This window comes from Mus caroli, unplaced genomic scaffold (assembly GCF_900094665.2).
Source record: "Mus caroli unplaced genomic scaffold, CAROLI_EIJ_v1.1 scaffold_8181_1, whole genome shotgun sequence".
In the NCBI taxonomy this organism is placed as follows: domain Eukaryota; kingdom Metazoa; phylum Chordata; class Mammalia; order Rodentia; family Muridae; genus Mus; species Mus caroli.
The window spans coordinates 15,381-76,813 of NW_018391533.1; the positions used below are offsets into that span (position 1 = coordinate 15,381).

General features: G+C 38.0%; 2 protein-coding genes and 1 pseudogene across 2 annotated transcripts; 1 reads left to right on the forward strand and 2 right to left on the reverse strand.

The window, feature by feature from the left end:
* Window positions 1-2,828: 2,828 nt before the first annotated feature.
* On the reverse strand, window positions 2,829-3,822 carry LOC110289232 (annotated as a pseudogene).
* A 2,738-nt stretch (window positions 3,823-6,560) lies between these two features.
* Yme1l1 (YME1 like 1 ATPase) lies at window positions 6,561-50,478 on the reverse strand. Its single transcript, XM_021155376.2, has 19 exons — window positions 49,829-50,478; window positions 45,474-45,605; window positions 43,250-43,412; window positions 41,092-41,190; window positions 37,511-37,620; window positions 32,760-32,910; window positions 30,647-30,730; window positions 24,855-24,937; window positions 22,814-22,904; window positions 18,780-18,932; window positions 18,120-18,252; window positions 17,278-17,340; window positions 14,078-14,190; window positions 12,857-13,012; window positions 12,254-12,405; window positions 10,908-11,034; window positions 10,745-10,818; window positions 10,143-10,229; window positions 6,561-8,885 (listed from the first exon to the last, which is right to left on the reverse strand). The coding sequence occupies exons 1-19, from the start codon at window positions 49,859-49,861 to the stop codon at window positions 8,742-8,744; spliced, it is 2,148 nt and encodes a 715-aa protein (XP_021011035.1). The 5' UTR covers window positions 49,862-50,478; the 3' UTR covers window positions 6,561-8,741.
* A 20-nt stretch (window positions 50,479-50,498) lies between these two features.
* On the forward strand, window positions 50,499-60,588 carry LOC110289233 (serine/threonine-protein kinase greatwall-like; the record flags this gene model as incomplete). The annotated part of the gene is made up of 4 exons (XM_021155375.2): window positions 50,499-50,875; window positions 54,974-55,111; window positions 59,774-59,913; window positions 60,484-60,588. Coding segments are annotated over exons 1-4 (566 nt in total), but the record flags the coding sequence as incomplete, so codon positions are not given.
* Between the last annotated feature and the right edge of the window lie 845 nt (window positions 60,589-61,433).

Genomic DNA, 61,433 nt, shown 5'->3' on the forward strand with positions numbered 1-61,433 from the left:
TTCTAATGAGATAAAAATAAAGCCAAAAAGATAAAAATTTTACACCAAATATTTAAGGTATGACAGGATTGGTTTTCATTAGTTTAAAATGTCAATGACCTTTACTATGCTAATTATGTACTAGTGTACATAATTTATATAGATAACAGAATAGTATTCCTGATAGTTCCCTTATCATAAAAACCTAATGCTCAGAAGACTTGCTTCTAAGAACAAATATATCCATGCTTAGAATTCGACTCTCTTAGTAGCACATATTATTTTTATGAAATGGACTTGATTGCAATATTTTTGTATGTTCATATGAAGCACTTGACCACATTAATCCCATATCACCATCTCATAAACCCTTCTCCCCACTCCATCCCTGATCCCATTCTTCTTCCTAATACTTCACCTTCAACATGCATTTTATTTCTTAATTTCTGAACTCTACTTGTAAGATAAAATGTGGGTTTTTTTCTGAACCTGGTTTAGTTCATCTACCATGAAGACACACTGTTCCATCCTTTTTCTTAATAAGTTACACATGTACAGAGAATCTACATTCTTTCACACTAATGAAAACTCACACCTTTTGCACATTGGCACAACTTTAAATACACAATCACACAGCTACACAAAATCATTCTCACACACAACATATGGTTGCTCACATTTTCATTCACAATTACTCATGCCTACCTGCATCCTCAAACATTCTCACACTCACAAATTAACATTTTCATACTCTGCATACTCACAATTACATTCTTGCACACTTATCCACCAAACCATGGCCTCCTCCTTCTACCAAGGGCTGTTAGATCATCCAAAACAATGCCATGCATTTCATCTACTCTTAGCATGAATCCCAGAGGGACCCATGCAACTCATTCATTATTATCCCTATTAAGCTCCCAAGCAGCCATGATTGTCATCACCCCAAGTCCTAAACACTTGGGTCCCAAATCCTTAAGGGGAAAATGATGCGATAAAAATGCATAAGTAAATGTTAAGATGTTAAGAATTGAAGGTATATATATATAAATGGTCTTATGAGACAGGCAAATTAACTAGATGTCAGGACTCTAAAAGTAAAGCAGATTTTATAGTCCTGAAAATTTTGTTATATTTGGCCTGTTTGCTACAAAAAAAACCTTGAAGTAGAAATATCCTACAGCAACATATAAGCAATTGAAGAGTAAATGTAATGTACATTATATTGGTAAACTGTGTGTGCTGTCAGAATTCACTGACGCAATTACCTCCCACTGCAATTTCGTCTCAAATGTTTGTCTCAAAGTGTCTCCAAGGCCCCTTTTGGCAGATTTAGGTAGTTCCTCACCACTGTGACAGGGAGGATAAAGCAATCAAAGAGGAGAAATTGGTTCTTGAAATCAGTTTGAAGGTAAACAATTTCAAATGGTCATTACTATTGTTTAGTCTATAATATCAAAGTGCATACAGTGAGAATTCAGAAGTTCAGTCACAGAAAGTTCACCCACAGGATGTTGATCCAGAGTGGAAGGGACATTCTCAACCAGAAATTCCAGCAACTGCTCCAACTTTCCCAGTCCACTTCTGCAGGATATTCTTAGCATCTGGTTTGGTATCTCTCTGCTATTTGTTCTCTTACTTGGCAGCCTGAGGGACTGTTCTGCTGCTCTGCCAAGAGACCCCACTGGGAACTCCCCTGCCTTAAAAGGGCCTTCCACAGTTTCTGTTGGACGTTTTGTGCACTTGGCTGGATGTTTTGCTTTCTATCACCTGTCATTTACTTTTTAGTCTTTAAAAACAAATACTGAGTTTATTTCACATGTATATTTGTGTCTCTCTACCATTTCCACATCTGACCTCCACTATTACTATGTCCTATCATAATGTTCTATACACACTTAAAACGGAGTAAAGGGTGAAGTTCCATCCTTGAAAACTAAACAGGCATTTTAGACAACACCTTCTTGGCAATTGAACCTGGACATTTATCAAACACAGTAGGTAAAGTTCTCACTTTACCTATAAAAAGCATTATAAAAAGGCATTATAAAAAGGTCAGCCAGATATCAACTATTACAGAAATGAAGACTGAATATTTCAAACTGTTTAAACCATTTTCTTAGAGACTTCCTCCGTGGGGCATTGGGCTATACACAGACAGTCTGGTTTCCAGTCAAGCTGAGGTCTGAACCCCGGACCCGGTGGTGATAATTCACCTACATGGGACGGAAGTTCTCTCATGTCTCCTGGAACTCAAGGCTCCTTTCGAAGTTATCACCTCCTCAGCCCCTCAAAAGAAGCATGGTTAGTAGTCTGACCTTCATGGTAAACTCCTCCCCAGTTACCTAGCAACAGTAAGATAAAGCAGCCCACTATAAGAGGGGCTGTTTGGCCCCTCCTCACTCTCACTCCTCTGTCTTCTCCTCTCCTCTCTCTTCCTCTCTCCCTCTTATTCTCTAGCCTTTATTCTCTCTCTCCTTTCCCCCTTCTTTCCTCCTGGCCATGGCTAACCTCTCTCTCTCTTTTAACTTCTCTCCTTCCCCCTTCCTTTCTATAATAACAGCTCTAAAACCATAGTCTCTGTTCATCAAGGCCCACTGCACAGACTCACCTGTGTGGGAACCTCTCTTCGTCAGCCCTCTCCCATAACCCCGGGGCGACGGGATGTTTCCCTGCCCTCCCTGTCCCCCCTGCCCCTCCCCTCGGGAGCTGCCCCTTGTCCACCACCCCCAACCCGACGAGTGGGGTCAGCGGCTTAGATGCCCACCCGTGGCCTTAGTGGAAAGCATCTGGCAGCCCTCCCGCATCCACCTGCCCAGAGCATAGGAGGAACTCTAGCCAGACATGGACTATCCTCCCTTCCCCCCTCTTCTCCTGCCCCCTTTAGTTCCCACATTCCTCCACTGCCAGAAATCTTCAACAGCTCCTGGTCAGTCATCCAGAAACAATTCTTCAGATAATTAATGAACTTGGCTTCCACTTTGGGAAAAGAACCACCTTTTTCTATACTTGCTTGCACTTTTGCCTTGATGTCTTCCACAGAACCAGTCCTTTTGGCGTTTTAGTTTTTTCCTGTTTTTTTTTTTTTTTTAAGGACTCTTGATCCTTTGATCTTGGTATTGACGGTTTTAAGTCTTTTCCATTTTAGCTTGATTTTTTTGTGCATTTTTGGCCGGGGTATCTTGTACACATTTCTTCACTTGAACCTTTTCTTCAGTTTCCTCTCATCAAAATCACCATTGTCATCGTCATCATTGTCATCTTTTTCCTCATTGTCCTCCTCCTTCTTCCTTCCTTCCCGTTCTTCTCCTCCTCCTCCTTTTCTTCAAGTTTTACCTTTTCCTGTGGAGCCTCGTTCCCACCTCCAGGAGCAGACCACTTTCCTGACATGACTAAGAGTTTTACATTCTCATCTTCATCTTCTCGGTCTCTTCCTCTACAGCTACTAGGTGCTGTCTACTAATAATGTGCGCCCTGAACCACACTCCAACCGTCAGACCACAGGCGGTGTTATTTGGAAGCCCCCAAGGGAAGCTGTTGGCTGTACAGTCATTTTCAAAGTTGCCAGTGTTACTTTAATTGAACCGCCTTCATCGTTCATTGCTTGTCTTTACAATAATTCATCTTCTGTCCCTGCCCCTAAACTGAGTTTCTTAATGATAACTCGTGATCATTTTCATCACTATCCACTTTATGTGACAGTCTTTGTCAGCCTTTAGTTCACAACCAAAAAATTAGTTCTGAGGCATAAGAGGGCTCATGTCCATGTCCATCGAGTCTTCCATGAGGTGGAGGTGGGCACTTCAGTGTGGGAGAAACTGGATGGAAAACAACTGCCTACTGTTCCACAGAACAGAGGCGCAGTACGGAATCATGCCTGCTTTTTAAGTCTTTTAATTTGACTTGCTGTATACTTAGCAGTTTGCTTTCTACTGCTATGATAAAATTCATGAAAAATAGCAACCTGGCAAGGAAAGGGTTATAACCCTAACACTAAGAAAAGCCAAGACAGGAACTAAGATGACAACTTTGATAAGGAAAAATCATCCTCTATTTCTTACACCCAATCTGTAGTTTGTTGTCACAATTCCCTAAGAATTATTGTAATTATTTTCCTATTAACATCTACAACAGTAGAGCTCAACCTGTGAGTCACAATACCTTTGGGGATCAATGACACTTTCACAGGGCCACCTAAGACCATCAGAAAATATATTTACAATTCATAACAGTAGCAAAATTAGTTATAAAGTAGCAACAAGGGGTTGGAGAGTTGGCTCAACAGTTAAAGAGCATTGACTGCTCTTCCAGAGGTCCTGAGTTCAAATCCCAGCAACCACATGGTGGCTCACAACCATCTGTAATGAGATCTGATGCCCTCTTCTGGAGTGTCTGAAGACAGCTATAGTGTACTTAAGATATAATAAAAATAAATCTAAAAAATATAAAGTAGCAAAAATAATTTTATCATTGGGGTCATGAGGGTCACAGTATTACAAAGGTTGAGATCTATCCTAAAAGTATGGATTTAAATACAACCACCAGAGTGCTCTAAACTTACTTTTATCAGACTTTGTAGTATACTCTTAGCAAGTTCCTTTGTTTAAACAACTCCCTTTTGCATTTTTTTCAACACGTCTGAAGGTGATGCCTTCTCACGGCTTTTGTCTGAGGCTGCTTTATTTCTGAAGGTCAGCTTTATCGAGTGCAATATTCTTGGCAGGCAGTGTTTTACTCAGCACTTTGAATATATTATACTATTTTCTTCGTCTGCCAAGATTCTGCTACCTACTGTTAGGCATAAAAAATATTCTTCATGTGAACGGCTTTTCTCTTGATTTTTGTCCTTCACTGTCATTTCACTGTATAACCAGGTAACTGTAAAGTACCTTAAAATAACTTTTATCTCTTTCTACAGGTTGAAAAGTGGTTTTGTTTTGTTTTGTTTGCTATTTCCTCTTCAAATAAAATTTCTAACCCATTTTTTCTATGCCCAACTCAACAGCTCCAATGTACATTCCCTTTCTGTTGTGTCCCAAATCCTGTTTTCATTCCTCTTCCATTTTCCAGTTACACTTAATTATTTGTTTATGTGTGGGCACCAGTAGAGGTGAGAGGAAAACTTCAAGTTGTCTTGGCTTTTCTGTTGGTGTCATAAAACACTAAGCAAAACTAACTAGGAGAGGAAAAGATTTGGCTCATCCATCACAATCACAGCAGATGAGGGAAGTTGGGACAGGAACTCAGATAAGGGCAGAAGCAGAAACCTAAAAGAGAGCTGCACCACAAGCCTGCTTTCCAGGTTTATATCCAGAAACCTTCCCTGTGCCTCCCAGGTCCACCTGCAGAGATGTCACCACCTGCAATGGGCTGGGTCCTCCAAACGGATCACAAATCACTAAGACTTAAGACTTGCCTTAGGTCAATCCGATGGAGACATTTTATAACTTGAGACTCCTTTTTCCAGTTGATTCCAGTTTGTGTCAACTTAATAAAACAAACCCCTACAAGAACAATTGGTTCTCTGCTTGTACCATGTGTATGGCTTAATGTCATCAGTCCCAGCAACAAATGCTTTACACTTGAGTCCTTTCACTGGCTCCTGATTTTTTTCATTTTCAAATGTTAGGGGACTTTTTGGTTGCTGTGTTATTAGTAAGATTTTTCACAATTTTATTGCTACTGCTCTCTACCACCATTTTATGCTTCACTCACAGTATTCCACAAAGATTAAAAAAAAATTACTTCAATCTATTAAATTGCTCTAATTTCAAAATTACTACCTTGAGGTTTATATTTTCAGAAGGGGTACTGTGTATTCTTTGCCACTGACAGCTAAAATTTCTCCTTTCTTCAGGATTATCTAGTAGTACCTTGACTTGCATCTTGATTTGCTATTTTTCTAATTGTTTCTGGTCCTTATGGTTAAAATCTACTGCCTGCTCACTGAAGCTGTGCTGAATCCAACCTCTGTAGCCTAACTTTGCAAAATGGCATTCCATAGTAAGCCTCCCCAGGTCTTCTGTTAAGATTCTTAAGGTCATGATCACTGGAGCTGCAGAAGTACTCTAAACCTAGAACTACCGTGGCTGGATGTGGCATTCAGAGGGAACAGAATCAAGACTGCTGAGGGCTGAGGCATACCTGTTGCTATAGGTTACTCTGAGCTAATGACCATTACAGTCAGTCACCACCTCACTGTCACCACAGGAAAGTGTCCATGGGGATCTGTGCAAGCCCAGTATTAGAGTCTGAAACCATATTCTGTACTTTCTTCCTTTGTCCCCACAGAGAGCATGTATCTTCATGCTCTGCTGGTTGAGATGTGGGCAAGTGTAACCTAAGGAATGCACAACTGTCTTTTCCATCATTCCCAACTTATGATGCTGCGAACAGGTATTTTCACATGCAATGAATTATTTAAGTGGGTGTTCATGCTGGGAGATAGAAACAGGAGAGACCACTTCTCATAATTCAATTCAGGCATTTGGATGGCATTGAATATGAGCTCAAAAAAGCTTAAAATTCTTTTCTAAAATTATTCTCCTTAAAATGCTTCAGTTGGAATTTGATAAAATATATCAGGATAAATTCATTTTTATTTGAAAAGAGCCAACTACAAACCTCAACGGAAACCAACACAACCAACCATTCTATGACTCCAGGAATTAACAAGAGACCTACAAAAAAGTATGACTTGTTTCTTCATGAAAACCACTAAATTTAACTCAGAACATGATTCTTCGGTGGTCCTGCCAGCTCAGGGCAGCTCCTAGTCACATGTTCAAACCAGGGTGAAGAAAGACCCTGTAAATAAGATATGTGTGCCAAGAATGATGCACCCAGAGGCTCAGGTGGAAGGATGTCAGTTGGAGGCTAGCCTAGGCTACAAAACAGAACTTTCTGGAAAGGACTCCAAACTAAACAAACAACAAAAAACAAGCAAACAACAAAAAAGCTCACCCCAAGAAAAATATAAAAAAGGCTTATCCTCATTTCACCAGAACTCAGCTGACTTGGTATACTACTGACTAAATCTGATCTCAATGATAAGCGGCTCACTAGCCTAAAACTGTTGGCTACTCTGCAAGATGCATTAAGTGTGATCTTTCATGTGATATCAAGTGAGGACGTTGATAATCACTTCATGAAATATCCTAGGTTTACCAGACATATAGAACAGAAAATTCTCCAGCTAATTATATCTACACTTGGTTATTAAAGTCTTTGCATACACACAAAGTAGAAGCAATAAAACCAACTAAAACTCAAAAGCCACAGTAAACTTGCTATATAATTTACTGAGACTGGAATTCAATTTGGATGTCGATAGTGAAACAGCACTTTATGTTGAATAGTGAAGAAACTGAAACTTCACATAATACAAGATACAAAACTGTGTAGTCACTTTGAATTTTGAAGGCTTGAAAAAAAATTGTCCTAAAACCTAATTGTGGTAATTATACAATTTTTTTAAAAAACGGGTCTTTGGTATATATATTTACAATGGATATGTTTTATAACATGAAAATTACAACTCTATGCGACTGTAAAAATGTCTGAGTCAGGTTAGATAAAACACTGATGTTTTCCATATGTGTATGTATGAATATGTAGAGAATGAGGGGACAAGAGAGAGAGAACAAACACATGAACATGAGTGGCAATGGAGACAGCAAAAAGCAGTGAAAATTAAAACCTGTCAGTCTTAATCAATATAATGGAGCTCTATCAACATTTTCACTTTGAAATTGTATCAAAAATTTAACATTATTTAAAAAGGTCAAAAATATCATGTAACAAGGTCCCTTTAATTATATCTATCTTCTTTAATAAGGACCATAAACATCCTCAATAAGAAAACAATGTAATTTTAATAGTTCCTTCAAGAATGTAACTTGGTTGTAACACCAATAAAATGCACTCACACTATGGTCTACTGATCTGAATATGAAATTACCTGTAAACCCTGTAATGTGCAGATGGAACAAGCCGTCCAATTCTGACAAGGTGACAGTGAAAGATCATTTTTGAAAGGAATTGAGTTTTTGGTTTCATTTTGATTTTGAGATTCAATGTAATTATACAGATATTCAGAATATAATGTTACTTGTTTACTTCATAAAATATTGTTGTTCTGAAACAAATCTTGTGAGATAGTAATATCTGAAAAAATGGGCATACATGCTGCATTTTTAATCCATTACAATCATTTAAATTCTGAGTATATCTTCATATTTACAATTCAAATAGTTTCTTTTAAAGGCCATTTTACAAGGTCAATCAAGAACATAATTAAGTACATCTCAATGGCATTTCTGCTGATGTAAGTAGAAATGATTTATCCACAGCATTTGTTTTCCCCACAGAGAAATGTTACTATCAGGAGATGATAGCTTTTCAAATTTACCTTCCAAAAAAAAAAACTTACCAATAGATAAAGGCACAATTTTTACTCACTTGGAGTAATCACCCACAAAATGATTGCTTACTTTCAACATGATTGATTGACATTTTTCAATGTCTTTCTTTAATCCTGACAGCTCTTTATTTATCCTTTCACGTATTTGCTATAAGTTACTAATCTCCAATGGTATCATCACAGGAATAACCAAAATCAAATAATGGGACAGAAGATTTACAAAGTGTTTCACATCCTTGAATTATATACGAAGTCAGGAGTGGGGGTTGGAAAATGTTGCAAAGGAGACTGCAGGACTAAGTATATTCTTGTAATAAAACCAGCAAGATCAACAGAGTTATCATCTCACTTCCAATTTCTTCCCCTCAAGAACAATTTGAATCTCTTTGGCATCCAAAGTCTCATAGGTCAGCAATGCTTCTGCCAGGTTCTTATGTTCTTTCGCATGTGTTTTCAAGATATGTTTTGCTCGTTCATATGACTCCTGAAGAGAAAAACAAGTCGTATAAGAAAGTATAGAGATGCAAAAAACATAGGTAAGAAAAATATAAAACTAATGTGGTTTAAAAAGCATGTTGATTTATACTTTACAAAAGCATTTAAAAGTTTTGTTTAAAATGCAAATTATTTGTACATAATATAAACAGTATACGCAATGTATTACAATAGAAGAATTCAAAAAATGTTTCAAAAGAGCCTTTGCCTTTCCAAAATGTTCATTTTGTCAGTTTTAACTACTAAGTAAGGCATTTCTTTTTTTACCCCCCAAAGCAGTTAAAGCCTGGCTGTGTCCTTGGAAACCTGCTTACTCTCATGCTAGATGCTTCCCTGTTCCCACCACCATTTCCCTATCATCAGTAGCCTACCTCTTGCAGAAAACACTACTCCCAAGGAGTAAACCATCTGAATACTGCTACCAAAGCCCCTTCACACCATCTAATTAATACTGATTACATTCCTCATTCAATAGGCACTGTGCCTCAGTGAGGTCTTTTTACCTTAAGGGATGAGCAATTTCAGTATCTAAGAATATGTAAGCAACCTTTCTAGTAAGCTCCAGACCAACATACCCATTTCTAACTTAAACCTTCATTATGGTGTCCAAATTGATTAACTTCTCATTAGAAAAAAACAATCTACCTACACCAACAGTTTACATCCCAGTTTCATCTCCATGTTCTTCAGTTAATGGCATAAACAATATAGTTACCAGAGGCAGAAATCTGAAAAATGGTTCCAGCTGCTCTCTTACCTTTATAACTGATATCTCATGTTTTAAGTCTACATTTTTTTGAAGATAATTTCAAATGTACTATGAAGCCAAAGGTGACCCCGAACTTTCAATCCTCCTGCTTCTACCTTCTAGGTGCTAAGATTAAGGCATGTGCTCACAGGACTAGTTTCTGTGGTGCCTGGAATTGAACCCAGTGCTTTGTACATGCTAGGCAATCCCTAGCAACTGATCTACATTCCCTAATCTTCATCATTATCTCTTGAACACACTCAGTATGTCTTCGCCTGCTGCATTTTGCAGGGTGAGATTTAAAAGCCTTAGTTATCATCACTCATTTTTGTTTGCAGTGCTGGGGATTAAACCCCAAGGCATTTCATAAGCTAGACAAGCACACTCTACCAATGAACAATACCTCCCTTATTATCATTTCTAAAAATTCTTGGGCACATTTTGTATTAAAAAAATAACAATTTAAAGAAAAAAAAATCAAGCTCAGAAAAATATTACCCGTAGAAGGATTCTTATTTCTTGTTCAATGGCTGATTGAGTTTCAGGACTTAGCTTTCCTGTATCACTGTAGGTCATAACTCCAAGCTAATATCAAAGGGGATAAATTAAACAAATTACTATCAAGAAATGGAGCACAGTAAGTAACAGCCTATATATAAACAAATATATGTGGCAGTGTGAGACAAAAAAATGCAACATAAAATGTTGAGTGCAATTAAGTGTCATTCTCTAGAAACCATAAAGACAAAACAAAGTAGCAAACATGAATAGGATATAAAAGTTTAAATTCTTTTAAGTGTCTTCTCAGAAAACCCTAGCAGTTCTCCCAAATATAGCAATTCACTTCTTGTGCCTCATGGACAGCAATGATAAAGTAGGAATGTGAAATACTGAAAATGTAAAATAGAAAGTTTAGAAAGATGAGCTAAATAATTTATTTTATAGTTTCTTATTAGTTCATGATGTTTAAGCAGAAAAAAAAACTATTACTAGTCAGAGCAGTGCTTAGAATAAGTCATAAACAAATTAGGAATCAGACAAGGAAAAGAATGTTATCAACTCATAAATCTATCAAAGGACCACATGGTAAATCCAACTACCTTTTCACTCATTCCAAATTTGGTAACCATCCTCTTAGCAATTTTTGTTGCATTATCAAAATCACTAGAAGCACCTAGATTAAAAAAAATAAACATAATTTGAAATATCTTTAAAAGAATGAATATTAAAAACTTGAAGAAAATACTCTTATCAAAAACCAACCAGTTGTAATATGATCAGTTCCAAATATGAGTTCCTCTGCCACTCTCCCTCCCATACTAACATCCATCTGTGCAAGCAGCTGGGCTCGGGTCTCATTCCATCTGTCATTCTCAGGCAACAGTGACACCTATACAATTTAATAACAATGGAAAAGCATTCAGACACACTTCTGAAATAAGTTTACATTCATAACTAAAGTTATTTCATTTCCTCCCTCATACAGTGTGATAATGCTGAAAGCCAAGAGCATGGTCAGCAAATAACTCAATGACAAAACCAACATGAAAAACAATAGGTGCATAATGCTGCAAGAGGGCTTTTTCCTAGCTGCACAAAAACATATAAGATTCAAGAATGAAACATGTACTAACAAATATCTTGGAACTATGAAACCAGCCACTATAACATATAATGTGTCTTTATGTGTAGTAGCTTACTTAGATATTTAAAAATTATAGTCAATAGTGACTCTTCCATTGCATTTTAATATAAATATGTTTACACCTGAAATACATTATGAAACCAATTTGAAAGAAAATTACAGCACATGGATCGTATTTCAGTGTTGTTCACAAAATCAAAAGGGATAAAAATCATTAGGAATTTGCAATCTCTTATATATGCTTCTAGAAAGCTGTATTTGAAAGTGAATTTTAAAAGAAGAAAATGAGGTATATTAAGCAAGGTGGTTCAAATGTGTTCTCAGGATTTGTGAAGGCAAGGCAGGAGGATTACAAGTTCTAGAGAGACCACAAGTTCATGGAGAGTTCTAGACCAATCTGAGCTACATGAGAAGAGAAAACCTGTCTCAAAGGGAGGAGGGGTGAGGAAGGGCTATAAGAAACTTACATGTCAGAGACTGCCCCACCGGGGGATCCATCCCATAATCAGCCACCAAACCCAGACACTACTGCATATGCCAGCAAGATTTTGCTGAAAGGACCCTGATATAGCTATCTCGAGTGAGGCTATGCCAGTGCCTGGCAAATACAGAATGGATGCTCACAGTCATCTATAGGATGGAACACAGGGCCCCCAGTGGAGGAGCTAGAGAAAGTACCCAAGGAGCTGAAGGGGTCTGTAGCCCTATAGGTGGAACAACAATATGAACTAACCAGAACCCCCAGAGCTCGTTGTTCTAGCTGCATATGTAGCAGAAGATGGCCTATTCGGCCATCATTGGGAAAAGAGGCCCTTTGGTCTTGCAAACTTTATATGCCCCAGTTCAGGAGAACGCCAGGGCTAAGAAGTGGGAGTGGGTGGGTAGGGGAGCAGGGCATAGGGAACTTTCAGGATAGCATTTGAAATGTAAATAAAGAAAATATATAATAAAGAAAAAAACTTACATGTCCAAGTGTTGGCCCTCGAGGCATGATTGTAGCTTTATTGATTGGCATTGCATCCTTTGTGTAATATGCAATAATAGCATGACCAGATTCATGATAGGCTGTTATAGTTTTGTTTTTGTTATCAATTTCCACACTTCTTCTTTCTGGTCCTAAGATAAGCAACATATAGGACAGTATACTATACTATATACTATACTATACACAGTATAGGCTGCATATGGTAGCCTATAATCCTACCACTCCAGTGGCAAGAGAATAGTAAGTTTCAGGTTAGACCATGAGTCTCTGTAGTAAGAAGAAAGTCAACAGATAAACCACACACACAATACACGGGGGTGGGAGGGAAGAGAGAGAGAGACAGAGACAGAGATAGACAGAGAGAGAACACGCATGTACTCCATATGGAGGATGGAGGCAATGGTGGTTAGAAGGCTGAGGCAGGATGACTAGCTAAAGTTCCCAGCCAGCCTGATAGGTGAGAGCCAGTTGATCAGCTTGGAATATAGAATGAAAGTCAGTCTCAAAAATAAAAAGATAAGACAGAGTAAAAACAAAGAAAAAGATGAACTGCAAAAGAAGATGTGAAGAAGGAAGACATACCCATTAGAATTTTATCCTTGGAAAACTCTAGTTCCTTCATGGTAACCATTTCTTTTCCATCAACTGCTGCCTTTAGTGCAGCTTGGTTCACAAGATTCTCCAACTCTGCTCCAGAGAACCCAACAGTCCCTCGAGCTATGATTTCTGGATCAACAGCTATAGAGAAAGAGAACATAATACATCTCTATCAGTGAATACAGGCTCTTTCCAGTCAACTTACACTGTGAAGGTACAAAGAACACAATTACTCCAAATTACAACCTAAAACACGTATCTGAAAACTAAAACAACAAAATATACCATTTTAAGTTAATGTTATTAATTACTATTAATTAGTAATAATTAATATTATTAATAACAATAAATTATCATTTCAAAAATAAAAGCTTCCAGAAGAGGTCCAAGTTTTACTAGCTTTCTGAAAACAAAACAAAAAGCAGTTACTGAAGTGGAATTAGAAACTCGAAATATAACCAATGCTGGGCCTAGAGAGTTGTCCCAGAGTACCAACTGCTCTAGCAGAGGACCCAGGTTCAGTTCTCAGCACCCACAGGGCAGCTCCTCTTCTGGCCTCTATTGGTACTGCACACATATAGTAAAAAATAAATACATGCAGACAGAACAGTTATACACATAAAAGGTAAAAATAAACATATCTTAGATACACTCTACATTATATCAAGCCTGGCCACAAATGAAAATGCAAGCCCACAGTTCAAATTGTTTTCTCTAAAATTTCACCTTGAAATACCTTGGCCTCTCCCTGTGATGGGAAATATCCTTGAAAACCCTGCAGCTTTCAAGCGTTCCATATTTCTATATGCCTTTGTTTCATAGTTTGTTTTCTTCCTAAATGGAGCCTATTTTTGTATTTTACATTTTGATTTGAAATCATACATACATGGTCATATATACATGCATTTAACACACACATACATATATGCATGTCCATAAACCCCAAACCAAATTTCCTTTGGAATCGGGATACAAGAATAAGATAATATCCTGTACACACACACACACACACACACACACACACACACACACACACACACATACTGAAGCACACACATTTAAATGGGTATAAAGAGGAGCAAAAAATTAACTGGTCTGAGATATAAAAGACCATAAAGGTCCAAATGAGGACCAAACAGAATGGTTAGATATTTCCATTTTCCTGAATCAGGAATAACAGTATTTGAATTAAGAAATTGGACTCACATTTATCAAACTTTATCTTGTTGAGATACCATTTCAAAATTTCAGTTCGACCCTTCACATCTGGCCTTGGAACTGTAACTTGCATATCAAAACGACCAGGACGTATTAAGGCACTGGGGGAAAAATGAAAAGTATATAAATTAATAAGCCAAAGATGCTAGTACACATTCAACACATAATGGGAAAACAATGACAACCAAAGAATTCTGAATGTAAATGTTCAGACAGTTCCCTCAGGAGCTCAGAAGTCATAAGTCAAGGCTCACAGGAACTACACACCCACACCCATAGTCTCAAAACTCAAGAAGCTAAGGAAGGAGGCCCAGGACTTCGTAGTCTAACCTGGTGTGAAATAACAATGAATAGAAGGAAGGAGAAAGGTTCCCATGGATATTATATGTGCCACTAAGGTAGCATTCTCTCTCTTCTCCCTATTTAGAGACCCTTCGGATCACTCGTTCCCTACTATGTTCCTCTCTATTGCAGCTGTAGCTCCTCTCCATGGTCCTTTTATAATTTCCTAGTTTGTGCAGTTATTTCAGGTTAGGTACTCACATCTGAAGACTTTCAACTGGATGCATGGTTTCTATATCAGTCTATCATAGAATTTTTTTTTTTTTTGACTAATGATATACGCCTTTTTTAGCCAGGGTTTCTATATAGTCACAATAGTTTTTGAACTCAATATGTAGCCCAGGCTGGCCTCAAACTCACAGAGATCTGCCTGTCTCTTCCTTCCAAATGCTGAGATTAAAGGGGTGTGGCAAGATACCCAGCATATTTTAACTGTCTGCCTAAACATATCTATAATATGTGTAAGTCTGTGTCTCCCTTCTAGTTTGCTGATACTTCCCCAAAGAACCAGAGAGCATAAAAAAGAAAAGAAAAGAAGAGAGAGAGAGAGAGAGAGAGAAAGAAAGAAAGAAAGAAAGAAAGAAAGAAAGAAAGAAAGAAAGAAAGAGAGAGAGAAAAAAGCCTCAACACCGGGCATGAGTTTGTTGGTCTGTGTTGTCCAAGAGACTCCCAAAACATTATAAAACAGCGATTGTCCTAGCCTGCCCCAGCAGAGGTGGAAAATAAGACTGTATGGAAGAAGGTACATGCACTTCAGAAACAGGATCTAGAGACCTCTGAGCTGGAACTGACTGGAGTGCCTCTTCCCTGAAGTCTAGCTTTCATATTAGAAGGCACCATGAAAGCTTCCAAAGAGAGAAGCAACCAGCAGTCCTACCCAAGTATGATACCTATGAAACACGATATTAACCAGCCTGGCACACTAACCCCAAGAGCTCAGTAAAGGCAGGCACACTTCAATAGTAACCAACAGCTCTTTTATTGGACTTAAAATCCACTCGACAGGAGAGAAATCATTCCTGGTGCTGAAAAGCTAGCCAGCTACCCAGGGATAGTAAGGATCTTAGAGGAGAACCTATAACTGCTATTTTGCCAAACCAGCACAATCCCTAAATACATTCTAAATATTTGTCCTTATAGCCACTGATAAGAGTTGTCTTCACCCCTCATCGAGGAAACTTCTCTCTGTAACTGACAGAGACCACTATAGAAAACTATACCTAATCAAAAATTGTAGAGCCCAGTCCCAACAGATAAATTGAGAACACAACTCCTACACCTATGGCTTAGGGATCATTTTGGAAGAGGGGATGATAAGACTGTAAAAGACAAAGAGTCATGGAGCTTGTTGTAAAACTATCTCCTAGAAATGTCAGAAGCGACACTCAAGTCTCACTAACGTGGCTGCCTAAACATGACCTCAAAAAACGGTGATGCTATGTTATGCAAATGGGGATGGGGGAAAGCTCATCGAGTCTCATCCCTAGACAAAGAACTACATGTAAGTCAAATCGCTGAGAACAGGAGCAAGTCTTAACCAGGGAAGAGCATTCCAATCCATCAGCCATAAAAGACATACACATACAAGTAACACTACACACACTGAACAAGTTGTACTTATGTATTTAGGTATACACACACAAGCTGAAAAAACAAAAACAAAGACAATGGACTTAGAAAGGAGCCTAGTTGGGGGTGGGAGTTACAGGGGATGACTTGAAGGAAGGGAAGAGAAGGGGGGGGAAATGATGTAATTATAATCTCAAAAAAAAAAAAAAAGCAATTATCTTTAAAAAGACACCCTCCCTTTTTAATTGCGATCTAGAGTGCTCTAGGAAGAAGAGACTTGATAGGGAAGTACCCTCGGAACTCATCATTTAATGAACTAATAATTGTTATATTGTTTATGATTCGGGCATTTGCTTTATAGTCATTTTTTGAAGTCACAACTTGATGGTACATGCTTATAGTCCCAGCACTTGGGAAGCTAAGGCAGAAGAATAGAAGCAAATGTAAAACTAGCCTATACTACATAGCAAGAACCTATCTCAAAAATAAAAGCTTAATAAAAGTCAAAATAAATAAGTAAATAAATAAAGCAATTATTTTAAAAAAGACATACTCCCTTCTTAATTGTTATCTAAAGTGCTGGACTGTTATATCAAAAAAGACAAGCTACTAATCAAATAAAAAATAACTCATATAAGTTTTTTACTTAGTTTAACCTCATTTTTGTTTCTAAATATGGAAGAGGCATGCCTACAGTGGCCAAAGGAAAATGCTCAATCCCTGAGGGCTGGAGTTATATAGTGCTGTACGCTGGAGAGCCTGAGTAAAGGGAACAAAACTCAGATCCACAGCAAGCTCAGTACGCTCTCTTAACCACTGGGCCATCTCTAGCCTCACCCCCAAGACAAACCTTTAATGCTATAAATTTGTATTTTTAAATTGCTTTCTGTTTAAATGTGATATATGTTTTCAGTATTATTGAGCAGTAATTCTAACAGTTCTAAAGTCAAAGTAAGTAAGCCACCCAGGTTTAATATATTACTATTATTTACTTATTTAATTATTAATTATTTGCAAATCATTATTATATTTGTAAAACCTAATATATTAAACGTCACTTTGAAATAATTTTAGAATTATTTTCTTCCTTAAGAATTTTATGTCCACTGGTAATTAGGTCATGTTCTCCAAGCCTTTAGCAGTCACTATCTATCTCTGGATTTGCATATTTTGAATATTCTCTATAAACGGAACTGTATGAGTTATTTTGTGGTAGGCTTTTCTTAATACAATGTTGTAGCACATATTCTTCACAGAATGTTTCTTTTCATACTTACTTATCTAATGCCTCTGGGAAATTTGTGGCACCTATAATGATTACTCCTTCATTGGGTTTGAAACTAGAGAGAGAAAAAAAGTACCATTTCACTGAAAACTGAATATGGCTTACATGTAACAATACCTGTATACAACACTGCTCTTTGCTAGCCTTAGCTGATAATAAACCAGTGGTTACATACATCACAAACCAACTGTTCCTTAGGAAAGAAAACTGACAAAAAAAGGCCGGGTTCCTCTTTAAATTTTGAAACATTATTTTTAACTTTATCAATTCAAATTATATGATACACGACCTTTATTTAGTCAAAATGTCTTATACTGACATTAAGATAATTTATTCAGGGCAATCTTTCTTCCTTTTCAGTCATCAACTATACAGAAACTAGTGTATTATCCCTTATGTATGTTGGGAGGGGAGTATATGAGTCAGCACTGGGGACCTAATTCAGGTATTCATATATACTAGCAGTAAAAGATTCACCATTAAGCTATACCTATACTCCATATCTTTCTTTAAATCAACCAGTTTGACCTTGAATCAGTTTCCCACTTATAACTAGAATGAAAGAATAAACAAATGAGAGGAGTTGATACATCAATTAGTAAGGGAAATAATATTCAAAGAAAAATTTGACTACTTACATTTGACTGTTACCTAAACATATATAACATTTAATATCTATATAATTTTACCAAATCTTCCATGAGAAGAATTTGCATAAAGCCAACTTTGCAAATATCAAATAATGGAAGGTACCTGTTACTCTAAATTGCCACTAAAATAGGATAAATGCTAATTTTCAAAATATTTTATTATATTTAACCAAGACTCAATTACCCATCCATTTCAGCAAGAAGCTGATTGATAGTCTGCCTTGAATACGGATGCATTGGAGATTCAATTCTCTTTCCACCAACAGAATCTAATTCATCAATGAATATAACACAAGGAGCATTTGCTTTTGCTTCTCCTAAGAAAACAAAAAATATTCAAATAACGAAAGAAATCAACACTTTTTGAACATAAAAATATTAAAAACTGTAAGACTATCATGTTTAAGAACTGGTTTTCCACTCTTCCTATTTATACAAATTAATATATTTAGAATTAAAGCTAATAAATATTAATTACATGCTACAGAATTGATAAATAAAATAAAAAAAACAAAAAAACTCAAGAATTTTTCAACATCAACAGTCCCTAACTTCATCTAGCACATCTACCAGGCCTTATGATTGTTTAGTCTATATTAGAAAAGAATGCAGGGCCAGTAAGATAGCTCAGTAGCAAATGGGCTTGAGTTCAATTCCTGAACCCCCCAAAAAGGTAGAGGAGAACATTTACCTTGTATATATTTCACACATATGTACAAAGTAAAATTGTTTAAATAAAGCACATAGCTTCATTAAGTTACCTGAAACTAAAGCCAATTATCAAGGAACGGATAAATAAAACATTACTGTTTCTCAAACAGTTTAAAATATACACCAAACATACTAAAAAGATTTCTGATCCTGCTGGCTCCTACGCCCACAAACATCTCATCAAATTCTGATCCAGAAGCATAATAAAAAGGAACATCAGCTTCTCCTGCCACAGCTCGGGCAAGAAGTGTTTTCCCTGTTCCTGGTGGCCCAACTAAAAGAATTCCTAGAAGAAAAAGAGACAAGAACAAGTCATTAATTTTTAAATCCCTCAATAAGAACCTCTATCACAAATATTCATTGTTTTAACAGTAATGTTCAATATTGCCAAACATGGCAAAAACAAACAAACAACAACAAAAAGAAAAAACAACCAACAAGTTTCTGTTTATGTTCCATTTTAAAATTTTCTCTACCACTAATTTTCTTATACCATTTACATATTATTTGTAGCAAGGAGAGGTTGTACACACCTTTAATCTTAGCACTTGGGAGACAGAAGCAAAAGGATCTCTGTGAATTCAGAACGAACCTTGTTTTACAGTAGTTTCAGGCCAGCCAGGGGGAACAGAATGAGTCTATCTCAAACAAACTGTGTGTGTGTGTGTGTGTGTATGTGTAAAATTCACATATCAAGAAGCAAGACAAGAAAAGAGTACTAAGACAAAGGAATACGGATTAATTTATAACAACATAAAATTCATACTAAAAAATAAACAGCCAAATATAAATGAAATGATAAATAACTTCCATAAAAGACTAAAAATATTTTCTAGGAAAAAAAATATTTTCTAGAGACATAAGGTATAAACTAAAAACAAAACAAGAGAAGCCAATGTTAAACAAATAATGCTATTTTGGGCTGAGTTAGATAAGACTAGAGCAGCATCTCTACATGCAGGTGACACAGTTGATAGTTATAGCTCTCTTATGTTCAAGGGAGAAATGAATGCATATAGGCAAATACAGAAAAATTATTTGACAAAATGTCAAATACTGTTGGGTCTATATTGATAATACATAAATGTTAACTGCTATTATTCCAAGGTTTCCCAAATATTTAAGTTCTCATAACAGTAAGGCTTTCCCATAGTAAGTTGGAAAAAGGTAATCCCTTATTTGTATATAACTTTTATAAATTACATTAAAAAGCAATAAAGCTGCAGTGATGTTGCAATTTTAACATTTTTTAAAAAGTATAGACAAGCTAAAAAGCAGCATGAAGGTCACACAGTATTACCGTGCTTTAGTGATACCTAACTGGCTTAAGTTGCTTATCAGTATTAACTTAATACATTTTAGTATATATCTCAAAATTTTTCCATAAATTTATAATAACGCTTTATTAGAAATAAAGTGTAATTACAGTTTTAAATATTCTCTCTATGATATTATATCACTGTGTCTCTAACTGGGAAAAGTTTTGGGAACATTCTCCTACTTTCCCAGAAGAGATGCTCCCAGTAGTCTAAAATCTTGCCCTAAACTGCAGTCTGGATCATTTGAAACACCTATCAATTAATTGCCTGCTAAAGGTCTGCCTAAGCTACTGCTGAAAGACTGTCAAAACTTAAAAGAGACAGAAGCTAGTGAAAAGAGATGGGCCACTGAAGGGTGGATTTTATCTCCAGTCCTGTTCCACATTAATAGTTATGTCTTCAAAGGATAGACTGTGTCTTTTATTCTGAGCCACACATGCAAAGGCTTGCCTTCGAAGGATAGGCTGTGTCTACTACACCAAACCACCTTCTCCACTCAGCCCTCTACTGTGAGATGAGGAGCTTTGTGCTACCATGCACTGTAATGCTTAGCCTCACCTCAAACCTCAATGATGGATCAGGATTGTGGAATGAAACCTCTAAAACTACAAGCCTGAAACAAACCTTTAAAGACAACAAACAAAAACAAATTATAACTTTTAACATAGAACTTCTATTCCTAGAAATCTGTTCCCTTTTTTTAAATATAAAGTTAAGTCTCTGATTATTGAGGATAACCTCAAATTACTGCAATACCTGCTTTACCTCCCACACACAGGCTGGGTTTACAGGCTCAGTTTCTACCATGGGGGAATCAAATCTTGAGCTTTTAGACATAATGGATAAGCACCATACAAACTGAGATATAGACCCACCTATCCCTTACAAATTTATTCTAAGTAACAATCAGACTGAAGGGCAAAACCTGGGTTAAAGTGGTCATCAAACTGCCATTTTTAGTAGAAAAAGAAAATCATATAAATGTTTACATAAAAGTACACATGCTAAAAATAATTACCATTTTGACTTTATAGTTACAAAGATCTTGAGTACAATTTCCATAGTTTCACTTAACAAAAAACTTCAAAATTTTTCTCATATATATATTGAAAAACAAAACAAAACACCCAAAGAGTTGGGTATAGTTCAGTTTTAATGGTCCTTAGCAACTATGCACAAGGTAAGTGAGTTTGATCTCCCATACAAAACATCAAAAACAAGACCAAAAACATCAGTGCTTAGTGTGACCCTGGATTCATGCCTGACCCTGATGGGGGTGACATTAAATAGATTGAGACTAAAACAAATGATGAATTTTGTGTATAAACAGAGAAGCTAACAATTCTAAATCCATGTAAAAGTGCTAGTCTTAACTATACCAATGCTATAGAAAAAAAAATATCTTTATGTCAAGTTAGAGAGATGGCTCACTATTTAAGAGCACTGGATTCTCTTCTAGACAACCCAGTTTCAATTCCCAGCACCCACATAGCAATTCACAACCTGTATAACTCATCTTGGGAGAATCTGATGCTCTCTTCTTCCCTCTACTAGCATCTGGGTATACACGGGGTAGGCAGACATACACACAGGCAAAATAATACCACATACATAAACTTTAAATTTTTTTTAATTAAAAAAATCCTTTTTGGTAAATATACAGCCAAGTATTAAGAGAAGCATTATATCTCATTAAAAAGAAGTCATAGGATCCAGCAATACCTCTCCTGGGCATATATCCAGAAGATGTCCCAACCGGTAAGAAGGACACATGCTCCACTATGTTCATAGCAGCCTTATTTATAATAGCCAGAAGCTGGAAAGAACCCAGATGCCCCTCAACAGAGGAATGGATACAAAAAATGTGGTACATTTACACAATGGAGTACTACTCAGCTATTAAAAAGAATGAATTTATGAAATTCCTAGGCAAATGGATGGACCTGGAGGGCATCATCCTGAGTGAGGTAACACAATCACAAAGGAACTCACACAATATGTACTCACTGATAAGTGGATATTAGCCCAAAAACTTAAGATACCCAAGATATAAGATACAATTTGCTAAACGCATGAAACTCAAGAAGAATGAAGACCAAAGTGGGGACACTGTGCCCCTTCTTAGAATTGGGAACAAAACACCCATGGAAGGAGTTACAGAGACAAAGTTTGGAGCTGTGACAAAAGGATGAACCATCTAGAGACTGCCATAGCCAGGGATCCATCCCATATTCAGCTTCCAAACGCTGACACCATTGCATACACTAGCAAGATTTTGCTGAAAGGACCCAGATATAGCTGTCTCTTGTGAGACTATTCCGGGGTCTAGCAAACACAGGAGTGGATGTTCACAGTCAGCTATTGGATGTATCACAGGGCCCCCAATGGAGAAGCTAGAGAAAGTACCCAAGGAGCTAAAGGGATCTGCAACCCTATAGGTGGAACAACATTCTGAACTAACCAGTATCCCGGAGCTCTTGACTCTAGCTGCATATGTATCAAAAGATGGCCTAGTTGGCCATCACTGGAAAGAGAGGCCCATTGGACTTGCAAACTTTATATGCCCCAGTACAGGGGAACGCCAGGGCCAAAAAAATGGAATGGGTGGGTAGGGAAGTGGGGGGGTGGGTGTGGGGGACTTTTGGGATAGCATTGGAAATGTAATTGAGGAAAATACATAATAAAAAAAATATTAAAAAAAAGAAGTCATAGAACTTTATGTGTAGAATAGGCACATATTTTAAAAAACAATTATTAGGAATTATCAGTTATAATATTATCAAATAAGATCTGTAATATATTACTTTATGTTTTACACCAAATCATGATAAGAGGGAGAATCTCTTACCTTTGGGAAGTTTACCTCCAAGCACGGTAAACTTCTGTGGATTTTTCAAGAATTCAACCACTTCCTGTAATTCTTGTTTGGCTTCCTCCACCTTAAACAGTCAATTTACCAAATAAATAATGGTTAGACTATCAAAGATTATCTTTAGGTAATCATATATTTAATGTAGGTTTGAGTGAACTTGGCCTTTTTCAGTGAAAAGTGTTTTTAACACACTAAAGGTTTTCTGTCAATCCTTATTTCTAATTACACTGCATCCTTATTTTGCCAACAAAGGTCCTTTGACATTCTCATCTTTACTCAGGAGAAACAAGTCAGGCTTAAACTCAAACTATTAGGAAGATCACAGCTTAGAGACAAAGGGCAATCTGAAAAATCTAAACTGTTTAGGTCACGATTCTATTTCTAGAAAATTTCCCAAAAGTATATGAACTACAACTCCATGGGTACAGCATGGCTAGATCTCAACCAAGAACATCATACTGAGCAAAGGAAGGTACAAAACAGGACATTCTGTGTGTACTCTAGCTATTAGAATAGAAAAGTAGAAGCAAAGTGAAGTGTCTGACAGAAAGTGACTCTCCTCTCACTGATGGAGACAGTAACAGAAGAGGCTTCTGGGAGGCTGTGGGGTTCTAATGTTCTTTGTTGGGCTGGAAAATGATGAAAAACATGTGCTCATTCTTGACATTTATTATGTATGTACTTTTAAGCAAATATGTTAAATTTCAAAAAGACCTGAATGAGTTCCTTTTCTAAGAAAACCCAAGGACACTGCATAGTGAAAGACTAAAATATCTTACTTAAAATAATGAGTAAATGGTCATTTTAAAGTCTAAGAATAAAGTAAGAGATACCATTTACTTCTCAAAATAAACATTATCTGCCCCCACTCTCTGTAGCAAAAATATCTCTAGTTGAGCAATAGGAGAGCTACTGGGTTGAGTTAACAGCATCAAGATAATAATATTCTAAACAGTTCTTATATTTTGGAAGCAGTGCTATATATACATGCATACTCAAAAATTCTGGGCAAGAAATGATTATTATGTAAGTTTAGAAAATGTGGAAAAACTGTGCAATGGCAAACCTATTATGGTAAATTCTACCAAGTTAGTTTGCTCACATGAACTTAAATTTTGTCAGAATTTACTCAGTTCTGTGGTTTAGTTGCCAGCCTATCTCTGGTTCTATACTCAGACATTGCCTCATCCCCACTGAAGCAAAAAACTTATATATACTCCAACCAAAAACAGCTTCAACAAGAATTCATTTTTTTTTAAAGATTTACTTTATCACCAGGCATGATGCCGCATGTCTATAATCTCAGTACTCAGGAGGTAGAGGCAGGTGGATCTGTGAGTTTGAGGCCAAGCTAGTCTACAGAGTGAGTTCCAGGACAGCCAGGGCTGTTACATAGAAAGACCATCTTGAAAAACCTACATAGATAGATAGGTAGGTAGGTAAATAGGTGGGTGGATAGATGGACGAAGGATGGATGGATGGATGGATGGATGGATGATGGATGGATGGATGGGTAGATAGATAGATGTGCTTTAATTTTTAATATTACGTATGCCTGTGTAGAGTATGTGCATGCTGAGTACAGGTGCTCATGGAGGCCAGAAGATGAGTGGGATTCCCTGGAACTAAAGTTATAAGCAGTTGTGAGCTACCTGTGGGTAACTGGAACTGAACATACGTCTTGTCAAGACCAGTAAGTACGCTTAATCACTACAGCATCTCTCAGTCAGAATAGAAAGGTCACAGCTCCATATTAATGATTCAATTTTTTTTGTCAGCTAGAGGCCATTATGTTTATTATTTTTTCTAACATGCCTGTAATTATTCAAATTTTAAATATCAACCTTTTCCTAAATTATTCACTTTCTGTAATTCAAACAGAGCTCATAGCTTTAAATTGCAAGAAAAGTTGGGGGCAGCTTAACTAGATGGAAGCCTAATGCAGAGTATCACTCAGACAAAATATAAGAAAAAAACAAAAAAGAAAGAAAGACAAAAGCAAAAATTGTTAACTTACCCCTTTAACATGTTCAAAAGTGACATTTTTCATCTGGACAGGGTCTACTGCAGAATCAAGTCCTGTAGTTGTCCGGAAGCGCACTAATAAGAAGAAAATATTTGAGCATATTTGATTTCAAAGTCTAGAAAAATTGCCTGTCTTGGAAGCTTTATCAAAGAAATAGTGTTCTAGATTCTAGACCATGTTTAACAACAGTTAAGATTTTCGGTAACAATTTTCCTCTTTTGGGGGGGGGGTGTTATAAGGCAGGGTTTCTCTGTGTAGCCCTGGCTGTCCTGGAACTCACTCTGTAGACCAGGCTGGCAATGAACTCAGAAATTCACCTGCCTCTGCCTCCCAAGTGCTGGGATTAAAGGCGTGCATCACTATGCCTGGCTATTTTCCTCTTCCTATAATCTTGGGTTTTTTGTTTTTTTGTTTGGTTTTTTGTTTTGTTCTTTTTTTTTTTTTGGTTTATTTCGAGTCTGGGTTTCTCTGTGTAGCCCTGGCTATTCTAGAACTCACTCTGCAGACCAGGCTGGCCTCGAACTCAGAAATTCACCTACCTCTGCCTCTCAAGTGCTGGGAATAAAGGCATGCGCCACCACGCCTGGCCTCTTTCTATAATCTTAAAATTATATGATTAAAAATCTTAAATTGGGCCAGGCGTGGTGGCGCACTCCTTTAATCCCAGCACTCAGCAGGCAGAGGCAGGCGGATTTCTGAGTTTGAGGCCAGCCTGGTCTACAAAGTGAGTTCCAGGACAGCCAGAGCTACAAAGAGAAACCCTGTCTTGAAAAACCAAAAAAAAAAAAAAAAAAATCTTAAATTGTTTAGGAAACTGAGTTAAAGTCAGCATTTATTATAAAATGTTTATTTTTATCAATCCCTATCTAAATGTACAAAATATATATTTGAAACAGCTATTCATTCTTCAAAATTGGTATTAACTGGCCACACTGAAGAACCAAAGCAAACGAGGATATAGGGCTAAGAGGACAGCCAATATTTGGCCTGTCATTCAACATCAGCAAGGTCCCAGAAAAGGATAGAATACCCCTAAAGGTGTACTACAGTGTTATAACCCCAGTAATTCACTGCTCCTCTCCATCAGAGATGGTTGGAGACTCTAGGATGCTATCCAGCATACAATCTGCAAATAGAATGATCATTATAGACAAAATGACTCTGATGTTACCATGCAAATCCATGTGGTCAGAAACCCTGATCCATCTCAGGATATGCCACAGAATATGGGTGGAAGAAAAACTAGACACGCCTAGGGGCTCACCCTAAGTTCCTAAAAGGAACCCTAAGGAGTCTTCACAGTAAAAAGGAAATAGGCAAATTTTTGGCCACCTATATGGTTTTAAACACCCAGCAGGAAAGCACTGACAAAAAGTAGATTAATGACAATATAAAACAAACAACTAGTATATATTTTTAAAAGGACAAAGAATGATTCAGTCCTTATAAGCTTTCCCATTGCACTCTAAGTGTGGGCTACTGACATGCCATGTAAGACATTCAAAGAAACTAAAACTATAATTAGAGCTAAGTGTAAACATTTTCTCCTGCCTAAACTCTGATGTTCTACTAAGAGCTATCAACCTGACACAACCTAAAATCCCCTGGTAAGAGTGACAGGGAACCTCAATTAAGAATTGCCTTGAATAAGTGGCTATTAGCCATAAAGTACAGAATACTCATGATATACCCCAAAGAATGTAAACAAGAAGGAAGGCCCAATCAAGGATGCCTGAATCTCACTTAGAAGGGAAAACAAATAGTCTTAGGAGGTAGAGGGAGGGAGGAAAATGGGTAGGAGAGGAATGGGTAGGCAAATGGGTAGGGAGGATCAGGTGCAGGGAGAGACAGGAGGCCCAATGAGCCAGGAGAATGAATGGAAATCTGCAGCTGCCTGGGTGGAGGGAGGGGATAATCTTTAGGAAGTCCCAAAGACCTGGGATAGGGGAGGTTCCCAGGAGTCACTGTGGATGACATTAGCCAAGATGCCCAACTATAGGGACATGGAACTTGCAGAGGCCACCTCCTGTAGCCAGGCAGGACCCCCAGTGGACAGATAAGAACACCAACCTAACTACTAAATTTTTGACCCAAAATTTGTTCTATCTAAAAGAAACGCAGGAAATGGAGCAGACTGAAGGAATGGCCAACCAACAACCAACTCAACTTTGAAACCCATCCCATGGGCAAGCACCAATCCCTGACATTACTAATGATACTCTTAGAAGCCTAGAATAACCTCTGATAACCTCTGTGAGACTCTACCCAACAGTGGACTGAAACAGAAGTGGATACCCACAGACAAATATTAGACGGAGGTGGAGGACATCTATGGAAGAGTTGGGGGAATGACTAAAGGCCCTGAAGTAGATGGGAACCCCCACAGGAAGACCAACAGTGTCAACAAAACTGGACCCGAGAGCTCTCAAAATCTGAGCCACCAACAGAAGAACATTCACAGGTTGTAATAAGTCCCACTCTCTGCTCCCAGCACATTTGTACTACACAGGCAGTTCAGTCTTCATGGAAGAGGATATGCCTAAACTGCCAGGGTAGGAGGATGGGGGGGTGGGGGGAGTCACACCCTCTCAGAGGAAAAGGGGAGAACTCAGTAAAGAAGGGACTGGGAGTAGGAACAGCATTTGGGATGTAAACAAATTATTTTTTTTAAAAAAGAATTGCCTTGATCAGACTGCTTTGCGGACAAAGAGTATGGGGCACTCTTTGATTGCCATCTGATGGAGAAGGACTCAGTTCACTGTAGGTAGTACCATCACTAGGCAGGTAGGTAGTCCTTATCTGTGTAAAAAAGGCTGCACACTGTGTTAACTTCCCCCAATGATGAATTGTAAAGTGGAAGTGAAAGGCAGATAAACCCTTTCCTCCCCGAGTTGCTTAAGTGTTTTATCCCAGCAATAGAAAATTAGAATGATTGAAATTAGAATATCTAACAAGGACTTCAACACTGTGATGTTTATCACTGTCAATTTGATAGGTTCTAGGTGAGAAACTTCTGGGCATGCCTACAAGGGAGTGTCTAAATTGGATTGAGATAGGAAGAGCAACCTAAATGAAGGTGAGGGTCCTGTCCTGAATAAAAAGAAGAAAATGAACTAAACACCAACATTTCACTTCTCTCTGATTCCTGACTGAAGCTACAATGTGACCAGCTACCTCAAGCTGCTGCTATCCTGGAACTGTGAGGAGCCAAAATAAATAATCTCTTCTTAAAGCTGCTTTTGTCAGACATTTTGTTTCAGCAATGAGAATAGTAACTGATATACTTGTTGACAAAGGCTGAGTCTCTAAGCCCAAGGCCCAACTATTATCCCAAAATACACATCTTAACTCTAGAGCACAGAGCTCTTTCAGTCAATCCTTATCCAAGCCATCCAGGGCTAATTATTTTGGGGACTAAGAGCTGGGATGGTTTGAATTAGAACATTGAAGTAGACACAGGTATGTGAACACTTGATCCTTGGTTGGTGGTGCTATTTAGGGAAGTTATGGAATCTTTAGGACAAGAAGTCTTCCTGGTGGAAGTGTAGGCTTTGAGAGCTTATAGCCTTATCCCAATTCCAGTTCACTCTGCTTTCTGCATGAATGAAAATGTGATCAGCCACCTTCCTGCTCGTCTCCAGCTATCATGCCATCCCTGCTATTATGAACTCATTACATAAACCAAACAGAAACTGGTACATAAACCAAAATAAATTTTTTTACTGTTTTTTTTTTTGTTTTGTGAGCTTTGCTTTTGTTTTTTGAGACAGGATCTCACTATATAGATAGCTCTGGCTGGCATGGAAATTACTATATAAATCAGACTACCCTTCAACTTAGATATATACCTTCCTCTTGCTGAGAGTAAATGTGTGCACCATGAATCCAGTTACCAGATATTTATAAAACCAGGATTGGAATTAGATATCATTGATTTTGATCTTCATGGTGGAAATATATGATCTCACTGGTCAAAAGTCTTTGCTTTTAGGGTTTTTTTTTTTTCTTTTGTTTTTGTGAGACAGGGCTTCTCTGTGTAGCCCTGACTGTCCTGTAACTGTTGGACTTGAACTCACAGAGATCCACATGCCTCTGTTTCCCAAGTACTGGGATTAAAGGTGTGCACTACTCCCAAACTTTGCACCCTTACCTGCTGTTTAATGTTATTTTTCTAGTTCACTGTTGTTTCTCCCTCAGATAACCCTGTAGTAGTAAATGCCTAAGTTCTTTTGATTTCTAAGGCCTTTGAAAGCAAAAATCTCTACACCCCATTTTATACATTATTATTATTAGCCAGACTGAATAACCCATCTCCAAAGTGATTTTAGGGTCCCAGTTCTTCAGGGTATATTGTTAAGTAGCTGGTTGGATGGATATCAGCAGGCTTGAGGGTATCCGGGGATAGACTCCTCATTCATAATCAGCTTTTAAAACCAAGAACTGAGCTGAAGGACTACTACTGGTCAGACTATGGGAGCTAAGGCTTGTTCTGAACTATGCAGAAGGTCACCACTAAATAGCTAAACTTGACAAGATTACTATGACTCAGCTGGAAGCTGATGAAGCATACAGACACAGGGGGCTTGAGGGATAGCTTAGTAGTTAAGAGCACTAGCTACTCTTGTAGAGTACCTGGGTTAAGTTCCTAGCACCCACACACATCTCACAATCACTTTAAACTCCAGCTCCAGGGGACTCAATGCCCTTCTCTGGCCTCCACGAGAACCAGATACACATGTGCACACATACATTCATACAGGTAAAACACTCACAGATCTTAAAAAAGAACTCCTCAAAGAGCTCCTCAGTAAAGGTAAACCCAAATGAGCTGCTCAGTCACCTAGACAGGAAAATGTGCCAACAGTGTCTTTTTAGAGGCTTTAGAAATGGAGACTGCCTGAAATGTGGATTAATGTGGTTATAATCTTGTCTACACTCTCTACTCTGCAAACAACTCCCTAGCTTTTACTCTGCTGTGCAAAAACAAGCAAAGCCTCTGTGGCTGCAAACCCTGTAACCCTAGCACACAGGAGGTAGTCAGGAGCACCAGGAGCTCAAGGTCATGCTTGGTTACTCAGTGAGCTTACAGTCACCTGGAGCTCTAAGTCACAGAAATCTTGAGTCCAAAATTTCTCAGAGCTGAAATAAAGCTCTATTGGTGTGGTGATCATCCATCAGTGCCCCATAAATTAGACATGTAATTACATGTCTCTAATCTCAGCACTCACTCTTGTTTCAAAAAAAAGGATGGAGAAAAAAATTCTTTAATGGTTTTCAGAGTTTTGTGAATAATAATCTTATGAGGGACATATTAGTTTTAATTTTAAAATTATTCATTTAAGGCCTGGAGAGATGGCTCGGTGGTTAAGAGCACTGAGTACTCTTCTGAAAGTCCTGAGTTCAAATCCTAGCAACCACATGGTGGCTCACAACCATCTGTACAGCTACAGTATATTCATATACATAAAAATAAATAAATCTTAAAAAAAGGAAAAAATTATTCATTTAATAACTTATTATTCTGATATAAGTAGCCACAGAAGTAGAATTTTGAAAATATTACTTTAAACCCAGCATAAACAAATGGTATACTAATTTTTTTTAAAGTCAAACTAAATGGACCTTACTTTTCAAATATTCTTCCCCATTAACAATAACTCTAAGTTCAACAAAAGAAAATTTTGGTAGGATAGTAAGTGAAATATTTGTTACAATTGTAAAGAATATAAAAGCCAGATGCTTAAGGAGGAAATAAATTCACTCAGATATATGAAAGTCTTTACCAGATAAAAACGGATTTTTTAAGAGTCCATAAATGCCAAACAGGAGCAAAACAAAGAGGATCAGACGAGTTCGCCTTAAGGAATCTGAAAGAGGAAAAGGACTTGAATTAAATGACAACAATGAAATATAACACCTTTATGGCCAAGCATTAGTTAAGACTTTAAGATGAGAATATTGTCACTGGTGGAATGTTTATCATGCCTGAAGCCCAATGTTGAATCCTCAGAACAACAAAAAATTGTTTTTAAAGTTTACGTTTATTGAAAAGTTGAAAGTGTATTTTTACCACCCACCTTGCCCTGACCACCAACTAACATGCATTTATGAAGTAAACTTGTTAGCAAGAAAACCAGTATTTGTACAGTTTTATCTGGTATAATTTACATGAGGGCTTAATCTGGGTATGAGACAATCTTCAGTTAGCACACAGACTAAGGTTTTTAATGTATTTCTTGGTGTGTGTGTCTGTGTTTATGCATGTGTATGTGTGTGTGTTTGTGTTTTCTATTTGCTGGTCACCTTCCTTCCCCTACAACAGTTGTCCTACTTTCATATTATTCATATACATGTATCTCATACAGTTTACCTTCGATTCTGCATGCAAAACTACTGCAATTTTTGTCCCTCCTGTTCCCTTTAAAGCCCGACCCCTCCAACTTAGAAAACAAACAAATGTATACATGTACACAAATCCTCACACAGCATAAAAATAAACATACAACATTTATCAGAGTCTGGCTTTCCTATTTAATATAATAATATCCAAACCCATCCATTTTCTCGCAAGTGACATTTCATACTTCCAGATAGCTGAATAATAAAATCTCACTATATATAAATATCACATTTTCATACATTTTTCTGTTGATGGATATTTGGGCTGGCTCTAATTTCTTGGCTACCATCCCTACAGCTAAGTAAACACAAATGTACAAACACCTCTACGCCATGCTTAAGATTCCTTTGTTTACAATTTCAAAACTGGTAAATATAACTGGACTATATTCAGTTCACTTTTCCGTTTCCTGGGGCATCTTCATGTTGTTCTTAAGGGCTCCACCAGGTAGGTATCCTGCTTACAAAGGTCCCCTGATACTGATTAGTGGTTGTTTACTTAGTGACAGCCATTCTGACTGGAGATAATCTCAGAAGAGTTTGAATTTGAATTTCCGTAATGGCTGAGGAATTTGGAACTTTTTTCATAGACTTAGTAGCCATTTGTAGTTCTCTTTTGAGAACTGTCCAATTCATTTAACCATTTACGGATCAGATGACTGAGTTTTATGGTGAATAAAAATTGAACAATTATTCATAAATTCTAGACATTAATCTCATCACGTTGGCAGAGTTTTTTCTTCTATTATAGAAAACGTTACTTTATGTTCCTGATTTCTTTTGCTGTGTGCAAGCTTTTTAATTTCATATACTCCCATGTGTCACAAACTGCTGGAGTCCATCTTGGAAAATACTTTCCTATGCTTGTATATTAAAGTGTTATACTTGTGTTTTATTCCAGAAGTTTGAGTTTTGAATCTTGCATTAAGGTCTTCGCTCCATTTTAATGTTTATATAAGTGAAAGGTAAGGATCTAATTTCATTAATCTACATGTGGCTATCCATTTCTCCCAGCACTACTAGTTGAGAGGTTATCTTTTTTTCTAACGCACATCATTACTTTTGTCAAAAACTAGACGGCTACCAGGACATTCTCTAAGAACCCTGTATTTATCAAGGCACAATTCCCACCCTATATTTTTTTTTCCATTCCCATACAGCTTAGGAAATCTTAAGTTTTATGGTGGATCATGACCAATATTGAAACTGATTTTCTTAAGTTTCTAGAGCACAGTAAGATTTTCCGGCAGGAAAAAGCTTGCCTTGCAAGCCTTGCAACCTGAGTTAGAGTGCTAGAATCCAGAGGAAGGAAGGAAAGCAGAAGGAAAGAACTGACATCCAAAGTCATGGGACCTCCACACGTGTGCTGTGGCACAAGCAGCCCACCTTCACTCACATCACACACACTGTGATAACTTTTAAAACTAAGAAAAGTTTTTCTAACACTTTAAGGAGAGGACTAAGCATCTTTCCAACTATCCTTCCTACTCATCATACCATTGGTCTTCTGTGTAAGAGCTTGAGCTTTGAGAAAACCCTCTGCAAAACCAGTTTTAAATGCATCTTGGTGAGCTTCAGGTATGTTTTTAGTTTTCATAAGTTTGTCCAAACTCTCAAGATCTGTTCCTCTGTCCCGCAAAAGAAACCCCTAAAAATGTAAGAAAATAAAACAGTGTCAGAAAGATACAAAGAAATAAGGCAGTGTCTAGAGATTTTCAATCTACTGGACAAAACTAAACGAATAGGCATACTTTACAAAAAATTTTGATGTTCTGCTAGAAGCAATATGTATGGCAATATAATGACTGCTAGCTATGGAAAACAGAATTTCTTACTAGGGCTCAGCTGTTAAAGGCAAGGCTTGTAACCAAAACATCAAGAGAATGGGATCAAAACCACACGGTTGGAGATGTAGATTAGTTGACAGTTTTTGTAATGTGGATTAGTTAACAGTGTTGCTGAGCATCCATGAGGCCTTCAGGTTCATCCACAGAACCACATAAACTGAACTTGGCAGCAAGAGTATGCAATGCCAGCACATGAGAGGTAAAAGCAGGAGAACTCAAAGTTAAAGGTAACCCTTAGGTACACAAAGAGTCATGTGCTACATGAAACCATCTCTCCAACTTCCTCGCCCCTCCCCTAAAAGTCATATAGTCAAAGGCATCATGTCACAGGTCTGTAATCTTAGGACTTAAGAGGATGGATTTAAGTTCAAGGCCACTCTGGGCTGAAGAAAACTGTCACAGACACACAGGCGCGCGCACACACACACACACACACAAATATATACACAGGAAAAAGACATCATGAGCAAACAATGTGAAAGAACAATATGAAATAATGTCCAAAAACTGTAAATAACCTGGTAAACATAATGCCAAGAAGAGAATAAGGGTATTTAATAACCATATTCAAGTTGAGAACAGAAAAATGGTAAATAAAGTACAATAAAGCACTGTGTTATGTAAGGCTATATTGAGTAATAAAGCGGAGCAATGCAATTAATGAGAAGCAATGATGATACAAGTTTGGAGGCAAGACTGAAGTAGCAAGAGTAGAAACAAAGGATTAAACGAGTACTCAGTGGAGTAATCCAAGCAATAAAATGTTATAGTTGTCTATGAATGGCAGTGCAACAAAGAGGAAGGGAAATTTTTAAGAAATGTTAGCTGGGCAAAGTGGCTCACACTTATAATCCCAGCTTTGAGAACCTGAAGCAGTTTTGTCTTGAGTTTGAGGCCAAACTAGGCTACATGGTAAGGTTTAGAACAACCTGGGCTGCAGACTGAGACCCTGCTCAAAAAAAAAAAAAAAAAACAAGACACACAAAACAAATAGAGAAGCATTACAGATTAGTGGTGTAGATCAGCAGCAGATCATTTGGCTAGAATGTATAAAAGCTAGGTTCAATCCCTAGGACTTCCGCTTCCCCAGCAAAGTGACATATGAGTGTACACTGAAGAAAGGACAGCCCTTTCAGCAAACAGTACTGGGAAATCTGGACTCTAAAAAGCAAAAGATAAATAAATAATAATTTCTATTTCTAACGTGAATATAATTCAAGCCCAAATGGATCAAAAACTGGAAGACCCAATACCCTGAAACTTCAAGAAAGAAATGAGGAATAAGGCTTCCACTTATCAGCAGACATACTCACGGTTCTGAATAAGACTTCAGTAGCATAAGAAGTAAGAATAATAAACAAATAGGATCTCAAAACATTTCAGTGCAGCAAAGGAGACTAACAAGCAAGTGAAGACAAAGTCCATAGAATAGGATATACCTACCAGCAACACATGTGGCAGAGTTTGTGTCTAGAACATACGAAAGAACACAAAATACTAACCGTCAAGAAAATAAGCACCCAGTTAAAAACTGAGCAACAAAACTGTACAGGAAATTCTCAAAAGGATATATAAATGCCTAATGAACACTTTAGAAAGTGTTTGGCATATTTAGCCTTCAAGAAAAGGAAAATTAAAACTAAGACTTGAGGAACGCAGATTGGTGTAGGTGTTTGGGAAGGGAACCCCTTATACACTGTTGGTCAAAGTATAAACTAGTACAGCCACTCTGGAATCCAGAGACTTCTCGAAAACTAAAAATAGAACAGCCACATAGCTAAGCTATACCACGGGCAGACACCTAATGGACTTTATATGCTACTACAGAGATATACACATACTATTCTACTTTTAATAGTAAGGAAGTAGACTCAACCTACATGGTAAGGGATTGATAGGGAAAATGTGAACTGGTCACGGTGCTACACACCTTTAATCCCAGCACTTAGGAAGCACAGTCAGATGAATCTCTTCTGAGTTAGAGACCAGCCTAGTCTACATAGTGAATTCCAGGTTAGTCAGGGCTATGTGGGAAAACCATTCTCAGAGAGGGGACGGGGGAGGGAGAGGGAGAAGGAGAGGGGGAGAGGGAGAGGGGAAGGGGGAGGGGAAGGAGAGGGGGAGGGAGAGGGGGAGAGAGAAGGAAAGATGCATATACCCAACGAACTGTTACTCAGCTGTAAAAAAAATTTAAATATGTAGGTAAATGTATGAAATGGGGGGGGGGCGGAATTATACTAAGGTAACAGGCCCAGAAAAACAAATGGCATGATCTCTCTTATATGTAGATTCTAGCTTCAATTTTTTTGTTTTGTGTATTTAACTTGGAGCCTAAGTGGAAAACAAAGAAACTAGATAGTGGCCTTTTGGGAGGAAGGGAGATGTAGAAGAACAACATCCACACCTTAAGGAAGAGTAATATTATAGCCAAAATGAGAGAGGTGGAATATTAGCTGCAGAAAAACTTTAATGGGGCTAGAGAGATGGCTCAGCGGTTAAGAGCACTGGCTCCTCTTCTGAAGGTCCTGAGTTCAAATCCCAGCAACCACATGGTGGCTCACAACCATCAGTAATGAAATTTGACCCCCTCTTCTAGAGTGCCTGAAGACAGCTATAGTGTACTTACATAAAATAAATAAATAAATAAATAGATTGATTGATTGATTGATCTTTGGGCTGGAGCAAACAGAGCCAGAGAGAACAACCATTCGGAATGAGATCTGACACCCTCATCTGGAGCATCTGAAGACAGCTACAGTGTACTTACATATAATAAGTAAATCTTTTTGAAAGAAAGGCTTTAATGGGTATGGGGGAAACCAGGAATGGAAGGAAAGCTAACGCTTATTAAAAGTATAAGTACATGAAAAGCTATACCTCACACCCCAATTTAAAAATATGTGGAGGTACAATAGAGCACTTGTGAAGTGAAAGAGGAGGGGAGAGAAGTGGAGGCTAAAGCTTAAGCAGATATAGGCAGGTAGATGGGGGTTAACCAAAACTAAGGATGTAGACAAAAGCCTGATACAAACCAATGGTACGCTAATTAAAACTTAAAAAATAGTTCAAATGAAATTATCTTGCATAGATAGACAATGTGTTTCTCAAAATATATAAGTAATTAAGTCATAATACAAGGAATGAGAGACTTCTCTACATGCCATTGGTCAGGGAGGCCCTAGGGATCATCAAAACAACACAGGCTACTGCCATTATCCTTGTTACACAGTAAACCTCAATTGCTATAGATACCACACATGTTGGTTATCAGTCCATAGAAAATCAATCTCAAATTGAGAACCTTCCTTCATGTGTGCTAGCTTTCATGGTGTTAGAAGGTACAATGCAGGTTTCTGGGAGAGAAAACTATCAATGATCTTAACCAGCTCTACACCCTGCATGCTCCAATACTGACCAGTCAAGCAAGAAAAGCCTACTGGTACAATAGACATGACTGTTACTAAGGCACCTAACCTCTTCCTGAGAGGAGACTGTTCCACTGAAGGGAATTCCATGCCTGGCACTGTAATCCTCATCAAAAAGCCCATGGTCATAGATTCTAGGGTAAAATCTGCTATTTATATTTTTGCCAACTGGTAATGCTTTCAAATGCCTTCTAAATATTTATGTTTATAACCATAGAACTGGCCTGCTTTCAACCTTGGTCAGACAGCTTCTTTTTGCACTGTGCAGCAGCCAACGTAAAGATACAAAACTAGTAAAGGTACTAAAAATAAGAGAATGAGTGAGTGTTCAGCCCTAAACAGGACATCGATATCAAATACCCCTCTCCAGCAAGACTCAGGGAATATGAAGGAAGAGGCAGGAAGAATTTAAGAGCTGTCGCACAGGAAGGAATGCTGTGAATACTGTCTTCTAGGTATGATACAGATATAACCTTCATGAACTCACAGCAACAGGTTACCTGCACAAGATCAAGCCAACCAAAATTCTGACATAGTTGCGGTGGAGAATTTCCAGAGCTACCACTTACTGAGTATCTTTTTATAAGGATGTGGCCACTGGTAGAATATCCATGCTACAGTGAATAACCCCACACAGATGCATATATGAGCAGCACCAACTGGACTAAGTAGGTTATATTTTAAAAAAAAAAAAAATTTAACTTTAAAGATATGAAATTGGGAGGCAGACACAAGGATGGGAAAACATATGGGAAGCTGAAATAAAAAATAGGAGGTAGACATATTTCATTAACTACATGTACGAAATTCTCAAGAATAAAGAAGAGAATTGTGTTTAAGGATTTATAAGCACAATTAATTAAGTAATTATCAGTGATGTAGAGAAACAGGGTGAGGGCTCCATCAACCAGAAAATGAAGTTTATGGTCTCAATAGTTGAAAGTTACTACTTTCTAAACTACAAACAAGTAATTACCTTCACAAATGATGGTGCTATATTCTGTGCTTCTACTAATCTTTCAGAGGTAGACTGCAAACGTCGTGTCCTTGATTTCAACGTTTTGAAACCCCGAGACTGTATGAAAACTGAACAAAACAGTGCCTGTTAATTTGCAGCTGTAATACAGGAAAATGATCAAGTGTAAAGTCTAACTCATAACTGTACATGCTAACTACTATCTAAGTTCTAGAAAGTTAATTCTGTTGACATTTCCATATGCTTTACATTTTTTCCAACACCTCTGAACATTTTTTTTCATGTTGACAGGAGAAAAAGTAAAAAGAGGATTTATAATATAACATAAAAAACAAAGTAGTAATTTGTGACACTTTCCAAAAAACAAAAGCTAAATTATTGAAATTGATTAAATATAAACAACTAACTTTAAATCTTCTTGATAGTTGTTTCTAGTATGAAAAAATATCAAACCAAATATCAATTTCTTATATTTAAAGTCTATTTTCCAAAGTAATCATTCTTAATAATTCTGTAACTACTCTTAAATGCCTGTACATACATACTATCTTTTACTTATTTGCTACACTGGAGTTCACAATCTTCTAGCCTTTCTAATGCCAAGAGCACACACAAGCTACACACACACTCTTCCTGCCAAAAAGGATTTGAAGTGGAGTAAGTTAGCATGTGCCTATAATCCCAGCACACAGGAAGATGAAACAAGAAAACCAGCAGCTCAAGAAGACCATGAAGTCCCTTAGACTACATAGTGAGACATGGTGTCAAATAAATCATTCTAGAAATACAGTTTGTTCAACTCCATGGAAATATTTCAGAATACAACAGAGTACATTCAGTTTAATGGTCATTTACAATTTTTTAATTTACACTAAAGACTGTTTTGAGAGTATTGTATTTTTGTTTGCTTTTTTGCTGCTGAGGGTTGAAGTCATAGCTCAAGCACCCTAAACATGCTCGCTACACTAAGCTCTAATTCTAGATCCCCAACCATTTCACTGCCAAACATAATACTACAATAAATTTTCATGCTTTTTAAACATATGAAGACTAAATTCCTAAAAGTGAAATTAAGTTTAAACAGTGACATAAAAAACTACTTTCTAAAAGGATTTTCTATGAAGATTTTTCATATAGGGCTTCAAGGACTAATTTCAGTACTGACTTTTTCGCCAGCCATGAGATAATACTTGCAAACTGACTGAAATTCTAAGTACTCAGGTAGGCTTATATTTTAGCTCTACTGTCTGATAATCAACCTTGCAGAATTCCATAAATTCTCCACACAAGTGTCACCTGCCTTAACTACCCTTCTGCATTCAGCACTAGCCATTTCTTCAGAAGATTACTGGTCCTTGCTGAATTCGGTTCCTTCTTTTTCATGCTAAGTACTCTCCTCAAATGTGGAGAGTCCTAGTATCTAGTACTTTTCATTTTAAAACAGTCTTGTTATATAGCTCATGTTGGTCCTGCTCTGTCTCTCAAGGGCTGGGATTATAGCTGTGTATCATCATAGATGGCTCCCATTTCTATTTGTAAATAAGAATATACTGGGCAGTACTAAAAGCAAATGTTTAGGTGCTGGAGAAATGGCTCAGCGGTTAAGAGCACTGATCGCTCTTCCAGAGGTCCTAAGTTCAATTCCCAGCAACCACATGGTGGCTCACAACTATCTGTAATGGGATCTGATGCCCTCTTCTGGTATTTGTCTGAAGACAGCTTCAAGTACTCATATAACTAAAACTAAATAAATCTTAAAAAAAAAAAAAAAAAGAAAGAAAGCAAATGTTTCCTCAATACTAACAAAGCAATAATGTACTGAAACTACAAATCATGAATTATGTGAATGAAGACAAGTGTATACACAATTCAAAACCAAAGCAAGCTTACTTTTCTTCTTTGGCATCAAGGCCCAAACCAGAGGTCTTGAAAAATAGATTCCCCCAAATACATATACTAATGCAGTGCCTATAAGGAATGGTGTAACCTAAAAGTTAATTCCTATATTTGCTCTATGATTGGCCCAATCCTGGCAATCTTTCAAGTGTTTATTGCATCTACAATCCTGTACTAGTTAGCTTTTTATAAATGTGGCATAAACTAGGGTCATTCAGAAATAGACAACCTCAATTAAGAAATGCCTTTGTAAGACTGGCCTGGAGGCAAGTCTTAATGACTGATGTGGGAAGGTCCAGCGCACAGGGATGCTAACCCCACTTGGCAAGTGATACCAAGTTACATGGGATTTCTCCATGGCCTTGGCTTTAGTTCCCTCAGTGATAGATTGTGATTAGGACCTGTGAGCCAAATAAACCATTTCCTCCCCAAGTTGCTTTTGGCCAGTGTTTCATAGCAGCAACAAAAGCCCAACGAGGGCAAATTCTAAAGCCCATTGTTACTGATTCCAAGTTTGGCATGTTCCCTAAGTTATAGACATAAAATCGTTCACATCATTTATGACACTCCTATCCCAGTGGTTCTCAACCTTCCAGTTGCTGAGACCCTTTAATACAGCTTCTCATGATGTGGTAACCCCCCCCCAAAGCATATATTCATTTCATTCAGAATAATTTTGCTGCCGTTATTAATTATAATGTAGATATCTGATATGCAGGATACCTAATATTCAACTCAGGAAAGAATCACTCAACCCCCAGGTTGAGAACTACTGTTCTATCCTAAACTGCATGAAAGTAGCAAACAATGCTATCAATCTCGTATCATCTACTTTACAGCTTTATTTAAACTCCTCGTATTTCTGGGATGTTCATGAAAACATTCTGATGTTTTCCAGTGAGGGTAAGTAAGTAGACAAATATGCTTAGTCAATTATTTTGAAACAGATAGAGTTGAGTTTCTCAGGTCTGATTTACCTTGGTACTTAGCACTCACACAGCTTGGCTTCTATTATTACTTTGTAGCTCAGAGATTATAAAGAGGACTAGACAAAGGGCTAAGCAGCATAGACTGTTCTTCCAGAGGACCTGGGTTCAATTCTAAATACCCACATGGTGGCTCGCAAAGTTTCAAGAATTCTGAGACCCTCTTCTGGCCGCAGGCACACACAGTACACATAAACATACATGCAGGTGGAGCACACACACATATAAAGAAATACTTTTTCCTCAAAAGTTTACAAAGAAAGCTAGGCACGCTGGGGGTGGTGGCACACACCTCTAATCCCAGCACTCAGAAGGCAGAGGCAGGCAGATTTCTGAGTTCAAGGCCAGCATGGTCTACAAGGTGAGTTCCAGAACAACCAGGGCTATACAGAGAAACCCTGTCTTGAAAAACCCAAAAAACAAAAAAACAAAAACAACAAAAAAAAAAAAAGAAAGCTAGGCACAGTGGCACATACTTGTAACCTCTAACATATAAGAGGCTGAGGAAGACTACAAGTTCCCAGCAGTCTAGCATAGTAAAACTTCTACTTCAAAAAATACAGAACTAACCAAATGAATAGTTCCAAAACTTTAAGTCTACTTACTATACAGGGAATAAGTACTTCAATTACCACCACTAGCAAAACAAGTCTTACTAAATATAACTATGTTTTTCAAAATAAATACCCTTGTTTGTACCTGGAAAATACTGAAGATCTGAACAAATGCTTCGAAGAGTTTTTGGATGTTGCCTGTACAAGCTAGAAGAGCGTAATGTGCTGAACATATCTAAGTGACCTGGAAGAAAGTTGCAAGATTATTGCCTAGATGTCAAGTGAAAAGCAAAAACACATAAAAGTTGTATAAAATAATTATAAATACTAGAAAAAATTACAATACATAAGTTTCACATAGTATTTGTCCATAGTACAACTTTATTTTTGAAAAGACATCTCACGCATTAACTCATAGTTCCTCATTTCACTATCACTTATGGTGAAATTACTATTTCTCTGGCATATGATTATATCTGTCCATGAAACTTAAATTAAAATAAGCAGATATTTAAAAGAAAAAGCCTCTTTTATTACAAGAATAGAATAATAAAGAGCTGTTATAACAGTGCAAACAGCTTCTAATAAGACTTAAAGTATCTAGAGTAGAGCCAGGTGTGTTGGTGAGTACCTTTAAATGCCAAAGCTCTGGAGGTAGAAGCAGGTGAAATTCTATGAGTTCAAGACCAGTCCTGTCTACAGGGCTTCATAAGGAGATCCTGTCTCAAAAACCAAAACCAAAACACAAACAAAAAGTATGTAGCGTCGGGCGCGGTGGCGCACACCTTTAATCCCAGCACTCGGGAGGCAGAGGCAGGTGGATTTCTGAGTTCGAGGCCAGCCCGGTCTACAAAGTGAGTTCCAGGATAGCCAGGGCTACACAGAGAAACCCTGTCTTGAAAAACAAAAAAAAAAAAAAGAAAAAAAGGGAAATATCTTGTTAAAAAAAAGAAAAAAAGAAAAAAGTATATAGCATTGCAAAGCACGAAAAAAGGTTCCTTCACTAGCCAGGCTTGCAATCTTACAGTCTCACTGAACTATATACACTCTCAGTCCCAATTCCTCACTGATTACTATGTATCTGCATATCCAGTGAGACTTAAGGCATTTTTCGAAAAATTCCCAAGTGTCCAACTAAAAAACTCATTCCTAATATTTCTGCATGCCCAAGTGAAGCAAGTGCCTCACAGTATAAAGAATTTTAAAATTTGAAAATGCAGATTAGAAAAACACAAGAATAAAAGTATTTAAACATTAAAATAAAAATGTGTCCTTTTGAAGATTTACCCTGGGCCAAACACTTTGGATGTCTATGTTTTAGTCTGAGTACTCAAACCTTAATTACACTTTTTTCTCACTCTTTCATTCTTTTAATCTTTTAGTCTTGGATTCCTACAGTTTAAGGTGATTTTTACAACTTCATCTTCCATCAATATGAGGAAGGTATTTTGATATTTTAAGAAGGCTTTAAGTTAGGCAGAGACAGGCAGATCTCTGAGTTCAAAGCCAGTGTGGTCTACAGAGTGAGTAGCCAGGACTACACAGGCATAACCTGTTTTAAAAGACAAATGCCGGGCAGTGGTGGCACACGCCTTTAATCCCAGGACTTGGAAGGCAGAGGCAGGCGGATTTCTGAGTTCGAGGCCAGCCTGATCTACAAAGTAAGTTCCAGGACAGCCAGGGATAGATAACAAGTGAGAAACCCTGTCTCAAAAAAAAAAAAAACAACAACAACAAAATAAATAAATAAATAAATAAATAAATAAAAATAAAGGCTCTACTACTAGTTTAGTGACATTTAAAAAAAAAAATTCACATGTGGCCCAGGTCTAAATATAATCCCAGCTATTGAGAAGGTTAAGGCCAAGAAGACCAAAATTTCAAAACTTGCTAGGGCTACAGAATGAACATGGTGTGCGTGGGTAATTTGCCAAAACTCTGGCAAAAAAAAAAAAAAAAAGATTGTAATTCACTAGTAGAGCACTTCCCTAGCACAAGTGAGGTTAAAGATTCAGTCCCATGCAGTGGATGCAGCTCAGTGGAACAAGGCTTGCACAGCGAGAGCAAACCCTAATGTCAATATTACAAGAAGCAAAGGAACACAAATAAATTCTCTGTAGTTTATTATTTTTCTATAAATCTAAATTATAACAGTAAGAAAAGTTATACATTTAAAAAGAAACTCAAAAAAAGAACTGGCCCATAGTAAATGTTAATACACTACACCTATTATATCACTATATTAGAAATGCTAATACACTACACCTATTATATTATATTAGAAATGACAATAACTGACATACCATATTTATTTTCAAAAAAGGACTGTGCCGAAATATGAGATGTATGCCAACAGGAAGAAACTCTTTTGTCTTTATAAAATCCAGGAAGTAAATTTTCTACCATTTTATCAATCTGTCCAATTTTCAATTCAGATAATCCAAGGTCCCTTAAATTAAGCACAGGCTAAAAAAGACAAGTTAGTTAAATTAACATTAATCAAGCATTTAAAGGATACTTATCAAAAACGATAAGGATTTTTTAAAATATAAACATGTATTGATTTTTTTAAATTCTTTAAAATAAGTTAATACAAACATTATAATAGTTCCAGTTTTACTAAGGTTAGTCATGACATTTGACTACCCCAACCCCCCAAAATAATTCCCTAATAATGCCCTTAAATAAATGAGATCACTGAAACCAAAAGAACTAGTTAAGCATTCTGAGTCACAATGAAGTGAAAGGCTTCACAAAGTTTTCCTTCTCGACATATAAAGCACTGTGATATGGTTCCAACCTAACAACCATCTGACATTTATAAGAATATTTGCTGGATGGAGTACAGAGAAACAGACTATGTTGCGACAGATCATATTGATAGAACTTCCATTGTAATATAATTGTTCTTTCATTATTGTTATTAATCTTATTAACCTATAAATTCAACTTGATAGTATTTTCAGTAGTGAGGCTTTCTTGAACTGTATGATTGGAAAGTAGGATGATCAAGAGAAGAAAAGCAATGGAGCACCTACAGAAAGGAGCAAGAGGAATTGGACAAATAGGGTAAAATAAAGAACAAATATGACAAGACAAACTTTCCATGTAGTCAAAATATGTGTTATTATGCCAGGCATGGTGGGGCACACATGCAATCCTAGCAGAAGGTCCCTGAGTTCAAGATCCTACCCATGATGACCATGACCACCTCACGCGAGCTTCTTTCCTATTTTCCTCTATTGAACATCCAGTATTTACAGGTTAAAAGTTTTGAAAAACTTCACACTTTTTTCTTCAATAAAAAGTACACTCAGGAGGCAGAGGCAGGCAGATCTCTGAGTTCAAGGTCAGCCTGGTCTACAGAGTGAGTTCCAGGATAGCCAGGGATACACAGAGAAACATTATCTTGAAGAAGAAAGAAAAAAAGAAAGAAAGAAAGATTCTGCGCTTTTAACTATCTTATTAGTAAAATTTGTAAATAGAAAAGGTTCTTAGTCCATGACTTCCTGAATCCTTGCACACTGTACATCAGTGCCGTCATGATTATAAAAATACTGAAAGTGTAGTTTCCTGGCTTATAGATCTTACTTTCAAGTACTTATGCTCTATTATTTTTGTTGTTTTGTTTTTTAATTGATTGTTTAAGATAGAGTACAGGCTTAGACTCCAGCCATGTCATCATCCCCATTTAATCATTTAGGCAGTAGAAAGTGATGGTGTCCCACAAGGAGCTACTGGCAACTGACTGCAACTGACCTATCGTTTCCCTAAGGGATATAGGCACCAGTACATTGACCATGCTCCAGAGGCCTCCCATTACTCACACAAGATACCCTAGTTAAACTCAGTGGGGCACTAACCACCAAGCATGCCAAACCACATACCAACAGAGACAGGAAAATGGGGGAGGGGGACGGATGTGGGGGGGCACTTTTTAGAAGAATTCAGAGTGAGATAAAAATGACGAAACATTATATACAGCTATGAAACTGTCAATTTTTAGATTTTATTTTTAAAAGGAAGAAAAGGGGCTGGAAAAATTGCTCAACAGGTAAGAGCACTTTTTCTGTTGTTACAAAAGACCAGGATTCAGCTCTAGTACCCACATGGTAGCTTAAAATCATCTGGTCACTCTAGTTCCAGGGGATTTGACACCCTAATTTAACCTCCATGGGCACCAGAATGTTACACAAATAGGCAAAGATTTATACAAAATAAATAAATAAATAAAAGTAACTAAAAAATTAATACTTTTTATAAAAAAAATTGGTATCAACAAGGAGCAATATGGGAAGTACATAGCAAATATGTCATGTTTTAAAACGATAACCAAATAAACGAATACTCTTAATATATACAGCAAACAACAAAAGCCAGAATTAGCTGCCTTTAATTACAAAGATAAGCTGAAAGCTGCAAGCATTGGTATAAATGCTTAAATGAAAATATCTGACCAAATATATGATTAAACTTCACCATACCAAAAGGCTTTCTCAGATAGTTCAGGTTCGGGTTAACTATTACCTCACTACTGGGCGCTTCATGCTCAGGAACTGTATCTCGATGCTGTTTTAGAGAAACAGATGTATTGACAGAAACAGATGTATTTTTTGGTGAATGGAAAGCATTGATGAGATGACTGAGAGGAATTGTAACCTAGGAAAAAACAGAAGTTCAAATTAAGCAGTCTAATTAAAAAAATAAAATAATAGAAACAATCTCTTATTTTTAGTCAGAATTTAGACCTGTTAACAGTTAAAAATACACCAGATGTCAAAATTATGGCTAGGCTGGGATACAGCTCCATGCTAGCACCCCTCATCAGTGTAAATGATGATCTCCGTTTGAGCTCCAGCACCACATACACAACACAAGCACATACACATACAGAGATCGGCATAAACATAAACACACACACATACACATGCAAAAAATTGTCCATATTTATTTACTGCTGACAGGAAGAAAATTGGTTTGTTCTTTCATGACACTACCCTGGATATATTAGAATCCAGGCATGGTGGTACACACTTTTTATCACAGCAATGGGGAGGAAGACAAGGCAGATCTCTGAATTCAATGCTAGCTTGGTCTATATAAAGTTCAAGGCCAGTCAGGAGGACTACACAATGACTGTCACAAAAATTAATTAACTTGAATTAATTTACTTTCATTCTCTAAAGTCTACTTTCTAGAAATTTATTCTAAGGAAGTAATTTGACAAATGATGCACACTAATAAGACAATTTTTTTCAACATAAATTTAAAACAAATGGGAAAAAGCTGGAGAAAACAACTATTAGGGAGGGGGCAAAATAAAAGGCACATCCACAGAAAAGCTTCACAAACATTAAAAGCAAAAGTTCACACCAAGAATTTTCTAATTTTTTGCCACCATCTTGCTCTAAATGCCACTACCTAATCTGTTCCTGCCCTTCCCCAGCTGTAACACACCAGCAAGAGATAGACGTCATCAGCGTGAAAGTCTGCTAGGCCATGCTTCTGCTTAAAATCTAACACTTGTAGAACTTGAAAATACTCTACAGTTTGGTTTTTATATTACCTCACTTCATAACATGCCCCTTCATTCCCTGTGTAAGAAATGGCTCAAAGAACACATGAAAACACTTTACTTACATTTACCAGCCATAAGAACATATGAAAAGAAGTGCCATGCACTCCGGTTTGACAAGCCGAGAGGCTTAAAAGCTACTCTCGAGGCAAAAGAGTTTCACAGAAACTCACTCCTGGAGTCTGGCGTTCTCTCTAACCCATACATTAATTTTCCATTCCCGAGTTAGTCTAGTGTATGGATCCACGTGTTCTCTTTTAGTATTTTCCTATTATAAGTGCCTTTTAAGATTAAATTCTGACATAGCTAAAGCCTTAGTGTTCCAACAGTCCTAGAACGTCCTTGAGCAAGACCATGGGCTTAAAATTCAGTAAGAATGTAAAAGCTAAGTCACTCCCTNACACAGGAATTTACCATCACTAAGGAAGTTTCTGACCAAAGGAGAAACCAAAATAGATACTTAGAACTATAGCGGAGTTACACCCATACACACACCCATACACACACACACACACACACACACACACACACACACACATTTACAATGGCCTAAGGGGAAGGTGGACTATACAATAGACTAAAATAGGAACTAAGGCAAAAGCACGAAGCCCTGGACCCTGGCTTCTAAGATTAAGTAAATCTTGGGTGGAGCCCTTGTTGATCCCAGTTGTTAACAAAGTATTCTATCCCAGGTAGTTCCCGTTAGACCTTCTGTGTTTGCATTCCTCTGTTTTCTGTAAGAATCCAGTAACCTTGCAGGTATGTCACCCAACTTCTTTATTGTCTTCTACATAAAAAGTCTGATACTCCATTTGACATTACATTCAGATCCTACACAACCTCTCCTGTGTACATCTGTCGGTCATTCATCCAACGCTTTGCCCACCCTCGACTAGAGACTGGTTCCACGCAGACAAAGGGGCCCAGAGGGTCTGCGGCAAAGAAGTACATATGGCAAGGCCTGGAAAGAACACCCAGTGGAGGACACCCTCTATGGAGTTACAGTGTAAAATCCTTCTGCACAGGAACTCACCACCCAGCAGCTCAACAATTACTGCCTCCAAGAGTGGGAATTACAGTATGATGAAATTATCTGGTCTGACTAGTCCCATTCCAGGACTATTTGCAGATTCAAGTTGCCTCGTTAGGACAAACACAAATGTAATCCATGGAGCTTATGAAATCATCATGGAGCTTTATGAAATTCTAAGAATATAACAGAAGCTTGGCACAAGGAAGACTACAAAAATTAAGAATTTCTTTTGTTGTAGCATATTATCCAACTAAAAGATAAACTCCATATGGCAAGAATTTTTTCTACTTTAGTATTCTATGTTGTAACCCATGACAAGTGTGAATACAGAGAATGCTAAATAGGCATTTTTGTTAAGTGAATAAAATAATCGGCTCTGATTATAAGTCAAGTCTAATAATTTAACTAATTCAACCCCTGACATTAAAATTAGCCAGTGTTATACTTCTTGCTGTGATCTAAAGGCAGAGTCAGTCCCTTTAAAAATTATACTTAATTCAGTTTCCATTATAACAGCAGTAAGAGGTGGAAGGCAATTAGCTAGGAAGGATAGCACAGAACTACAAACTGCTCCATGCTACATAGGGTTGTACAAAACCCACAATAAGCAAGTATTTAAGCCATGGAAGTCCAGTCTTTTCGCCACCAGAGTGGGTTTCCCCCTTGTTCTTTTGCTTTTCTACCATGTTATGTTGTCTACCTCATGATGGTATACTATCCATCATGCTTTCTTCATATAAATTAATATTATAGTCAACAGTCTCTATCAGACATCTTTAATTACTAAAACTTCCCCAGACACTGTCATCCTAAAAAACAGCATTTTCTTGTATCAAGCTAACCAACACAGAAATATCACTTTCCACCATCTCTCCCACTTAAACTGAGTGAAATTCTATTACTTCTTTTCTTCTCTACTTTAACTTTTGTGAGATAGGTTGGCTGCCAAATCCTAATCCTCTTGTCCCTCTCACCAAGTCTGGAATTAGAGAGATGCCACACTAGACAAGCAATTTCTTTTCCATAATTACTGAATGTCTTTCCTGTGTCAGAGCAAAAGCATCCTTAAATCTACAACACTTACACTTTTGCCCTCTCATATTCTCCACCCAAGAAGCCAGAGCAAGCCTCCAAATGAAAACCTGGTCACGGAAATCAAATGAATAGAACTCCGTAACTGCCTCAAGGCTTCTCTCCAACCTCGTCTCTGACACTGCTCCCTTTAACCACTCTGTTCTTGCCACATGGGCCTGACTTTTGTTCCTCACAGGATTTTATATTTATACTTTTCTGTCTGCCTGAAATTCCCGTTTATTGTTCATCTTTCTTTCCAGTGACTAGGAGAAATCCACATTTGCTTTGTTCACTTGCTGCCTAAGTAGCAGCTAAGCAATTCCTTTCTCCATTAGTCCACCAATTCCATAGGGACACAAAAAAAAGGCAGGTAGTAAGATGTAAAGAACATTTTGGGGGGGGGGGCAGTCTTTTGAGACAAGTCTCACTATGTAACATCTCTAGACTCTCTGCCTGCCTCTGCCTCCCAAAGAATAATCCTCAAGACAAGTTGATGGTGCATCTGGTGTGATAGTGGTGGGAGCCATGATCCCAACACTTCGGAGGCCAGCCTGGACATAATGAGGTCTAGGACAGCAAAGATAGACAATGAAACCACGCCTCAAAAAATAAAATAAAATATAATTAATTAATTAATTAAACATTGTTATCACCTCCCCCGCCCAAAAAAGAAAACCAATTTTAATGAAACAAGGAAAAATTAACATAATTTGGGTCCTGATTTTTAAAAAATGTTTAAACTTTAATTGCAAGAATCTAATGATTCAAAAATGTGCACAGGTTAATTCTGCCCAGAAAGAAAGAAATTGTGATGCTATTCAAATTATTAGAGTATGTTTGAACTAAATTCGGCTTGAAAGGAAAAACGGGTAATCAGAAATAGATGGATGGAAAGAACACTGTCTTCTTTACCTTTCTCGCAGATTTCACAAATCCCCATCTCAGACTGTCCAACCCTAAACAATCCCTGAATTCTCAACAGAAATTCTGTGCAAGCCATTGGATACGCTATGTGATGTCCACCACGGTTAGTGTCAGGTCATAGTCTCAGCATTGTCCCCTGATCTACTTTTCAGCCTGCGACTCAAACAGGGTTCGTCGCTTCCCTCACTAATTTGCTTCAGAAACACCGATTCTACTACAGCATCCGGGGAAAAGTCGCAAAAGGGACGCAGGAAAACGCCTGAATGCTCGGCTCACCTGAGGCTGCACAGTGCTCGACAGGGAGAACATCTCCGGGCCCTCGAGACCTTACCCACCAGCCGAAACTGCTTCTTAGCTTCAGCTCAGAGGAAAGGGGCTGAGCCCTTTTATTTTCTCTTTATTTCTCTTTGCTTTTCTCCCAGTTTCTCCCTTACTCCTCCCAGAAACGAAAAAATGGCTTCCCCTCCCGACAGCTGCTACGACGACATCTGCCCCGGAAGACCATAGGTACGGAAACAGTGCTTCCGGAGCAAGCCTCCACGTTCACCCCGCCCCCACCCGTCAGCGCCCCGCCTCTTCCGGGGACTAACAACACTTTGGGGTTGTTTTTCCGAGGTTCCTATCGCCACCACCACCACCACCACAATAAATTGGATGTTCTTCTAGTCGCTCCTACTCTGTTTCTGAATTCAATACGCGGTGAAACGCGCTTAACGCTCACCCAGGTTCTCCACATTCTGTGACTTCACTAGCTTCCACACATCATCCCTAGCCATTGCTTTACTTAACAGTCGGCCTGGCTTCTAGCTCATGCGGAGGGAGGGAGGACCCCACCAGACTCGAGCTACACAAAGTCTAAGTCCCTTGCTCATTGGCCAGAATGCACTGCCTCGTCACAAAAACAGCCTGTGTATCCGTGGCTGAGCCCCGCCCAGCACTCCTTCCGGCAGCGCCGCCGGCTCCGCCTAGCGCTCCGCAGACTGCGCCCAGCAGTGCCGCCGGCTCCCACCCGTCGATGCCTGCTTACAGGGAGCCGGCAGAGCGCAGACGCGCGGTGACGTCACGGGAGGCGTCCGGCGTAGGCGAAACCTTTTGAATCTATCTGGCGGGAGTTGCTGCTGCAGGGCGAGCTGTACAGCAATGGAGTCCGCCTCGGCAAGTGAGGAGAATGAAAGAGGTGCGGCGATAGAGGAGTGCGTGAGTAGGATCCCGGTACCAAGACCACCCTCCATTGAGGAGTTCACCATAGTGAAGCCCATTAGCCGTGGTGCATTCGGAAAAGTGTACCTGGGACAGAAAGGCGGCAAGTTGTACGCAGTGAAGGTAGGCAGTCAGAAGCGAGAAGGTCTTAAATGGTCCTCCCTCGCGGACCTCCCTTTTGAGTTGTTGAACAAACTCTGGAGCTGCTGGACCACTAGCCTGGAATGCCCGGCTTACAGAAGCCTGCACAGTCCTGCTTGTTGACTGTTGGCGTTTGGGCAGACAGCAGTGAGCAGGTGTCTGTCTGTCCTTTCCCTTGCCCTGCCCTTCTCTGTATCCTGAGAATCACTAACCCAGTGAAAATAGCAAAACTTAACCCAACTGTGTCCTGGCCATTGTTAACAAATGAGAAAACTGCGACTGAAGGCAGAGGCTAGAAGCCACACCTATGATTCCTGAGTCATGTTTCAAATCAAAAAGGCCTTAAGTACTTGTTGGTTATGTTTTCCTTGTTTGATATACATAATAGCCGAAATCTTGCTATCACAAGCAAGATTGGTTTGTAGACAGTTCAAATCTCACTCTTACCAAAAGGAAGCTGTATTATATTCGAATTTTCTGTGACAAAATTTATATTGTGAAAGTTTTTAATTGTAGTATTATTTATTTAATGTATCCCCTGGATTTTGAGTTTGTTTTGCTTTTTTACTAACTTGAGCTTCACCTGGACTAACTTTGATACTTTGATTACGTTTGTAATAGTCACTTTCCGATGATGTTTTAATTCCAACTCTTTGATAATAGATTACTAAGCAGGAGCAAGTGATGTAAAACCAAAATTTTTGCTTCTCAAGATTTCCATCGTGATATGTAAGCTGTAAGGTCATTTATAGAGCAAGTAGAAATGTGTCCTAAATCAAGCGTTTCTTATCTATATGTGATCGTAAAAACAGTCAGTGTTCACTTAAAATTGTTCTATCCACCCTTGCTTCTCATTACTACTTTGTAATGAGAACATTACATTGTAAACATGACAAAGGAGGCCACTGGCTGGTTCAGATTCCTGGTACCCAGTGCTTGGAGACTAGCACACAGCTAAGATAAGCAGCCCCTTCACCTGACTACCTAAATGACCCTCCTGCCTTGCTTCTTTCCCTTTAATAGTACCAATGTCACCTCTACCCTTCAGGCCAGAAACTTGAGTCGCCCTTATATATTTCATCTATACACCACATACCCTTTGTTCCTGTTGTCCCTCTGGAAAAACGTTCTTTTGTTTTTGTTCTGTTTTGCTCTTTTCATTCACAAGTGAATTTCTCCCCCACTTATTTGTTCAGTGATGACTTTTGTAAATTAAATAGTATTGAAAACCAGTTTTAAGGAATAGTTCCATAGCCCAAAAAATGACCTTTTTGCCTATTCACAGTACCTCTTCCCTTAATATTCCAGCAGGTAACTACTATCCCTCTCCTCTCTCTTCTCTCTCTCTCTCTCTCTCTCTCTCTCTCTCTCTCTCTCTCTCTCTCTCGTTGACAGTCCCAAATAGCCTCAGACATATGATGGAACTGAGCATGACTAGCCTTAAATTACTGATATGTATGGCTCCATCCCCTAAGTGAAGAGATTACAGGCATGTACCAACAAGCCCTATGTACTAACTCACCTTCTATCTCTGCAAGATTGCCTTTTCCGGATAGTTCACATAAATGGAATCATACAATGTATGGTCTTTGGTGTCTTCTTCTTCCTCTTCCTATTCTTCCTCCTCCTCCTCTTCCTTTTTCGTTTGCCTGGTAGTTTGAGGCTCATCAGGCTTTAATTTCTGTACTTAGTTGGTTGGAGTAGTTTCCCAACTAGAATCATTAACTTTACTTTTAATCCATTCTTTAGGTTGCAGTTTGCAGGCCAAAATCCAGGGTCCTTAAAAAGTCAGTCAGATTCCCAATTTTTGGCCCTTGCTCTCTACTTTATCTTCCACATAACCTATGTTAAAGCGACATCCTGGCAACTAGCTGGTCCCTCAAAGCCGTGACTCATTTCCACACCTCAGGACTTAAGGTTATTCTGGTTCCTTCTTAACTGCTTTTGTTCCACCTTTCTCTGCTTTTCAGCCATTGTTTTGTTTTGAGGTTTACTTAATTCCCCGGAAACCTTCTCTGATTTTCCAAACTCAACTCACTGAAATTGTTACTTTGTATGTTGCTGAGATATTTTATTAAATGCTTTAATGAGTGCCTGTTTCTTATGGTAGTAATAAGCATTCCAGTATTTTTTTATTGGTTCTTTATGAGTTCCTCATCATGCGTGCCAATCCCATATTCCTCTCCCCATCCCTTTATATCCACCTTCCATCATTGCACCAACCCTCCAAAAGAAAACAAAAACATCTCATTGTGGAAGCTGTAGTGTGTCCCACAGTATAGCCTTTTCCCACACTTCTTTACTTGCAAATGGTCATTTCGAGGACTCTGGCTTCTGCTACACTATCAATATTGGATCTTCACCAGGACCCCTCCTGGATATCCTGTTGTTGCCCTGTGTCATGGAAATCCTGCAGCTTTGAATCTGTAAGACCAGTCCCTTCGCATGCTACAGCAGTTCATAGGTGGTGTAGATGTTGGGGTGAGACAAATCAAAATCCAGATTTGGGTGGTAGCTTAGCTGGTTAGCCCAGCAGCTCTCCCACACCCACACAACCAGGACAGACTCTCCAGTACTGCCCCAAGTAGTGGACAGCTCAACTACTGCCCAGACTGGCAAGAGAACAGAGCCAGCTCTCTCACTCTCAGGCCTTCTGAACTGGCTCACCCTCCCCACACCACCAGGGCCAGCTCTGTTGTGCTACCCAGGGCTCTCATGGCCTTGGGACCAGCTCTACTGCTTGTTGTAGGTGGCAAGAATCACAGTATTTTTTTTTAAATATATTTTCACTAATTCTTTGAGAATTATATAATCCCAGTGTTACTATGTCATTTAATGCTCCAATTTTAGCATATAGTTTTGTTTCTAAGCCAGTTTAGCTTGAAACTTAAAAGGTGTAATTTGGCCGGATATGATGGGCACACACCTATACTCCCAACACTTGTGAAGTGCATGTGGTAGAATTGGGAATTCGAGGGCAGCCTCAGCTGTATATTAAATTCAAAGCCAGCCTCAGATACATAAGGATGGTGATATAGTTCAGATATTTCTGTAAGGCAGAATTTAATTTGTGGGGTTTTTTTTGTTGTTGTTTTTTGTTTTTTTAAGATTAGAATCTTGTTCTGTGGTCCAGGCTTGCCTCAGTCTCCCAAATACTGATATTACAGTCTTCTTCCAGAATGACCATTTCTCATCACTCATGAAATAAACAGGCTTCCAACCTTCAAAATGGGGTAGCTCTCTTTATGTATTAGCATTTTGGCTGACTATGTATGTGTGCACCATGTGTATGTCTGGTACACAAGGAGGTTTTAAGAGGATGTTGGGTTCCCTGGAACTAGAGTTACAAATGGTTGTGAGACACCATATGGGTACTGGGAACTAAATTCAGGTCCTCTATAAGAGCAAGTTATTTTAAGCATTCAGCAGTCTGAATCCAGCCCCCAACATTTTTACTCTATTCCCATCTAGCAAAGAGTAATCATATGTACGTGAGTGTGCATCTCGTGTATGGAGGTCAAGGTGTTCTAGATGTCTTGGAACAGGAGTCACAGGCAGTTGTTAGCCTTCTAATGTGGGTGCTGAGAAGAACTTGGATCTTCTGGCAGAGTAACACACTCTTAACTACTGAAGCGTCTTTCCAGCCCCTGACATTTTTACTCTGTTCCTAAGAATGAGAAGCTAAAATATATATGTGTATGTTTACATGTAAACATATATTGATATTCACTTAACTAATTAACTGGTTATTGGATGGGCTTATTAGAAACATTATTATCTTTTGACTTTGTTACAATAAAATTTTCATACAAACATACAGATCTGTCAGGCGTTAATTCATTTTCTTTCTGAAGTGCATGGTACTTTGCCAAATTCCAACACAAACAGTGCTTTCTTGAAAACGTTTTTTAACTTGTTTCACCATCTGAAATATTTTTCTGGCAGTTTCCTGATGTCAGTCAGATCTAAATGACATCTGTATATTTTCTCTTTCTTAGTGTTTTTATGATGTCGACTTTGAAACTTCTGGACATATTTTAATGAGAGTAAATGTGTCTCTTGACATGTTATCTATTATAGGTTGTCAAAAAGGCAGACATGATCAATAAAAATATGACTCATCAGGTACAAGCTGAGAGAGATGCCCTGGCACTGAGCAAAAGCCCTTTTGTTGTGCATCTGTATTACTCACTGCAGTCAGCAAGCAACGTCTACTTGGTGAGTGAACAGCTTTGTACTCTTGATTCAGTAGTCACTGAACCCAGTGATCTAGAGCATAGTATTTGTGTTAAGCATACTTGCACATGAATTCCTACTTTGGTGCTTAATGATCTTGACCAACTTACATGTTGTTTTAATGAGAAAAAGCCAATAGGTTGTAGTTATACATATGGGAGTGGGGGGAGATCCATTTTTAAGGAATCTGACCATTAACTGTTAGTAGGTAGCAAATCCAAACCACAAGGTTGACTGTTGTTATTCTAGAGACTGATGAAAGATTAATGCTGCCATTTCTACAAGCCCTCTGAGGGCAGGCTTCCCTTTACTTTGAGGATTTTAACCTTTTCTTCTATTAATAGCCTTCAACGGATTGTGATCTATTGACATTTTGGAGAATAATGTGCTTTATCAAAGCCTACTAATTTAAAGTATACCTCATCTAAATAAATACTTTAGGCAAATTATAAAAATGATAGTTGTTCTAAGAACTTGCCTGGTACCTGATGATTTATTCCATTCCAATCTTTAATAAACCTTCAAGTATATTTAGACTGGTGTTAAGTATGGTATAAAGATCTAATAAGATAGAAATTTTGGAAAGGAAGAAGGTTTTGTAGCATAGTGCTGAGTACTTTTTTACTACACCAAGATGAATTTACAAGGCAATTTTCTTTTTCTTTTTTTGTTTTTTTTTTTTGTTTTTTTTTTTGTTTTTTGTATTTTGTTTTTTTGAGACAGGGTTTCTCTGTATAGCCCTGGCTGTCCTGGAACTCACATGTAGCATGGCCTAGAACTCAGAAATCCGCCTGCCTCTGCCTCCCGAGTGCTGGGATTAAAGGCATGCACCACCATGCCCGGCTTTCTTTTTATTTTTTAACAAGCCACAGTTCAGATGAATGGCAAGTGGAATCATACAGTAAGCCCTGTCTGTTTTCTCTGAAGGCAGCAGACAACATAGAATCCTTTTGATAACATAGAATTCCAGTATTTGGTCATGAATTTGACCATTCCTTTGATTATATTGTTAATGAAACTGTTTCAGGTCTTTGTCTGGTTCTGTTTTCTCTAGTCAGGTGAATTTCAGTACTAGGTGGTAATGAACTCCAATGCTGAAGATGATACCTGTTGATTCTAGGGAAGTAATTTTGGTGTGAGGATACAAATTTGGGTATTCACCTCCAAAGCAAAGTTAAATGCTGTGCAAGATGGCACAGATCTATAGTATCAGCACTTAGAAGGCAGAAGAAGGAAGATTGCAAGTTCTAGGCCAGCTGGAGCTATATAGAAGACCCTACCTAGAGAGAGAGAGAGAGAGAGAGAGAGAGAGATTAGAGAAATTGATTTCCATCTTCTAAGCCAGTGTTTGCAAACCACTGTGACCCATGACCAAGCTAAGAAGAAGCTTTGTAATCCTTTTTTTTTTTTTAAGCTTTGGGTTTAGTCCCCAGCACCAAATAAACTGGGTGTGGTAGTATACACATTTAATCCCAGCACTGAGGAGGTGGAGGCTAGAAGATTAGGAGTTACAGGTTATCCTCAGCTGCAAAAGAAGTTTGAGGCTACCCTGAAGACAGAAGACCTTGCTTTTAAAAATGCACTGGAGTGGGGGGAAAAATGTTAAAGACTACTATTTGAAGTTGGGAAAGCTCAGTGGATAAGAGTTCTTGCTGCATACCCATGAGGACCTACAACCGTGATCATAAACACCCCAGTAATACCAGTGTTATCGGGTCACAAAGACACAAGATTGCTGAAGCTTGCTGCTCACCACGCTACCTCCAGATTCAGTGAGAGAGACCTTGTCACAGAATAAAGACAGTGATGGAATAGTATTCCTAACGTCCTCTGGTCCCTATGCACATACCACACAATACCAAGAGAAGATTTCTGATACACGAAAATTACAGTGAACTTGGAGTTTTAGTCAGAAGGTAAAGTTTGATTAGAACCTAATCACATTCTTTTGTTTATGTCATCATTGTGTTTGGCAGTGTCAGAATGGCTGAGTGAAACAGTTGTACTAGAATCCCACAAAGATTAAATTTTATTATGTGGCTCTTCACAGAATAAAAGGTAATATCCTTGAATGCTATGTCCAAAGAAGGTAGAAGTTGTTACCAGCCTGGACCAGACGTTTCTAGGTTGTTGGCATCTTGCTCCAGGAATTAGAGAAACACAGAAATAGCCAAGTAACAAGTTTTATTCAAAGCCACAGTGAATGGGCAGTTGAACAGGAATAGCAGACAGAAATCTGCTCCAAAGCCCTTCAGTGCTACCTGGGTCTTCTAGGAGGAAGAGGAGTTGACTACTTGGGGAGGGACTTGGGGAGTTTTCTGTTTGATTGATAAGCTTGGGTAAACTGTGGTCCACTCTGCATGTCATTTTCTATGATGCATCTGATTTTAATTACATATATGCCCAGTTATGCATAGGCATACGATCATAAATAGAGCTTTTCCCTTGACAGTTCATGTTTAGACAGTGCATGTCTAGTGCAGACTGAACAGGCCCACTACCTCTGCTTTCAGGATATGTTTCAAGATGTGTTTGACCACAGAGAGTTAATAAGGTCTGCTAGGGAGGATGGGTCAGGGTGACCCAACTGCTTTGTTTGGAGAGGGGATGTACTTGCAGCTGAATGCAGATGGGGCTGGAGCCAGACATGACCCTGGATTGGTAAGCTATCTCTCTGCTTGTCTGCCTCTGCTTAACCCTTTAATTCTTCTTGAGGTCTCCAAATGCTTTTACGGCACCCTATTTTGCATGTTTGTATGTAAAAACCATGACTGTGACTGATTGAACTTCTTGGTATCCAGTAGCTTTCAGTCCTATTACAACAGTGAGTGGTAGATGTGTTTGCTTAACGTGGAGCTTTTTGTTTTTACTATAGAGTTACTATAATAATTAGACAGCTATAATATTTCTTTTTTGTTGTTGTTGTTTTTGGCTTACTGTTTATATGTGGTACTGGGGCCCAAACCTAGGGCTCCACACATGCTAGGGAAGAACCCTGCCACAGAGCTATATCCCCAGTTCTATTTCACTCATTCTAGACATTTAATAACAGACAATGTCTTACCTATCGTATCTAACTTCATTATTGGTTTAGATTCTTACATCTTGGTGCTATAAATGTGGTCCATAAACAAATAATGTCAACACTATCTAGGGCTTTATTAGAGATCCAGAGGCCTGAAGATATAGCTCAGTGGTAGTGTGCTTGTCTAATGTCCACTAGAGCCTGGGATCAGTCTCCAGGTTTTGGGGAATGGAGGGCAACTCAAAGATTTAGAGTCTTCTCTGAGTGTCTGCTGGTAGCCATCACTGAAAGGGGAGCAGCACTTTGATACTTCTACCCAATATTCTTAATGTGAAATCATGAGGAAATAACCGAAAACCTCAAATTAAAAAGCTGCTTCCTGTAAATAGACCTGTTTTCTTCAACATTTTATTGTGAAAGATGCACAGATACAAAACACTGGACATAGGCTCCAGATTAGAGAAATGGAGAAATGTAGCAAAAAACTTGTTTTGTGGTCTTGTATTTACTAGGACTAGGAGGAAAGCTATAAAAAACAATATTGAGATGGTCATAGAAATCTAAATATATACTACATATTAGAATCTTATTGCTCTGTACTTGCAGAAGGCTGCCTTACTCAGCAAGTCAGGCGTCACAGGACAAGCCCACAGTTTTGGCACTTGAAAGGCAGCAGAATACCCTGTCTTGAAACAAAACAAAAGTTCAGGGTAACAGTACATTAACTTTTATTATCAAATTAGTCAGCAAAAATAGAACACTAGCCAGGTGTGGTGTGTACCTGTGACTGCAGAAATAAAAAAGCCAAGGCAAGAGGAACTGTGGAACCGAGGAGTTCAAGACTAGCCTGAACAGCATATTTATTATACTGTAGACATTAATATGTGTCTTAGGGTTTGTAGTGCTGTTATAAAACACCATAACCAAAAGCAACTGGGGGAAGGAAAGGGTTTGGGGGCTTTCATGTCCTAAGTTACATATCCACTGAAGAGAGCTGGAACCTGCAGATAGGAGCTGATACAGAGGCCATAGAGGGGATCTGCTTACTGGCTTGCTCCTTGGGGTTTGCTCATCTTGCTTTCTTATTGAACCCAGGATCTCCAGCCCAGGGATGGCAGTACCTACAATGTGCTGGGCCCTCCCCCATCAATCACTAAGAAAATACCCTATAGGCTTATTGGGGCATTTTCTCAAATGAGGTTACCTCCTCTCAGATGACTCTAGCTTATATCAAGTTGACATAAAAACTAGCCAGGACAATTCATAATATTAACATTAAATATGTGAGGGAGAAGAAACCAGATATGGCCCACGCTAAAAATTTGTGAACTGAAATGTTGGCAAGTGAGAAGTAATTCTAATAGTCTTAGAACTTTTGTGTAACTGACCAGTTTAATTTTTCACCAGAAAAATAGTAAGAAACCAGGATTAATGGTGCATGCCTATATAATCCCTGTAGTTGGAAAGCTGGGGCAGGAAAAAAAAATTTTTTTTATCATTCAGGTGCATAAGTGATAACACAAATAAAAATAACTTTTAGTGTAACTATTTTAAACAAAATAAAACTAATGCCTACACACTATATATTTCAAAAATATTTTTAAATTCTCTTTTGATAGATAATGGAATATCTTATTGGTGGAGATGTCAAGTCTCTCCTACATATATATGGTTATTTTGATGAAGAGATGGCTATAAAATATATTTCTGAAGTAGCATTGGCTTTAGACTACCTACACAGACATGGAATCATTCATAGGTAAGACCGACTTTTCTATACATTGTTAAAGAGATTGTGTTTGAACCTTTAATATATGCAGAAAATACTTGCTTACATACAAGACATGCCGAGTTTACCTACAGCACAGTTGTAATATATACGTAGAGACTGTATTAGCTCTTATTTAATCTCCCTATATTTTGTTAAATATTGCTTCGAACATAAACACAACATTTTAATTAAAGATTATTAATATCTTTCCACTCCCATACCACCATACAACAGTTACAGAGTTTGTGGTCCCACCTTTCATCAGATCAGAGAAAGGTTAAATGGCTCTGCTCTATTAAAGCTTAAATCATGCCTTCCTTGAAAGAGGTGGACATAAATTTGCACTGGTAGAAGGATACAAAATCTAGTATTGAACCACACAAATTTTTGTAGATTCCAATATGTAACAGATATTTCTGAGAGCTGTTTTCTCTAAGTTTATTTTAAAGGAAATAACTACAGTTATCTCTTGTAATTCCCCCCCACTTTACATGGTATTTTAACATCAAAATTACTTTTCTCAGTATCTGTTTGGTTTTTTTGTGTTTTTATATTCAGGGATTTGAAACCGGACAATATGCTTATTTCCAATGAGGGTCATATTAAACTGACAGATTTTGGCCTTTCCAAAGTTACTTTGAATAGAGGTAAGAATGATAGCAGGTAAGTGCCTTTTTAAAAACCCAACAAACTTTGAGACTTTCATTACCTTTTTTTTTTTTTTCCATACTTGATAAAATGTGATGGCTGTTTGTTCTGAGATAGGCTGAAAATGAGTATGTAATGTTGGTTTTGTCCCATTAAAAGAAGAGTTGGGGTGTGTTAGCATAATGTTTGCTTAAAATGATCCAACCCTAGAACAGAAAAAGAGGAGGAGGAGAAAGAGGAAACAAACAAGTAAAAGATCTTCTTGGATGGTCAGAGGTCCTTAAAACTCCTTAGATATTTAAAAATGGAGCTGCCAGCCACTGTTCTCTTTATCAGTGCTGAGTCAGGATAGATATTTAAGCATGAACTGACTAAACCACAATATAATCCAGAGCTGATTCCTAAAACTTATGCACATACATCTTGCCACCACCAAGACCTTGATAAATACAATTTATTCCTGTATGTATGGAAATAAGTTCATTTCTGAGTAGGAATTTTTTAAATGCTAGCATAAAAAAAACAACAAAGTAACATCTCACACTATTAATACCACAAACGAATACTGCCCCATGAACAAAACTACAAAGAAAGAAAGAAAGAAAGAAAGAAAGAAAGAAAGAAAGAAAGAAAGAAAGAGAGAGAGAGAGAAAGAAAGAGAGAAAGAAAGAGAAAGAAAAAAGAGAGGGCAGATTTACTAAAGAGATTTTATATTGGCTTAATGCTGTCAAGAGAAAAATTGTATATTTAAGAAGGGAAAGTATTTTAATTCTCTGATTTTATATGAGCTTGGGGGGAAGAAGGTAGAGTAACACAGGGTTCTTGGGGGAGAAGATAGAGTAACACAGGGTTCTTGGGGG

Bases quoted from the DNA above. Each gene is read 5' to 3' on its own strand.
- Yme1l1 (XM_021155376.2), bottom strand. From the start codon at position 49,861: ATGTTCTCCCTGTCGAGCACTGTGCAGCCTCAG. The intron at 41,191-43,249 runs GTATGTCAGTTA...ACTTTCTTCCAG, and splicing joins CTTTTTTGAAAATAAATATG to GTCACTTAGATATGTTCAGC. The intron at 18,933-22,813 runs GTAAGAGATTCT...TTTTTCTTCTAG, and splicing joins TGGAGGTAAACTTCCCAAAG to GAATTCTTTTAGTTGGGCCA.